At 36.3% G+C, this 71,505-nt stretch overlaps 6 protein-coding genes and 1 long non-coding RNA gene across 13 annotated transcripts; 2 read left to right on the plus strand and 5 right to left on the minus strand.

Annotated features, from left to right (window-relative positions):
* Window positions 1-6,274: 6,274 nt before the first annotated feature.
* On the minus strand, window positions 6,275-8,856 carry LOC130983123 (uncharacterized). Its single transcript, XR_009087255.1, has 4 exons — window positions 7,924-8,856; window positions 7,647-7,736; window positions 7,398-7,487; window positions 6,275-7,296 (listed from the first exon to the last, which is right to left on the minus strand). It is a non-coding gene; the product is annotated as an uncharacterized LOC130983123 (long non-coding RNA).
* Window positions 8,857-11,806: 2,950 nt separating this feature from the next.
* On the minus strand, window positions 11,807-16,115 carry LOC130981989 (serine/threonine-protein kinase D6PKL1-like). Of its 3 annotated transcripts, XR_009087070.1 has the most exons (4): window positions 15,769-16,114; window positions 13,681-15,439; window positions 12,282-13,480; window positions 11,808-12,193 (listed from the first exon to the last, which is right to left on the minus strand). XR_009087070.1 is itself a non-coding variant. In XM_057905778.1 (3 exons), the coding sequence occupies exons 2-3, from the start codon at window positions 15,324-15,326 to the stop codon at window positions 12,634-12,636; spliced, it is 2,493 nt and encodes an 830-aa protein (XP_057761761.1). In that variant the 5' UTR covers window positions 15,327-15,445; window positions 15,769-16,115; the 3' UTR covers window positions 11,807-12,633. The 3 variants fall into 3 exon arrangements, 2 of the variants coding, with proteins under 2 accessions (XP_057761761.1, XP_057761760.1); XM_057905778.1 differs by having other exon boundaries at window positions 11,807-13,480; window positions 13,681-15,445; window positions 15,769-16,115; XM_057905777.1 differs by having other exon boundaries at window positions 11,807-13,480.
* A 3,477-nt stretch (window positions 16,116-19,592) lies between these two features.
* Window positions 19,593-21,715, minus strand: LOC130982187 (phytolongin Phyl1.1). Of its 5 annotated transcripts, none has more exons than XM_057906070.1 (3): window positions 21,559-21,684; window positions 21,391-21,470; window positions 19,593-21,156 (listed from the first exon to the last, which is right to left on the minus strand). In XM_057906070.1, exon 3 carries the CDS (start codon window positions 20,818-20,820, stop codon window positions 19,987-19,989), a length of 834 nt encoding a protein of 277 aa, XP_057762053.1. In that variant the 5' UTR covers window positions 20,821-21,156; window positions 21,391-21,470; window positions 21,559-21,684; the 3' UTR covers window positions 19,593-19,986. The 5 variants fall into 5 exon arrangements, with proteins under 5 accessions (XP_057762053.1, XP_057762055.1, XP_057762054.1 ...); XM_057906072.1 differs by having other exon boundaries at window positions 19,593-20,995; window positions 21,559-21,677; XM_057906071.1 differs by lacking the exon at window positions 21,391-21,470 and having other exon boundaries at window positions 21,559-21,715.
* A 6,495-nt stretch (window positions 21,716-28,210) lies between these two features.
* LOC130981596 (uncharacterized) lies at window positions 28,211-29,941 on the plus strand. The gene has a single exon (XM_057905177.1). It carries the CDS (start codon window positions 28,211-28,213, stop codon window positions 29,939-29,941), a length of 1,731 nt encoding a protein of 576 aa, XP_057761160.1.
* A 3,612-nt stretch (window positions 29,942-33,553) lies between these two features.
* Window positions 33,554-35,360, minus strand: LOC130981597 (kinesin-like protein KIN-14C). Its single transcript, XM_057905178.1, has 8 exons — window positions 35,339-35,360; window positions 34,712-34,800; window positions 34,506-34,625; window positions 34,238-34,321; window positions 33,985-34,074; window positions 33,812-33,883; window positions 33,642-33,725; window positions 33,554-33,559 (listed from the first exon to the last, which is right to left on the minus strand). Exons 1-8 carry the CDS (start codon window positions 35,358-35,360, stop codon window positions 33,554-33,556), a joined length of 567 nt encoding a protein of 188 aa, XP_057761161.1.
* Window positions 35,361-35,544: 184 nt separating this feature from the next.
* LOC130981927 (endoglucanase 9) lies at window positions 35,545-38,533 on the minus strand. Its single transcript, XM_057905694.1, has 5 exons — window positions 38,278-38,533; window positions 36,756-37,259; window positions 36,522-36,671; window positions 36,330-36,441; window positions 35,545-36,252 (listed from the first exon to the last, which is right to left on the minus strand). The coding sequence occupies exons 1-5, from the start codon at window positions 38,485-38,487 to the stop codon at window positions 35,759-35,761; spliced, it is 1,470 nt and encodes a 489-aa protein (XP_057761677.1). The 5' UTR covers window positions 38,488-38,533; the 3' UTR covers window positions 35,545-35,758.
* A 24,375-nt stretch (window positions 38,534-62,908) lies between these two features.
* On the plus strand, window positions 62,909-65,167 carry LOC130982787 (histone chaperone ASF1). The gene is made up of 2 exons (XM_057906879.1): window positions 62,909-63,725; window positions 64,875-65,167. The coding sequence occupies exons 1-2, from the start codon at window positions 63,111-63,113 to the stop codon at window positions 64,992-64,994; spliced, it is 735 nt and encodes a 244-aa protein (XP_057762862.1). The 5' UTR covers window positions 62,909-63,110; the 3' UTR covers window positions 64,995-65,167.
* The last annotated feature ends 6,338 nt before the right edge of the window (window positions 65,168-71,505 follow it).

Raw genomic sequence — 71,505 nt, forward strand, 5'->3', positions numbered from 1 at the left:
AAATTCACCAGCATTATCAAGACAAATTATTTTGATTGGATTTTTTGGAAATTGTGCTTTTAATTGAATAATTTGAGCCAGTAATCTCGCAAACGCCAGGTTGCGAGAAGATAATAAGCACACATGTGACCATCTCGAAGGCGTCTACTAGGACCATAAAATATCTAAAAGATCCACATGGTGGATGAATAGGTGCACATATATCACCTTGAATCCTTTTTAGGAATTTAGAGGACTCAAATCCAATCTTTACTGGTGATGGCCTTAAAATTAACTTTTATTGAGAACATGCAGCACAACAAAATTCACTAATTTTAAGAATCTTCTGGTTCTTTAGTGAATGTCCATAGGAGTTTTCAATAATAAAAATGAGTAGTATGCACAGTTAAATTGAATACTTGATCGGAATTATTTTTTTTTTAAGAAATACTGCACATAAAAATAATGACATATACTAAAATTTTATTTTAAAACATGGCATATTTAATGATTTCAAAATTTATAAACATTAATATTTCATTATTTATATACATCATATTTGAAACTTAAATACATAGAAAATAAAACTTAATAATAAATTCTTTACATTATTTATTTACATGAATACTTAACAATCTCACACATTAAATTATTCCATCATTGATCAAATGACCAATATTTCTTTCAGGATCCTTAAAGAAATCAGATACATCATAATGAGTGGTAGAATTTTTAACATCATTTGAAACGAAATTCGACTCTTTTTTCTTGTTGTCCTTTTTCAAAGATGCCTCGTAAAGATTGACTAGGTGCCTTGGGGTACGGCAGGTACGTGACCAATGGCCATTTCCACCACAACGGAAACACTTATCCTCTGTGATTTATTCTGCCCGATATTTCTTTCTTTATCCCACTTCTGGTGAGATCCTCTCTTTTGAATATAATTCCTTTACCTTCCATAATTTTTTTTGTTATTAAAACCTTGCCATTTACCTCTTATGGGGTAATTTGCCGCATTTACTTCTGAAAATGGGGCGGCGCCAGCTGGACGCACTTCATGATTTTTTAAAAGTAATTCATTGTTGCGTTCAGCAATAAGAAGGCAAGAAATTAACTCAGAATATTTTTTAAACCCTTTTTCTCGATACTGCTGTTGCAGGAGCACATTCGAGGCATGGAAGGTTGAGAAAGTTTTCTCAATCATATCATGGTCAGTTATCTTTTCCCCACATAATTTCATTCGTGAGGTAATTCGAAACATTGCAGAATTATATTCATTTATGGATTTAAAATCTTGTAAACGCAAGTGCATCCATTCATATCAGGCTTGAGGAAGTATCACCATTTTCTGATGATTATACCTTTCTTCAAGGTCTTTCCAAAGATCTGCAAGATCTTTTAATGTGAGATAGTCATTTTTCAATCCTTCGTCAAGATGACAACGAAGAAAAATCATGGCTTTGGCTTTATCCTTCTGGAATGTATTATTTTCAGCCTTAATGGTATCTCCAAGATCTATTGAATCAAGATAAATTTCAGCATCTAGTATCCATGATAAATAATTATTTTCAGATATATCAAGAGCATTGAATTTAAGATGAGAGAGCTTTGACATAATAAAAATTTGTTACATGAGTCTTCCTAAAAATTTGATCAGAGTCTCGTGTTGATAACATGTTGTAAAATAAATAAAAGATATACTAAATATAAAATAAAGATGTATAAATAGAAGACTCTAGTTTTAATGTTCACCAATATAATTATCGTAATATAATAATAGAAGAAACTTATATATTTATTGCTATTATATATTAGTAGCGTATGAAAGAGGGAGCAGAAAAGTTTAATATAAAGAGAGAGAATTGCTCTTTATTTTATTGTGTGTATATTGCATTTGACGATACCTTCTATTTATACATGAAAGGTGTCTTCATTTTCAACCTTCATTTATTGCATTTTGTCTTGTAAAATAATTCCTTCAGTATTGAGAAGGTTAGCCCACCTAAGTCATACGTGGTCATCCACATCTTATCACAACAATATTAATAGTAAATAAAATTTGAGGTCCTTAGAAGTTAGAAGCAATGTTCTGAAAATTGGACCAGCCAGCCGGTCGGACTGGTCCAACAATGAACCGAAAGTTAATACGGTTCGATTATCAATAAAAATCGATCAAATTAAAAATCGCATTTAAATAGTTGAATCAGACGGCAATTGGTTGGTCGGACCAAACCAGGACTCGCCGATTTTGAAAAAACATCGTCGTTTTATGTTTTTAGCTTTAGGGATAAAAAATTACTCTTCTTTCCTGGCTCAGTCACCTACTCTCCCTCCATCCCCATTCCTCAGACTCTCTCCTCTCTCAACTCCCTACCCTAGGCTACATTCTCACCCACCGCTACAAGGAGAGCCTCAGCGTCGCCGTCCGTTGCACGCAAGGCCCACCGTTTCTTCCTCTATTGTGCCCCGTGCCTCCCAGCCCCTTCACCAATCTCCTTCCTTCAGAAAGCAGAACTACCCTCAACCCTAGCCTCGACCACCGCCGCAAGGAGTGGGCCACAACCGCTATCCATCGCACTCAGGGGCTTCTCTCTTCGTCCTTTTGGCGTTCTCCAAGTCTCCAAATCTTGTTCCTTCTCGCCAATCGCAAGTGCACAGCTTTTTCCTTGAAGGCAATGGCTTAATTTTTTTAATTTTTATTTTCTGTTCTTCATTTTTTCGCTCTGAAAATTTTGTTAATGGCTTCATTTTTTTATTTTTGTTTTCTGTTCTTCATTTTTTTCTCAGAACAATTTTGTTTGGATTGTAAAGGAGAATAACTCTTTTGTTTTAAAGAATCAAGAACAAGATTTAAAGAAGTGTAATCAGTTGTATTAGTTGGCCTTGTGTAATCTTTAGCTTGTTTAGTGCTTTCAGATTAGATTCTTAAATTAAGGAGAATATATAAGGTTTTAGCCGAGTGTGGTTTAAAGGAATAACTTTCTAATAACAATTTAGAGTTTGTTTTCAAAGAGTCATGATATTATTCTTTTGCACAATATTCATCTCTTCTATTTTTCTGCTGCATAGCTTTTTTCTTTAGTATTGCTCTCATTATCCTGTGCTACTCAAATTGAAATTTAGAACATATTTAAAAGTTTATATTAGATTATAATTATACTAAATGGTGTGTTTATTTATAATTTTTTATTATAAAAGAATTTTTTTATTGAATCTCGATTGAACCGATTAGATCAATAAATTAATGAATTAGTAACTAAAACGGTTCAATAATTGGTCCGATTTTTAGAACCTTGGTATATAGGCTCCATATATAGTGTAATGTGCTAATAAAAGAGAATGTATATAATTCATTTCATCCTAACTTTTCTTGAAAGAAAAATGGTGTCACAAAAAAGCAATATCTCCTTTTGTGATTAATTTTTTTTTTGTTTTTCACGGTATTCCCTAGCTAACTGGATAGGTCAAGGACTAATCCGTTGCGGTACTGAGCTCTATTTAAGGATTTGCTGCTGGCCAATAGATTGCTGCATGCACAAGGCAGGATTCAAACCCTCGACACTTGCTTAAGCGAACTAGTGAGCTAATCACTAGACCAACCCAACTTGGTTGTGATTAATTATCATAGACTATAGTACACTTGAAATAAATTAATGTAGTCATCAATGAAACAAAAATCAAGAATATACCCGATTGAAGATACATCGCTATGAAACGTTTTATTTATAAATTAATTATTGAAAATTTATTTATTTATTTTTTAAAAAATGTTTAGCACGATAGTTAATTTGTTATATGGAGCAAGATGTTGTAGGATGTGACACTATGGTACCGACAAGTACTAACTGTCCTTTCTAATGGTTTGGAGTAAAGTATGATTAACTTGGTCGTTTAAAATGGTTTCACATGACCAACAACAATATTAACCTAACTATTTAACTCAACTAATAAAACATATTTTATGGTACAATGGGAACACACCTATCGTTTAGGGACTGTAGAGACCTTTTTATATAGCATTTTTATTATTATTATTATTATAATTGAGTTTTAGTAATTATAATTGAGTAAAGCACTAAATTAATATCAAAGTTGGTAATTCCTTTAAATTTAAAATTCTTTTAAGCTAGGTACCTAAATCTGTTTAAAGTTGATCAAGTTAGTATATTATATATTTATTTCAAAATTAAAATTACACCATTCAGTGTGCATAAAAGAAATAACGAATAAAGAGAATTCCAATTGGTCAAACTGGGATTGGAAGGCTCCATTAGGTAAAAGTAAAACAAGTAGGCTGTTAGTTATGTCTCTTAACATTGATACAAGTTTTTTTTCTAGAGAATAACTTGACCAAAAGGGACAAATCCAAGGTTGCTTGCCAATGTGAGACACTAGTACATAGGTTACTCCATTATAATTTTGCGACACAATTTTTTTTTTTTAAGAAATATGAGACAAACTTATCTGTTTAGTCATGTCTATCTGCCATATTTGTTATCCTTTGTTAACATTATAGAGGCATTCATGCAGAAATTTTTGTGTACCTCGAATCCGTTAAGTAAATCATTAGGTCAAAAATTATTATGTCATAGTTTTATTTAAATATTTGGTGCTATTAATGAATTGTTGTATATATATTTGTGCAGAATTAACGTTTTCATTTATAATTATCTAAATTAATAGTGATAACTTGTCAATTATGTGTCATGTGTAGATAGTGTTACGATGTGTAATCGAAGATTAGTGGGTTGGACTTGTAAGGTTGGCCCAATCACTTGAGGGAGGAGGCCTTTCAATCTGGTTCTCGTCTAGGAACCTCCGTCCGACTTGTGTCCGTGTAAAGGAATGGGGGTGGTACTTGCAAAGACACTCCGATGCCTAAGTCAGCAAGGGTTTAAGCAAGTTTTAGAGAGTATGGGAACTTAGCGTTACCTGAAGGATGTCAGTGTATTTATAGTGGTGAACCCATAATCACCGTTGGAGTGGTTCCACCTTTTAAGTAGGATAACCGTTCCTTTATCTTAGGGGAGTTGAGATTTGACTCCTAGAAGTGGGTTGAGAGATTTTAGGGGCAGTTGCCTATTCAAATAGGAGTTATCTGCCAGCCAATCTACGTTCACAACTTCCTTGTGGTGGAGCTTGTGTCGAACCCGACCTCATACGAGAAAGTTGGTTGCAAAGGGATACCAATCTCATGAATTGGGCCTTTTAATCTTAGTTGGACCTGGGCTTGGTGTTGGGTCAGGGTATGAACAGTGCCTCTACTCGAGTCCAAGCTCTTTTGTGGGTTGGGCTTGAGTATGTAACTCGGGATCGTAGCCGACGTGGTGAGGAACCGACGTGATTTTTCAGGAACTGACGTGATTTAAATTCCTCAACCGTCGCGTCTAATCAAACATCGCGTCTCTTTAAGGATTTTAGCATTTACACGCGGGGAGCAGTTACATTGGTAACGGCGCATCTCTTAAATGGTTACGTCGTTTTACCATTATGCCCCTAACGTGTTTATAAATACTTTTCCTCTCTTTCCTTGTTCCGTTTCTGAAAAATTTCTTACTTGCACCTTTTGCTGTTCGAAAGAAGAAACTCTTTTCATTTCGAGTGCTTTGGCTATTTGTCGCATCTGCCTCCTGCATAAGAAAGGTCAGTTTCTTTCTTTACTCCTCTTTTTATAGAGTGCTTTTACTTGCATGTTTTTGTTTGGAGGAGTGTTGGCTGTAGACCTAGTGATTCTGCTTGTTTAAGAAACTTGCCTTAGGCCCTTATAGATCCTATTTTGATTCTTTTTCCTTTTTCTTTGTAGGATTCGTCACCCTTTTAAGAAAAAAGATGTCTACCCTAGAGTCTCTTTCATTATGGTTTGATAGCATCATTCTTGGGGAGAGCCCCCTGGTAGATACCGACTACCTTACCGACCTGCGCACTCATCATAGAGTCTGTACTCTTGATGAGGACGAGCCGAAGTACGAACTGGTTGCCCCGGGTCCAGAAGACTGGGTTTGTTTTGGGAGAGCTTCTGATGCAGACCCTCATTTTTTTTCTTTATGTATGAAAGCCTTTTCACCCGTTTGGGTGCTTTTCTTCCCTTTTCCGACTTTGAGATAGCTGTTTTATTTCATTGCCGCGTCGCCCCCACTTAACTTCACCCCAACTCTTGGAATTTCCTGAAGATTTATTAATTCATTAGCCATGCATTAGATTTTTCGACTTCTTTAAAGATTTTCTTTATTCTTTTTCACATGACCAAGCCCTTTAGTGGGTAAAATAACAAACAGCAATGGGTGTCATTCCGGGCCATACAAAGCCAGAGAGTTTTTACTCTTTTTGATGAATCCTTCCATGATTTCGAAAACTTCTTTTTTAAAGTTTAAGCTGTAGAGAGTCACCACCCCTTTTTCTTGGAACAAAATTTTTCTCCTCGCTTTCCCCTGTATTGGTTAGAGGCCTCTCCCGTGGAAAAATATAGTTTGGATCATGTTCACAAATTACAAACTAAGCATGTTCACAAATTACAAACTCTGCCTTTTCAATCTTTTTAATAACAAGCTAAGCAGAGTCAAGCAGCTTTTTGCAATAGGTATCACTTAACCTGTGTGCAAGAAACTTCTTGAGTAAAGTATCTACAAGAACCTGTGTGCTCTTTCACATGAATTGCATATGAGTTCTTTTCCATGTTCCAGCTAATCATATACATAATACATTTTTATTCTTGTTTTATAATTTATTTTTAACTTAAGATTTGTGCCCTTTTTCTTCTTTCAGGTGTGTGGGAGAAAGGAGAAAGGACACATATGAATGAGCAATCATCTAGAAGCCATTTTGTGTGTGGGAGAAAGGACACGGATGAATGAGCAATCATCAAGAAGTCATCTTGTCTTTACTATACACATTTGTGGGATACATGAAGTACTTGGTTCCTAATAAACTTTTAATTTTTATTCTGAGACACACTTGTAAAAATATTTGTACCGTTCTTTTAGTCCTAACTTTTAGTCCAAAAGAATAGTACAAAGAATTTTACAAGTGTCTCAAAATAAAAAATAAAAGTTTATCAATGTGTATTAGGAATCAAGTACCTCATGTATCTCACAAATACGCATAGCAAAGACAAAATGACTTCTCGATCATTGCTCATTCATCTATGTCCTTCCTCCCACACATGAAAGAAGAAAAAGGGCACAAATCTTAAGTTATAAGTAAATTATAAAACAAGAACAAAAATCTGTACAAATCAAATTGCCCTACCACAGACTTCTTGTGAGTTGCTAACTGTTGCTCCTGTTTGGATATTATCTCCTTTTGAAAAGAACAAGTCTCCTATAAAGAAAGCCCACTCTATTATGATATTATAACTTATAGGCACAGAAGTGTATAATAAAAAGGATAAAAAAATTACAACTTTGGAAATCTGTACAAACCTCAAGGGCCTTTGTTTTATCTATCAAGGAATCCAATTGTTTACATTCTTTGCACTTTGCTACTTCTGCTGTTAAATCCTTTACTTGCTTCTGTTGACAATCACGGAAAGCAAGGTGAAAGAAAGAAAGATCATGTTAGGAATCAGAATACAAGTTGAATTCCAGTGCCATTATGAAGAACGATGCCAGTATAGAAAACAGCAGAACTACATTAGTAGGTGAAAGAAAGATCAGACTGAAAAAACTTACTTTAACAGTCTCGTTAGCTGCTTCAACTTCAAGATCTGACAGACGACTCATATTGTACTCCTGTGATATTTTGTACAAGTCCTCATTTGCCTGCAAAACTCAACGGTTTCAAAGAAAAAATGATAAATAAATAACAATGAGGGAATCACCAGGAATCAAATAACTCACTAGCATTATTAAATCAAGTGAGGAATAACCCAAGAGAGAAATATTTTTGCCTGACATATTTGACCAATTTATCAATGACTATCTTTTCTAGAATATAGCACAGTATTACCTTTCGAGGAGAAGACGACGACCTGCGACAACGCGACGAGGAGAAGAAGACGAGGCGGACTGACAGTGAGCTCGGGAGGGGGTGGGAGCGTTACAGACTGACGGTGAGCATGACAGAATGACGGTGCGGTGAGCGACTGAGCCACTGAAGGAGTGGTAGGTGGTTGTCGGCGGTGTTCGAGAGAGGAGAGGCTGAGGGTTTGACGAGGAGAGGAGAGGAAACTCTCTGAAGCATTGAAGGTTTGAATTTTTGATGGCTAAGGTTCTTCATCAGTGAGTCTTATATATATACTGCGTATTTTGGTTTCTTTATATAAATGGGGTTAAACAGGTTTTCACGAGGAGGTCTCTACCCCGTTTATTATACGACCCCGTTCTCCATTCCCATAAGTAAAAAACCGTCTCCATACCTGTTTCCGATGGATAAATCTCCGCAGGTATCTGTCTCGTTGAGAATTTTTGCCATGCCTGTAGAACATCTTGCTCCATATAACAAATTAACTATGGCGCTAAACATTTTTTAAAAAATAAATAATAAATTTTTAATAATTAATTTATAAATAAAACGTTTCATAGTGATGTATCTTCAATTGGGTATATTCTTGATTTTTGTTTCATCGATGACTATATTAATTTATTTCAAGTATTAAAATAGTCTACGATAATTAATCACAAAAGGAGACATTCCTTTTTTGTGACACCATTTTTCTCTCAAAAAAAGTTAGGATGAAATGAATTACATACGTTCTCTTTTGTTAACACACTACATTACACATGGAGCCTATATATCCAGATTTTGAAAATCGGATCGGTCATTGAACCATTTCAGTTAATAATTCATTAATTTATTGATCTAATCGGTTTAACTAAGGTTTAATCGAAAAAATTATTTTATAATAAAAAATAAAAACATACAATACAATTATAATCTAATATAAACTTTTAAATATCTTTCAAATTTCAATTTGAGTAGCACAGGATAATGACAGCAACACTAAAGAAGAAAGTTATGCAGCAAAAAAATAAAAGAGATGAGTATTGTCTACAGGAATAATATCGACTCTTGAAAACAAACCATAAATTGTTATTAGAAAGTTACTCCTTTAAACCACACTTGACTAAAGCCTTATATATTCTCCTTAATTTAGGAATCTAACCCAAAAACACTAAATAAGCTAAAGATTACACAAGGCCAACTAATAAAACTGATTATACTTCTTTCAATCTTGTTCTTGATCATCTTAATTCTTTAAAACAAGAGTTATTCTCCTTTACAATCCAAAAAAAATTGTTCTGAAAAAAAAAGAACAGAAAACGAAAATAAAAAAATGAAGCCATTAACAAAATTTTCAGCACAATTTTAACAGACATTCACCATAAAACTAAAATCACCTAATCATTCAAATCTGTGATTCAATCCAAAGCAGAGAACGATACAACATTTGGTGAGTGGGAATAGGATTTGGAGAACGAAAAATTGTTCTGAGCAAAAAAATGAAGAATAGAGAACGAAAATAAAAAAATGAAGCCATTAACAAAATTTTCAACACAATTTTAACAGACATTCACTATGAAACTAAAATCACCTAATCATTCAAATCAATTATTCAAAGCAGAAAACAATACAACATTTGGTAAGAGGGAACAGGGTTTGGAGAACGAAAATTGTTCTGAGCCAAAAAATTGTTCTGAGCCAAAAAATGAAGAACAAAGAACGAAAATTAGAAAAATTAAGCCATTGCCTTCGAGGAAAAAGATGTGCGCCTGCGATTGGTGAGAGGGAACAAGGTTTGGAGACTTGGAGAACGCCGAAAGGATGAAGAGAGAAGCCCTTGAGTGCGATGGACAGCGGCTATGGCCCACTCCTTGCGGCGGTGGTGGAGGCTGGGGTTGAGAGTAGTTCTGCTTTCTGAAGGAAGGAGATTGGTGAAGGGGCTGAGGGGCACAAGGCACAACGGACGAAGAAACGGTGGCCCATGAGTGCAACGGACGGTGACGCTGAGGCTCTCCTTGCAGCGGTGGGCGAGATTGTAACCTAAGGTAGGGAGTTGAGAGAGGAGAGAGTCTGAGGAATGGAGCTGGAGGGAGAGTGGGTGACTCAGTCAGGAAAGAAGAGGAATTTTTTATCCATAAAATCTGAAAACATAAAACGACGACGTTTCTTCAAAACCGGCTGGGTCCTAATTCGATCCGACCAACTGATTCTCAGCCGGTTCAACTGTTTAAATGCGGTTTTTTATTTGAACGGTTTTTATTATAACCAAATCGTTTTAATTTTTGATTCGTGGTTAGATTGGTCTGACCAGTCAGTCCGATCCAGTTTTCAGAACATTGGTTAAAAAAAATTGAGAATGTAAAGTATGATCTCTGACCCTTCATTGCTCTCTCTCTCTCTCATATTTATTCTTGATCCCACTTATAAAATTAATGATATAAGATCACATTTTATTCTCTTAATTGTTAAAAAAGATCGAGAGAATCCATTCCCTGTTGTCTCCTCTCAAACAGGAAGAGTTACTTGCCATTTAAATCCAACTGTTGATCTGTCTTTTGGTCAATGTCCAACTGTTATTTATTTAATTTTATTACTATAATATTTGACATGGAATCATCACTTGTTAGGTCACAAAAGTATATATATTAATTCCAAGAAAAGAAACACGGTTAATTTCAGTGTTGTAAAAATCGAACCAGACCAGTAAATTCGACCGAAAAATTAGTGAACCGGACCTTGAACCAATCCGATTCGTCAATTAGACCGAATAAGGAAGCAAACCGGTGTGAACCGGTCAAATTTGGAGTAAATTGGTGAAAACCAGTAAAATCGAACCGCTGAAAATTAAAATTTTACAAAATGGGTGGGGTGGGGTTCGAACCCTGTCCTCAATAAAAAATGAGCAAGTCACAACCACCAGGATGTCACATAATTTTACTTAATATATTTACAAATTATTATATATATAAATATTTTTTATCAAATATATTTACTTCTATTTAATTTATTTTAATTTTAGTTATAAACTCATTTATTTTTAAATTAATTATATTTTTATTTAACAATAATTATAAATTCACTTATTTTTTCTTTTCATAATTATGTAATATCTATTAATATTATTTTTTAATAAATACTTGTAGTATATAATAGTATAATAGATATAAATTTATTAATAAATTATTAAAATTTGAAAATAATTATTATTTTAATATAAAAACAAAATAAAATATTTATGATAGAATAAAATTAATAAAATGCTTATTATTTCTGTTTCATATTATTTTAGAATAGTTGAATATTCTTAAAATGTTAGTAAAAATATGTATTTTAAATTTAAACTTTAAATTATTTTATTATTTTTTATTTTTTATTTACACAGGACCGGATTAACCAGTTCAATTAGTGACTCACCGGTTGAACCAATGACCCAGTAATCCAGTAGTTTGACTGGTTCGATCACCGGTTCGATTCTGACAACTATGGTTAATTTAATCCATGGTGTGTTTGGGCATGGTTATGGTAAGGAAGCACGCATGCCCAACTTGGGTTGGCGCAAGGATCCAATCCAACATAAAGTATATCCAAAATATCTAATTAACTAAACCAAGGGTGATGAGACACACAAGACTGACTTACGAGTGACATTTCTTGGCTTGTAATAAGTACATTCGGCTTTGAGATTTAGCTGAAGTAAATAATGGATCGAATTCGTAATGTTGTATGTGTGTATACTGTGAATGAATATTGTGATGTTATAATGCTCAAGACCGAAGAGGGTCATTCAACCTGACAAAAAAAATTCAAAAACTAAGGGTGGCGAGGAAGTGGATGTTATCAATTGAAACAAGTTCATGAACACCTCAATGACTAAGGTGCAACATGAACATGAACATAATGGGGGAATGAATGGTAGAAACACCACACCAGGTTGCTCCTAACATTTGTCTCTCTGTTGTCTACTCACTCACTCCGCTCTCTCTGTGCTGCCTTATGGGCCGAGTTCTACTAAATTAATTATAAACTTACACCTACTGTTTTCAAACTTAATCCATTAAAAGTTTAAAACTCTGCATCTCTATCACTGCATTTAAAATGGACTCGAGCTATTTAAAACATATAACATTGAAGATTGAAGATCCTTTTTTCTTTTTAAAATTAAAAAAAAAAATCATCTATCACTCTGCTGTTATGTTCTCCAGTTGACTCTGATCATGTCCTGGTCTTTGGTTCGCATCCAATCCAGGTTATATTAAGGATGTCCACATCAAGTATCCTGCATCATTAATATTTCACATTAGACCAGAGAAAGACATTCAACATAATATAATACGTCCAAAGCGGAACAAATTCTTATGCTAAACCTTTTCCTTCCTGATGCAGAGAAATGAATCGAAGTGGCACAAAAACATGCTCCGCCCCTGTTTAAATGCTAGCTCACAGAAAAAATGGATTAGTGGATATGACTTAGGAATGTAATAACATAAATTGTACAGAATCCAGGGCCGGATACAAAACAAGAGAGAGATATCATTGATAATATGAGAGGTAAAACTAAAGAAATTCCCATGTTTCCTTTATATACTAATCTATCTGTTTGAATTACATTAACACTATAAGCTGCTATATATAGATTAAGTGTTACATGGAATAAGAAATAAGGAGGAAAGATGAAAGAAAAGGGCCAGGAGGGGGGAGTAGCAAAGACGAGTCAAACTAAAACAACTCAAACTCCTCACAATCTTCTGTGTCCTCTAAATCGTTTGCATTCTCCTTCTGAGCAGCCATAGATGGAGCACGACTTCCGAAATCACGAAATTTGGGGAGCTCTGGTGGCGCTGCACATCGTATTAGAGCCCAGTTCAGTCCTTCAAAGAAGGGATGCTGCTTTATTTCAGCAGCTCCTTTGACAGAACCTAACCGAGTTTCAGGATCCTTTATCAACAATCCTCTGATCAAATCTCTAGCATGGAAACTGACAATAGGAGCACCTGGGAACTTAAGGCTTTGCGACACAACGTTGGATAACGTATCCTCATTTGATTGGCCCTTGAAGGGAGTCCTACCATACAAAAGCTCAAACAAAAATATACCGAAAGTCCACCAATCCACGGCACTCCCGTGACCCTCACCTTTGATGATCTCCGGAGCAAGATATTCATAGGTTCCAACAAAGGAGTTAGATCGAGCGCTAATAGGCTCCACCACGAGCTGTGGCAGTGGACCAACCTGAGCATCAGCCTTTGTCTTTCGAGATTTCGCTCCGCCGGATATTAAAATGGGAGTAAAGCAGGAGACTTGCCAATCAGGTTGGAGACAGAAAGGCTGAATGCAGCTGGCATCTGAGCATGGACTCGACATTTTTCTTGTTCCATCCACCTCCTCCGGAGAAGATGATTTTACTAGCATTGGATTCACGGAACATCTCAGTGACAAGTCAAAATCTGTCAGCATAATGTGGCCATCTTCTCGCACTAGGATATTTTCTGGCTTTAGATCTCGATATACAACTCCCAGCATGTGCAAGTACTCCAAGGCAAGAAGAACCTCAGCAACATAAAACCTGAGAATGAGCCAGCATAACCAGAGTTGATGAATGCTACAACGAATTACAACTGCACTTCTTTTGAGAAAAAAGAAAAGAAAAGTAGCTTGAGAACGCAAGTGCACAATACTACACTATGTGGACGATATTGAACGTCAAAATAATAGATATCTTTAAATGATGAATAAGAAAGGCTGAAGATAGCCCATGAATCCTACCTAGCTGCTTGTTCCAAGAAACTCCGATATGGCTGCCTCTGCCGTAATACATGCAGATCACCACCTGGACAATACTCCATGACCAAGCAAGAAAGCTTATCTGTGGAGATATGGGAATATAGCGTAGGAAAAAATGGATGATCCAGCATCTGTAGGATCTCTCGTTCAGTTTGAGCCCTGAACATTTTCTTCCGGCTTGCCAAGAATTCATTGTCCATCACCTTTAAGGCAAAAAGGCAGTTTGTCCCAATTAGTTCTGCAAGATAAACAGTTCCAATATCCCCGCTACCAAGCTTCCTTAGCAGCTTAAAGTGCCTCAAACTTAAATTACCATGCTGCTGAACAGCTCGAATAGCTTCCCATCTCAGATGTTTTGACATATGAGGCCTGTAGCCAATGCGACTGGAACCACTTAGATTGCTCTCCTCGCTGATGCTTGTGCTACTACTATACTCACCAATGCTACTTTTTGAGCTTTGGGAGAACTCACCCTTTTCCTTTGATCTTGATTTCTCTTCAACTTTTGTCACTTGAAATTTGGTTCTCTTGTTGCAATTTAACGTGAAACCAGGTTTGCATGAGTCCTTACCAGAGTTGATTGAGTTAATTTCAATGCTACCGTTTGAACTACTGGGAGACAGCTTTTGGTTTCCTTTCGTTTCATGCTTCAAATCAGAATTGTCTGTTTCTTTGTCCAAAGTATTTGCAATAGATCCCAAATTGTTGTCAACTTTTCTCAGGCATGGAGTGGAGCTGCTTGAGGCAGAACAAACATCTTGCTTTACTTTTTTCTTAAAGAAGTTCTTGCTACTGACTATTGACTTTGCTAAACATGTATGGCTGCTTGTGGGTTTATCCACTCCATCACCAGTACTAGAGCAGGAAGGAGAAGACACACAAAGTATATTTGCTTTGTGTCCCTTATCTGCCATTGAAAAACTGTGAGCAGCAGCAGGATCCATTCTGCCCTCCGGCACAATCTCATTTGCACAAGCAGTCGGTGAAAAATTTGCAAGTGTCAGTTTTTCAGCTTCAACTTCTGATGGAAGAGGAACAATCTGATCTCGAGAAGCAAGCCTGGTTGTAGTTTCTTTCAGGTTTGTGGCATCAGCCAAGGGAACAGAATGATTAGCACTTGAATTTGATATGGATATTGAGACCCTGGGCAATTTATCAGAATGGGCAGATGCCTCTGGCACCAGGGAGATTTCCAGCAAGTTCTGTTTGCCCTCATCTACAACTGCTGTGTATAACTTTTTGATGTTGCCAGCCTCTGATACTCGTGACGAACTGCATGGCTTTGAGAGTCTCTTCAAAGCAGCCATTTCCGACGCCTGAGAAATGCACAAACCTCTAAATGCCTGCTTCAAACTAACAGGTTCGGAGATGCCGATTCCTGAGGCCTGAGCTGAACTAACTTTTATTGGCCTCTTAAGAGCACTCTTGTGTGAGCGTGATGCACCAAGACCTCTAGATGAACTTTTAATGTCAATACCCTGGAAAAGACGATTAATATCATCCTCGATAGAATACTTTTTCCCTGATTTGTTGGCATAACTACACTCAGGTTTTTCAGCCACTTTGAACTCAGAAATGATATCTTCCCTTGACTCCACTATCTCACATGTACTGGAAGAAGCTTCCATATTGGATAGATGTACCTGATCAGATGATCCAAACAACTGCCACTTCACTCTTCCGTCACACTTCTCAGCAGAACCATTTGATCAACTCCTCCCACTTAACGAACCATCCCAACCTGAAACTTTTGCGATCATATTTCCCATTAAAATTAGAGTTGAATTTAAACCTATACAACAGCAAACCTAGAGTGGTCGAAGCAATAAGAAAAATTCATTTAATTGATTTCATTTCCAGCGATCGAATTAAATGCAAGCTTGAAAATTAAAAGCGCAGAAGAAAAGATAACCCTCCCCCCTTCCACCCTCCAAAAAAAAAAAAAAAAACTTGAGCTTTCAATTAAATCAAAGCTAAAAATAATTGCACGATGAGAGACACATAATCCCCATGACCGAAAACTAATTGAAAAAGAAGACAATGAAGAATGGGAAAAGTTAGAGAAATTACCTGGAACGAAGAGGTGTGAGCATTAAGGATAGGCGTGCAAGAGTGAATAGCCCCAAGGCTAGGGTTTGAAGTTTGAACAGAGAGAGAGAGAGAGAGAGAAGGGGGGAAAGTAAAAGGTTGAAATGGTAATCACGAGAAGGATGAGGGCGAGAGTAGTATTAGTGTATAGCCGCTAATACAGCTGAGCTGAGAGACTACCCATGCATTCGTAAAGAAGTAGTAGTAATGGTAATGGCGGAAACATTTATGATTAAAGTTGTGATGCAGAGATACACATGTTTATACATGAAGAATATCAAAATGAAACTAACGTGTCTGAGTGTGAGCGTGACACACTTACACAACACGCTCAATCTTTAAATTCAGTAGCTGTAGCCTGTAGGAGCAGGTCGTTGTATACTATTGTACTACTACAACCTTCAAGGGGCTGGTCCTACCTTTATCCCTTATATTTCACACTTCTATACCCTACTGCTACTATACGTTATACAATAGATTTTTTCTGCTATCAAACAAAATCACCGATTCTTTTTACATGTACAGTACAGTATTATTTTGTATTCGGTACTGTCTGTCTCTCTCTCTCTCTGTCTATATCATTTTTTAATGTTATTTATATTTATATACTTCCATTCTGCTCCTGCCGCTTTTCACACACACACACACACACACACACACACACACACTTTGCTTTCATTTCTATTTAGCAGATAACACATCCATATTCAAAATAAATCCACGTCCTATATAATATGTATCTCCTGCTGCTGCTCTTTGAATTTCCTTTCCCTATAGTCTCTGCTATGGCCTACATCAAACGAGGTCACTACAAAGTAAGCATTACCGTGAACGAGAGTGAATCTAGGCAAGGCTCACGAGCTACATCGCAATATGACACACTACATCATGTTGATGAATCTATGTTGCACTTAATTTGTTGGTTACGTTGTATCATCTTAATTAGTAGCAGTTGTGCTTGACCCCAGTACCTTAATTTGTTCCAATCCAATTTAATATTACGCAAGCGGTGGACTAATAACTAAGATTTAAGAGGATCCGCTGGCAAGGCTCTTAAGATACAACAACAATAGTAGTGGGTGGTGGTTGCAAATCAGGGAGCAATTTCATTTGAATGACTAGTTAGAGACATTGCTGGCTGTTACCTCATTGGATTTGGTCAATGGTCCCTCTCCTCTCATCTCATCGCAATCACAGGATAAGTGTAATATAATTATAACTTCAATGTGTCCCAGGTGAGGAGGGCCTGCCCGTTTGTTTATATAGAAATCTCAATGAATTAATGAAGTGGATCGATCATCGATGCATCAAATTATGGAAGCTAGCTAGCTAATAACGAGTCACGTGGAAATGCCATTCACAATTGGTTGCAAATTCATGTCTACCTCCCACTTAATCCGTGGAGTTAATGAAAAAGGCGTAGGACATGTGACATAAATAAAGCTAAGGTTAAGGGAAGCACGACACTTGTTGCATCATCAAACCTTAGAACTTGAAGCCATGATGCCCCCACCCCAAGCAAACAAGAAAAGAATCAATTTGCTTTTACTTGTATGTGTAATAATGATGCGCCACCCAGTAAATAAGACCAAAGAACCAACAGAACAAAACCACACCGATCCAATAATAAATAAATAAAGGAGCCTTTCTCTTTCCGAAAAGAACCAACAGATTAAAGATAGGGAAGAAAGAAGTGGCCATGAAGCAAGGCATGGATAACTACTGTATATAACTAATTGTTATTATTGATGTTATGATACGAAAGACTAATAATAATACTAGGTGTGTATGTATTTGAAGTGGACCAATACCAAGTGCTCTCTCACACACCACACCTTCTTCCTTAGCTTTTCTCTCATTTGAAGGTTACGCTGCCCAAAACAAACAGAGAAGACAACACCACAATCTATCGCCTTACTGTACCCCAAAACTTTGCTCATACTATTCTGATACATGAGTATAAAAATAAAATAAAATCACAACCTTTTTGTTTGATCTTTTCCCCTCTTCATATAAAGTACTTTACTGCTGCTGGGCCTCGGCATGCTGGGTTAAAACCGAATGCAAGTACCTCAATAGGGTAAAGTAACAGTTCCTCACTTTTAATTGATGCAATTCAACCCTATCATCAACCATCAATACTAACTAGTGTTTGACGAGGGGGTAATATATGATAGTCTTATTCAATTGGAAAGATCAGTTCATTATTAAGAGAAATGCTAATATGGACTCAACTTCATGGTAGATCCTATGCAAGATAACAGATCAACGTATGATTTTACAATACTTAGGTTTTAAATGGTTATCAAATGTAGGCTTTATTGTGAACCCAGGATTACAGCAATATTGCTTATTATTATGGACTTTTAGTTCATCCTAGAGACACGAAACTAATTGCCATTTGCAAAGTAAAGGTATGTCATAAAGGGGAAGAAATGCTGGCATGTGAAGAAGGATCTAACTTTGAACAAAGTTTTAAAAGACTTGGGACCGATTCTAGTTGATCTGTAAGCTTCTTGGCCACATGATGAAACTAGTTTACTAAAATTGACGACACTCTTAGCAGTTATTTAAATACTCTGTTGATAATATCTGCCAATTTATTTATTAGCACCCCAATAAAAAAATCTAAAATTTAAAAATAGAGTTTGGTTTCTTTGCTAAACTTACACACACAATAGAGTTGAAGTATTAAACATGAGCTCATCATAGAAATAGTAAAACCAAGACTAGGTCATTAAAGCTCCAAATGAAACCTATCTCTCGCAAGTAAACTAAATCAATTTTACAATTTATATGTCTCTTTAGACCCACATCCTTATTCGAGCAATTCATTCTCCTGAAATGCCAACTAAACTAATTATTAATTTCTTATTAACTCAACTTCTTGAATTCAAGAAAATGCAATTCATCAAGCGAGTAAAGTTTCACCAACTATAGTAAAAGAAAGTACCTTTCAACTCTAAGCCATCATAATACAATTCAAAACCTTACCATAGGAATCTCTATTTCACAGCTTCCTCTATATTCGCATGCGATCTTCAAATTCTTTCAGACTTAATTGTTCTAAGTACTAGCAAATTATAAATATATATAAACAAAGCAAAGTAACACAAAACTAATATGACAGTAAATATAATTGTTATTTTTATTCCGAGACAGAAGTCAAACACTACCAAATATAATCTAAGCTTAAGAATTATTGTTTTGGGGAATCCTTGAGATTTCATGAACCACTTTAATGTATTTTATGTCTGAATGATGGTATTCATTCTTTCACTAATCCCCGACTTGAAACTCATGAAACTTTTCAGTCCATATATCATAACATGTAAGCCACTGAGATATTGAATTCAAGTTGCATATCAAAATTCACAAGTAATCTTGACTTCTTCATAGGTATAACAAGGACATGCCCAATAGAAAAGACATAAGAAGGCCACGACCTCGCTGGATTATTTGACCCAGCACAGTTCTGATGATGAAACTGAGGGAAAACACTAATTATAAAATGTTGGGTTCACCAGTCAAAGTTATTCAATATATACATCTAACTTTGAATTGTGAATATTTAATCCAGTCTATACTACATTCCAACAATTGATGATTTTATTTGAATCAGTCCATCAAACACCTTTAACACAAAGGATTAAAAATAAGGTCCTACGGTTCTGATTATCAATTACATTTACGAGTTCTAAAACTAGTACCAGTAATGTTCTGTAAAATGAGCCCATCAAATGAAAGGATAATACCACTAGCAACAAATTTGATCTTAAGAAAGGTTTGATTCAGGCTAAAACATAAAATTCTCAAGCAAGTTTATTGTTTAACAAAAAAGGTACTTGATAATAGTAGTCCTCTATACTAGAAAACAATAATTACCTAAAAAAGATATACTTTAAATAGACCAATAATCACTTTAAATTCTTCCCAATATCCAAAATTCATATACATGCACTTTAAAAATAGGTGAAGCTGTACAGTGAACATTTGAATTAAAATAGCGATAAATGGGTGACCAGAAGGAAGCACATGCCTTATAAGCAGAAAACGTCTCTGTGAGAAGACAAATATGTAACTTCCACCAACATGCTCCACAGAGAAACTGATCTCTGTTGTTGATCAGATCATGCATGGAAGATCTCAATTCCAACGTGATAATAATTTAAACAGAGTTACGTCATAAGGGATTTAACTCTATCGAATGCAGGATAAGCCACGGCATATAAATAACCAGATGATAAATAATACTATACATACAGCTGCATCAATTGCTAGAACAATGCGTACTTGGTGCCACCATTTCTTGCGAATGTTTTGAGGGCCTGATCTCATCCTCATTGAACCCATATCCTTTTGCAAAGAGGGCGATGCACCTGCACCACCTTGGCTAATGCAATCCAGATTTCCTAAATCAGCCTTTGGTCCTCTGTCTGTGGATTTTCTATGCTCCTCTAACTCAAGATCTCTCATAGCAATCACATGATCCTTTATTTTCTTTTTCTCTGGCTTGCTAGATTTTCCCAATAGAGGAGCTTTTGTTGAACTAGCACCTTCAATTTGTCTATTCAAGTTACTTGGTGAAGGAGACAAGTTGGCATGAAAAGATGGGCAAGTTCGATCCCTCCGATTGCTGCCATGTGAGACACTCTCCAATGAAGTAATCAGATTCTGAATGACAGGAACCAGTTTTTCCTGAATGTGAGTTGAATTTGTGTTTTGTAATTTGCCCCTCGAACCCTTTCTAGCTAGCTTTTGGTATTCATCCCTGACATGCTCCAAAAACCGAAGAACTTGAGAGTTACCAACACCTTCATCAACAATTGCAAAGTAAGCATGCCCTTCCTCCATGAGAAATCCGTAAGTCCTTCTACCTAGGGTCTCAAAATACCACCTGTGGAAAGGAGGAGCCATCTCCAAGCACAAGGTTGCCACATTCTCAAGTTCTTGGTCTCCACCATTATATGCGTACAGGATGTGATTACCCTTAGAAACACAACAGTAATGAACTTTATTTTGAATAGAGTCCATTGTAAATTCTGCAAACAATATCCCAGATCAGATCGCAGCAAATTCGACTTAGATGGAAGGTCGCCCAATCAGACAATTTACATCAATTCTGCTTCTGTCTTTCTTTCTGAGTGATGGATGTGAAGTTGACTTTGTCAAACACTGATCTCAACTTAAGAGCTTAAGCAAGCATGATCTGGCAGAAGAGGAAGCCAATAAACTCCTCAAGGAAATAAGCAAAAAGCAAGGGCAATGAATTCGGCAGATATGGAGTGATATGCCTCCGGGTAATACAAAGAGAGAGTTTCAGCTAAGTATTGAAAATGGTGAATGAAACCCCTCATCCCTAGTCCCTACCTGACAATAAGCAAATATGCATGCATATAAGAAATCAATTTCAATTAAATCCACTGACAAGCACATTACATCGTTTCACCAAGAGCGCAACAGAGCCTAAGATCACAGAGTCAACATCAATCAATAGAAAGTAGCTTGAAATGAAGTTTTGGCACAGAGAGAGAGAGCGAGAGAGAGATTTAATAAAGGAGTTTGAAATTATTAAAGTGAAGGCAAAGTCGCAAAGATCCATACTTGGCGGCACTAGAAGGAAGCTGGCTGGAACTTGAGAATCAAACAAGTTCGTTGGCGAAAAAGGGGATTCCCAAATGAAACTGAAATAGTAACGATAGTTGAAGTTGTCTTTGCAAAGAGTTCAGTAACAGTAACAGAAAAAGATCGTGTAAATAAATACATAGATACCTGGTTCATGTGAGCTCGATTGAGAGAGAGAGGGGGAGAGAAAGAAGACGCGTGAGAGAGAGCGGAGAAGGACCAAAGTGCCACCAGGTCAGAGACTCAGAGGTCAGGTTATTTTTCCAATTTTCTTTTTCAATCGTATTAAATATTCTAATGCATGGTAAAGCAGTAAAGCGCTCTCTCATTTTCTAACGTCTGTCCTTTCTACTAAGTTTTAATTTTGTTTATAATGTGTAAAATGTTCTATTTTTGTCCGAAAATTATTATTTTGATTTGTCTTATGTTTGAATTATAACTCTATTTTTTAATTTAAAATATTGATCTTTTAGTATTTTCTATTTAATTCAATTATAATCGAATCCATTAATTCAACTGTTAAGAATTTGACACCTATAAGTTATAAGTTATGACTATGATACATGCTATAGCTACATGTGCGGATAGCATCAAGGTTTGCGGTGGTATTCTACGACTCGACAGGGTAACGACTAATTTGTTGCGGATTTGAATTCTATTTAAAGGTTTACTGCTAGTTAAGGAGTTGCTGCATGCACAAGACGGGATTCGAACTCCCAACACTTACTTAAACGGACGAGTGAGTTGACCACTCGACAAATCCAAGTTAGTTGTCTCTAGATTTTACTCTTTGTTTTCGCTTCCAATTTTTATCGTGGGGAATATGATTGTCCATTTCCATTTTTGAGTGAATATTCAACTCGGTCCCGGACAATTATCTCAAAAGGATTAGGAGGTTTTTAACAAAAATACTCAACTCGGCCTCTGAATTTTATTTTTATGGGACTGATTAGCTTCTGTACTAAAAAAAATACTGACACAGGAGTTAATCAGTCTTATAAAAATAAAATTCAGGGACGGGTTAAATATTTTTTTTTGTTAAGTGCCTCGTTATTTTTTGAGATAATTGTGAGGAGCCGTTTAAAAATTTTCTCTTCATTTTTTATGGGACTCCATTTTTGCAAAAAGTCTATTTTCTGTCTTTTTATGTTAATAATTTATATAAAAATTTTAATAAAAAATTTAAAAAATTACAAAACATTATTTACATTATACAAATAGAATGTTGTCTAAAATTAAAAGTTTAAAAATATAAAACACATACCATAATTATGAAAAAAAGAGAGTGAAAAATAAGACAGAATAATATTAGTATTATGGAAAAAAAATTTAAATTAAGATTAAATTTAAAAAAAATATTTTAAAAATGAATTATTAAAAGTATTTAAATGAATTTAATAATTAAAAAATTAGTGAAAATAGAGAATTGTGCTTGAGTTCTCGCATTTGCATGGCAGGAATTCTGCCCTCCATTCTTACTCCCACAGAAAAAAATTTTTGCTTCTGAATCTCCATTTAAAATGGTTTTTGAACAAATTTCGCTCTTCGAGAAGCTTTTTTTTAGGTTAAGTAAATTTGATTGTCCCTGCATTACATCCATACATCACATATTCACACACACTACATGAGTACTATATACCAATGTTCTAAAAATTGGACTGAACCGACCGGTCGGATCATTCCAACCACAAACCGAAAGTTAATACGATTCAGTTATCAATAAAAACCGTTCAAATAAAAAATCGCATTTAAATAGTTGAACCGGTCAGTCGAACCGAACTGAGACCCGGCCGATTTTGAAGAAACGTCGTCGTTTTATGTTTTTAGCTTTAGGGATAAAAAATTTCTCTTCTTTCCTGGATCAGTCACCCACTCTCCCTCCAACCCCATTCCGCAGACTCTCTCCTCTCTCAACTCCCTACCCTAGGTTACAGTCTCGCCCACCGCTGCAAGGAGAGCTTCAGCGTTGCCGTCCGTTGCACTTAGGGGCCACCGTTTCTTCTTCCGTTGTGCCTTGTGCCCCCAGCCCCTTCACCAATCTCCTTCTTTCAGAAAGCAGAACTACCCTCAACCCTAGCCTCCACCACCGCCGCAAGGAGTGGGCCACAGTCGCTGTCCATCGCACTCAGTGGCTTCTCTCTTCATCCTTTCGGCGTTCTCCAAGTCTCCAAATCTTGTTCCCTCTCACCAATCGCAGGCGCACAACTTTTTTCTCGAAGGCAATGGCTTAATTTTTTAATTTTCATTATCTGTTCTTTATTTTTTTGCTCAGAACAATTTTCGTTCTCCAAACCATGTTTCCTCTCACCAAATGCTGTATTGTTCTCTGCTTTGGATTGAATCATTCAAAATTAGGTGATTTTAATTTTCTAGTGAATGTCTGTTAAAATTGTGCTGAAAATTTTGTTAATGGTTTCATTTCTTTTATTTTCGTTTTCTGTTCTTCATTTTATTTGTCAGAACATTTCTTTTTTTTGGATTATAAAGGAGAATAACTCTTTTATTTTAAAGAATAAGATGATCAAGAACAAGATTGAAAGAAGTATAATCAGTTGTATTAGTTGGCCTTGTGTAATCTTTAACTTATTTAGTGCTTTCGGGTTAGATTCCTAAATTAAGGAAAATATATAAGGCTTTAGCCAAGTGTGGTTTAAAGGAGTAACTTTCTAATAATAATTTAGAGTTTGTTTCCAAGAGTCATGATATTATTCCTTTGCATAATATTCATCTCTTCTATTTAACTTCTGCATAACTTTCTTCTTTAGTGTTGTTGTCATTATTCTGTGCTACTCAAATTGAAATTTAGAAGATATTTAAAAATTTATATTAGATTATAATTATATTGTATGGTGTATTTATTTATAATTTTTTATTTTTTATTATAAAATAAATTTTTTGATTGAATTTTAGTTAAACCGATTAAATTAATAAACTAATAAATTAATAACTAAAACGGTTTAATGATCAGTCTAGTTTTTAAAATCTTAATATATAGTGTAGTATGCTAACAAAAAAAATGTATATGATTCATTTCATCCTAACTTTTCTTGAGAGAAAAATAATGTCAAAATAAAGAAATGTCTCATTTTGTGATTAATTATTATAAACTATAGGACACTTGAAATAAATTAATGTAGTCATCAATGAAACAAAAATCAAGTTTATACCCAATTGAAGATACATTGCCATGAAACGTTTTATTTATAAATTAGTTATTGAAAATTTATTTATTTATTTTTTAAAAAATGTTTAGCATCATAGTTAATTTGTTATATGGAGCAAGATGTTGTAGGATGTGACACTATGGTACCGACAAGTACTAACGGTCCTTTCTAATGGTTTGGAGTAAAGTATGAAAAGAATTTCAAGTGTATTAAAATATTTATTTTAATCATTGATCTAAATTATAAAAACAATATATAATATATATTAATTAAAATCAACAGTTAAAATAATTAGAACATTAATATTTTCGATATACTTAAAATTTTTTCTAAAGTATGATTAACTTGGTCGTTTATAATGGTGTCACATGACCAACAACAATATTAACCTTACTATTTAACTCAACTAATAAAACATATTTTATGGTACAATAGGGACACACCTATCGCTTAGGGCATGTAGTGATGTAGAGACCTTTTTATATAGCATTTTTATTTGTATTATTATTATAAGAATTAATTTTCACTTACAAATCTTTTTATTATATAAGTTTTATAAATTTTGAAATTTATTTACATCTAAAATGTACCTTTTATGGTATGTATGTTTTACACTTTTTGTTAACAAATTTTTCAATTAATATGTGCACGTTCTTCTTCTTCTTCATGTTATTGCACATTCTTCTTCGTTATTTTTTTTTTTCGTTATCGTCATCATCAACACTACATCTTCCTTCTCCTCTTCCTCTTATTTTCATTGGATTTTTTTCTCTTCTTTTCTTTTTCTCTTTTTCCTCCATCATCAATTATCTCGTTGTTGAATATAATGAATAATTTCAAGTTCAGATTGTCAATTGACTCAGAATAAAATTAATTATTGTTTTTGAATCTAATCAAATGGCTGAGGTGTGGTTCAATTCAGAAGAAAAAAATACAGCATTAGAGGAAACATTTTTCTGTATTTAATTTACAGCAAATTTAGGTGTAACACGAAGATATTGGGTGTAAAACGAAGATATTTGGGTGTAATTTTTATTCTGATAAGTTTTGCATAATTCAAAAATTTTCCTCTTTTTCCTCTTCATCTTCTGTTGCTACTTTTTTTTTCATCATCATCACCATCTTCTTCTTCTTTTTTTCTTATTCATCTTTTTCTTTTTATTTTATCTTCTCTAGTTTCTTCTTGTTTTACTCTCTTAACAAGAATAAAAACAAAAAAATCAAATAAAGAAGAAGAAGAAACACATAATGCTGCAAAATTATTTGAAAGATGATGAACTTACATTCATTTAACTAAAAGAAAGAAAGAAATAAGTAAAAGAAGAAGAAAAAATATATGCAACATTAGAGGAAATATTTTTCTGTACAAAAATGCTATTTGTACACTAAAATCAGTCACCAATGTATTTGTGTATAAATACGTGTGTGCTTTAATTTATTTTCAATGTATATTTGTCATTTGTATTCCAGTATGTGTTTTATACTGGTGGCTGACTTTGGTGGCTAATTTTAATGTACACGTAGCATAACTTATTTCTGTATTTGCAGTAAATTTGAGTGTAAAACAAAGATATTTGAGTGTATTTTTATTCTGATAAGTTTCGCATAATTAAAAACTTTTCATCTTCCTCTTCCTCATCTTCTGTTTTTTTCTTCTTCATCTTCTTATTTCATATTCTCACAATTCTTTTTGGGAGAAAAAAATCAAACAAAGAAGAAAAAAATACATAATATTGCAAAATTAAAAGAAGAAGGAGGAGAAATATGACGACGAAGATGAAACACATGAAGAAAAAGGAGGAGAAACACAAAGAAGAAGGAGAAGAAGAAGAAAGAAGATGAGGAGGAGGAGAAACGCGAAAAAAATGACAGTTGTGGTTTTCATCGTGGAAGAAGAAGAAGAGTCGTTCGTAATGGTGAAAGAGCACTTCGAAAACGTGATGCGCGTGTTAACATGCTTTTGTGGATGAGCGTAACTTCTGTTAAGTTTGACCTAACTTGTAAGACTTGTAAGTCAAAAAACTTATATGTGTAACATATCTGTTATTATAATTGAGTTTTATTAATTATAATTGAGTAAAGCACTAAATTAATATCAAAGTTGGTAATTACTTTAAATATAAAATTCTTTGAAGCTAGGTACCTAAATCTGTTTAAAGTTGATCAAGTTAGTATATTATATACTTATGTCAAAATTAAAATTACACCATTCAGTGTGCATAAAAGAAATAACGAATAAAGAGAATTCCAATTGGTCATTGGAGGGCTCCATTAGGTAAAAGTAAAACAAGTAGGCTATTAGTTATGTCTCTGATACAAGTTTTTTCTAGAGAATAACTTGACCAAAAGGGACAAATCCAAGGTTGCTTGCCAGGGTGAGACGCTAGTACATAGGTTACTCCATTACAATTTTATGTTAAGGTATTTTCATCCCTTAGCTTGAATGTGACTAAATTGATTAATACATGGATGAATAAGTAGCTAGCGTAAAAAGTTTTAAGTCAAACTCTAGCAAACTTTTGTTGATGATAACCTCTCTAGTCTCTACTACTTTTTATGATAATTCCATGAGACAGTTACTACTCCAAGACCATCTCAACAGCTGAATCCAACAAGGGAAGAAGAAGAGAGTAGTGACACTAGTCTAATTGTTAACAAAAGAAAGCGAAAGATGCCATATTAGGCTAGGGACTATGTAATGGGTAAATGAATTAGAGAGCATGGTAATAATAGACAAAGTTGTTAGGATCTGATAGGGATTTAAGAAAAAGAAAAGGAGAGAGAAAGGTAGGAACAATCTAGACAGTTAGTGAGTGGAGTCATCCCTGACTCGAAGATGGGAGAGTGAATTTCTGTTATTGTTTTTTGGTTCATCAATTCCATTTCCATTTTATTCTAATTATGTTGATATTCACTGACTTAGTTGATAATTGTGAAATTGCATTGTCCTCTAACATTTGGTGCTTTCGTTGAGAGGGTTCTATCATGGAACCAGGAACTCCCCTTTTCCGTCTGGAGGATGTATGCGAGCAGAACCGCTCGGAGATCGCAGCACTGCAACGGGGCCAGATTGAGACCATGGCTCAACTCAATGGTACCCAGGAGCGTATCGGTTCCGTCGAGACGTCAGTGAAGAACATTGAGAAAATGCTTTGGGATTCCTTGAAGCTGAAGCAGGTTGTTACCGATCGTGGTGGTCCCGGCGATTTATCGGAGTACACAGCGGAATCGCGACTTCCGAACTGGCCGAAGGGAATGAAAACAGAGCTACCCATGTTTGATGGTGAAAAGGTAGAGGAGTGGACGTTCCGTACACAAGAATATTTTGAGCTCTATTCGGTGCCGGAGACATGGAGAGTTCGTATGCTCTCCTTCCACATGACAGGACCAGCTTACACTTGGTATCAATGGTGCATCAACAACTCTATCAACCATACTTGGGAGAGTTTTGTGGAAGCACTCTGTGTTCGTTTCGGCCACAGCATTTTCCACGATCCCAAGGCGGCTTTGAAGGAACTCAAGCAGGTGACTACTGTTTCGGCTTACCAACATCAATTCGAGGAACTCTCCAACCAGGTAACGCGGGGCAAAGTGAAGAGTGGCTGACATCCTTGTTTGTAGCTGGGCTCACAGAGATGCTGAAATGTGAGTTGATGCTGGCTAAACCGCGGTCATATGTTGAGGCCGTGGCTCTTGCAAAGCTGCATGAGCAGAAGAATCAAGTGGGTGCATTGAATTTGAGACCGCACGGTGGTCGAGCAGCGACAGGAGTCTCACCATCTCAATTTGGCACTACAAGAAACCCTCCTACCCACGTGACATCTCCGGGAAAGGCCAGCAACACGGCCACTGCTGCAGCGACCACCAACCATCGTCGCTTATCGGCGGCCGAGATCAAACAAAGAAGGGATAAAGGGTTGTGTTACTATTGCGACGAGAAATACTCTACGGGCCATAAATGCAAGTCTTCTTACTTGCTGCTCGTTGGTGGTGAAGAGCTAGAGGAGCTAACAAGAGATAGACCAAGTGACTTTCCACTCTCAGACCATGAACCACTCCATTCTTCCCCTGAACTCTCTGATGATGAGGTGGTGGAGATTAGTTTCAATGCTATGATTGGAGCTTACCACCCAGAGACTATCCGAGTGGCAGGAACGTGTGAAGGGTTGCTGGTTATGGTGCTCGTTGATGGCGGCAGCACACATAACTTCATGAAGGAGTCCACTGCCAAGAGATTGAAGTTACCATTGACTCCGGTGCATCTGCTGAATGTCTATGTGGGCAATGGTGAGTGCATCGGGTGTGCTTCCAAGTGCAATGATATCCCATTGCGCATGCAAGGGTATGAATTTCATTTGGAAACCTTTATCTTGGATATTAAAGGAGCAGACGTGGTGCTCGGTGCACAATGGTTGATGCAATTGAGTGATGTGACAATGAACTATATGCACTTGACCATGGAATTTAAGGTGGGTGATCTCACGGTTAAGCTGCAGGGTGAGAGGCTATTCCAACCTGGGGCAGTGGGCAATCGGGCTTTGAATAAAATGGTATCGGCTGACGTCATTGCTTCCTTCTTACACTTGCGAGTCATTGATCCCTCAATTACAAGGCCACAAACTGAACAGGATGAAGCTGTCCAGTTGTTGTTATCTGAATATCAAGAAGTTTTCAAAGAACCAGAAACCTTGCCACCTCCAAGAGAAATTGAGCATCAGATTCACTTACAACCGGGGGCTGACCCAGTCAATGTGCGACCGTATCGCTACCCACATTATCAGAAAGAAGAGATTGAGAGGCTGGTAGAGGAAATGTTGCAGTCCGGGGTAATCCGCGAAAGTCACAGCGCCTTCTCTAGTCCTGTGCTGCTTGTACGCAAGAAAGATGGCAGTTGGCGGTTTTGTGTTGACTACCGAGCCCTTAATATCATTACCATTAAAGATAAGTTTCCCATTCCCACTATTGATGAAATTCTTGATGAACTATTTGGTGCTGCTTATTTCTCCAAAATTGACTTGCGTTCGGGTTACCACCAGATTCGAGTTCGGGACGAGGATATTCCAAAGACCGCCTTCCGTACGCACCTTGGCCATTACGAATTTGTGGTGATGCCTTTTGGTCTTACCAATGTCCCTTCAACATTTCAGGCAACCATGAATAAGGTGTTTCGGCCGTATCTCCGGAAATTTATTGCAGTGTTTTTCGATGATATACTTATTTACAGCAAATCCAAGGAAGAACACATTGCACATTTAAGAACAGCACTGTCAGTCTTACAACAACATCAATTTGTGGCCAAGCTCTCTAAATGTACATTTTGCCAACAAGAAGTTGAATACCTAGGTCATGTGGTGGGCAAGGAATGAGTGCAGATTGACAACTCTAAAATTAAGGCAATTGTTGAATGGCCCAAGCCAGTGAACTTGAAACAGCTGCGGGGCTTTCTCGGCCTCACTGGGTACTATTGGAGGTTTGTCGCAAGATATGCGCAACTGGCGGCTCCACTCACTAAACTTCTCAAACGTAATAATTTTCATTGGGAGCAGGCAGCGGAGATTGCATTTGAGGAGTTAAAGTCAGCCCTTACTCGTACTCCGGTATTAGCCTTACCCGATTTCAATCTGCCATTTACAGTCGAAACTGATGCGTCAGCCCAAGGAATTGGTGCAGTGTTGTCCCAAAAAGGGCATCCCCTTGCTTATTTTAGTAAGAAACTTAGTAGCAAATTAAAGGTGGCATCAGCTTATGTCAGGGAATTGTACGCTATTACCCAAGCGGTGGCAAAGTAGCGGCATTACTTACTAGGGCGCCGTTTCTGTATCAAGACAGATCACCAAGGCTTACGTGAATTAATGTCACAGGTGGTGTTGACCTCTGAGCAGCAATTCTATCTGACCAAGCTTTTGGGATATGATTTTGAGGTCATATATCGTTCTGGCAAGACTAATAAGGCTGCTGATGCCTTATCCAGACAGGGTGATGGGAATCCAGAGGTGCAATTCCAGGCATTCTCAACGGTGCAATCCACATTACGGCCCTTGCTCTTGCGCGCCACTGCAGAAGATCAAGAAACCCAATCAATGATAGCACAATATAACCAAGGGTCCCTCAACCCTGAATTCCTATTCCAAGAAGGGTTGCTAACTTACCGGGGCAGAATTTGGGTGCCAGATTTTGAAGGTCTGCGCAATCAGTTACTCAAGGAGTTCCATTCTACACCCATGGCGGGACATCAAGGGGAACTGAAGACTTTTAAGGCCCTTGGTAGTGTCTTCTTTTGGCCTGGACTTTGTAGAGACATTCACAAAATGATTAAGGAATGTGAAGTTTGTCAAACCACAAAATATGTGCCTGCAAAGCAAGCTGGCCTCCTCAACCCCTTGCCGGTTCCTAAAGGCCCCTGGATGGAGCTCTCCATGGATTTCATAGTGCAATTGCCAAAATCAGCCGAGTACTCTGCGATAATGGTGGTGGTGGACCGCTTTAGTAAAACAGCTCACTTTGAGCCGCTACGGGCAGGGTTCACTGCTTCTTCAGTGGCCAAAATTTTCATTGCAGCTGTTGTTAAACTTCATGGGTTTCCTTCGGTGATTGTCTCGGACAGGGATCCTATTTTCCTCAGTAAATTCTGGCGCAACCTGTTCGAGCACAGCGAAACACGCTTGCACTATAGCACTGCCTACCACCCACAGAGCAACGGTCAAACGGAAGTGACAAATCGTTCCCTGGAGCAATACCTTCGAGCATTTACCCATTCTCGGCCACAATTATGGACGTCCTATTTGTCTTGGGCTGAATTTTGCTACAATGGATCGTTCCACTCTGCCATCCAGATGACCCCACATGAGGCACTCCATGGCTTTCCTATGAACCTGCCCCCTGGTTACGTTCCTGGCACTTCCCCCGTGGTGGAAGTCGACTCCTTCTTGAGGATCCGTGAAATCCTCAATGATGAATTGGGCTTCTATTTGCACCAGGCTCGAAGCCGCATGAAGAAACAGGCAGATAAGCACCGCCGCGATCAAGAATTTCAAGAAGGAGAGTGGGTTTTGTTGAAATTGAAGCCCTATCGGCAGATATCCCTCTTCCACAAGGAGCATCCAAAGCTGGGGAGACGATTCTTTGGGCCGTATCAAGTGCAACGGCGTGTGGGAAAGCTGGCGTACCGATTAGAGCTCCCTGACGGCTCACGGCAGCACCATTCACCCCGTCTTCCATGTTTCTATGTTGAAGAAGTTCCGTGGAGAGCCGCCAGCAGAGGTACCCGTCCTGGCGGGTGCACCTGCCGCTTTTCAGCCTCTCCCATCTGCGATCATTGCACGTCGCACGGCGATCAAAGAGGGACAACCAGTTGAACAAGTATTAGTAGATTGGGAGGGGACATCGAGGGATGAAACCACTTGGGTGAATAAAGAGGAGTTACAGAGGATGTTTTCTGATCTTGACCTTGAGGACAAGGTCATTGTTGGGGAGGGGATAGTTGATACAGTCACTACTCCAAGACCATCTCAGCAGCTGAATCCAACAAGGGAAGAAGAAGAGAGTAGTGACATTGGCCCAATTGTTAACAAAAGAGAGCGAAAGATGCCATATTGGACTAGGGACTATGTAATGGGTAAATGAATGAGAGAGCATGGTAATAATAGACAAAGTTGTTAGGATCTGATAGGGATTTAAAGAAAAGAAAAGGAGAGAGAAAGGTAGGAACAATCTAGACAGTTAGTGAGTGGAGTCATCCCTAACTCAAAGAGGGGAGAGTGAATTTCTATTATTGTTTTTGGTTCATCAATTCCACTTCCATTTTATTCTAATTCTGTTGATATTTACTGGCTTAGTTGATAATTGTGAAATTGCATTGTGCTCTAACATTCCACGTTATCTTGTGCTCAAGAATTTGAACATTTGAATTTCTTGTAATAATAATAATATTATTATTAAATTCACATTAAAAAGCTATATTTTGGACAAGTTTATTAGACCCTTCTCTCTCTCTATTATATATATTCCTATTATATAGTGTATAGTCACTACAAGAGCACAATTTCCCCCTACCATAAAAAAAGTTCTTCATTCAATGCTGTTTATGTTACTCCAACAGAATCACAAGGTGATAAGGTGATTAGGCATAATTACTTGAAAGCCCTTCAAGGTTTTGCTTGCTCTATTTCTTCAAAGGTATATTAATCATTAAACCATAACAATCAAAATTAGTTTCTTATTTATATTTTATTTGTGTCTGACAAACAAGATAGATTCATAGTATCTATTATTTGGTCGTTAGGATGTGATATTTTTCCATAAGATTGTGGAAGAGTCGGCAAATCTTCTAGATAGTAAAAATTATTGTATGAATATTGCATGTTAGAAATTTTGGATTCATACTTATGGATTATTGTTACACATTTGCAAATTCCATATACTTGCTATATAATATTAGATTCTGGGAATGATTTATTCATGTAAAATACCAAGTTAAATTAACATGTGTCCCTACCAGATCTTCTTTGTAAGGTCAACTAAGCATGTTCACAAATTACAAACTCTGCCTTTACATTTTTTTTAATAACAAGCTAAGCAGAGTCAAAGCAGCTTTTTGCAATAGGTATCACTTAACCTGTGTGCAAGAAATTTCTTGAGTAGAGAGTATGTGTAAGAACCTATGTGCTCTTTCACATGAATTGCATATGAAATATTGTTCTCTTAATCTCTTCCAAGTTCGAGCTAATCATATACATAATACATTTTTATTCTTGTTTTATAATACTTAAAACTTAAGATTTGTGCCCTTTCTCTTCTTTTAGGTGTGTGGGAGGAAGGACACAGATAAATGAGCAATTATCTAGAAGCTATTTTGTCTTTATTTTGCGTATTTGTGGGATACATGACGTATTTGATTCTTAATACACATTGATAAACTTTTATTTTTCATTTTGAGACACACTTGTAAAAATTTTTGTACTGTTATTTTAGTCATAACTTTAGTCCTAAAAAAACAGTACAAAGAATTTTACAAGTATCTCATAATGAAAAATAAAAGTTTATCAATGTGTATTAAAAATCAAGTACCTCATGTATCCCACAAATACGCAAAGTAAAGACAAAATGACTTCTAGATGATTGCTCATTCACTTGTGTCCTTTCTCCACATACCTGAAAGAAGAGAAATGGCACAAATCTTAAGTTATAAGTAAATTATAAAACAAGAACAAAAATCTGTATAAGTCAAATTGCCCTACCACAGACTTCTTGTGAGTTGCTAACTGCTCCTCCTGTTTGGATATTATCTCCTTTTGAGAAGAACAAGTATCCTATAAAGAAAGCCCACTCTATTATGATATTAAAACTTATAGGCACAGAAGTGTATAATAAAAAGGATAAAAAAATTACAACGTTGGAAATCTGTACAAACCTCAAGGGCCTTTATTTTATCTATCAAGGAATCCAATTGTTTACATTCTTTGCACTTTGCTACTTCTGCTGTTAAATCCTTTACTTGCTTCTGTTGACAATCACGGTAAGCAAGGTGAAAGAAAGAAAGATCATGTTAGGAATCAGAATACAAGTTGAATTCCAGTGCCATCATGAAGAACGATGCCAGCATAGAAAACAGCAGAACTGCATTAGCAGGTGAAAGAAAGAAAGATCAGACTGAAAAAACTTACTTTAACAGTCTCGTCAGCTGCTTCAAGATTTGAACTCATATTGTACTCCTGTGATCTTTTGTAGAAGTCCTCGTTTGAATTTGCCTGCAAAACTCAACAGTTTCAAAGAAAAATGATAAATAAATAACAATGAGGGAATCACCAGGAATCAAATAACTGACTAGCATTATTAAATCAAGTGAGGAATAACAAGAGAGAAATATTTTTGCCTGACATATTTGACCAGTTTATCAATGACTATCTTTTCTAGAATATAGCACAGTATTACCTTTCCCTCGGCAGCTGATTTCTCGCCCTGAATCCGCTCAAGCTCAGCTGATTTCTCTTTACAAATTTTCTCAGCCGCATTCCTTGCTTCCTTTTCTTCTCTATAACGATTATCTGCTTCCTTTCAAATCCAAGAAAACTTAGGCCATTAGGCAAGAGGAAAAAAAATAGACTCTTCAGTTGGGATATCCAACCAAGCATTCTTACCAACTTATCTGATTCTCCCTTTGCAATTCTCTCTTCTAAATCAGAGATTCTCTTGTTCAATTCCTCCGTCTTCTTCTTCAACTCGATCTCTGAAAAAAACATGAGTATTTAATGAATAAATGGTTGGTCTAGTGGTATCAATTTCTTATAACATGTCAAAGGAAATGTAAGTACTATGTAGCCTTTTAGAAACAGCAGCCAAAGCAACAAGGTAGAAAATTGAAGCTTTCTTCAACATCAAATTGTTAGAAATTTGAAATCATTAGACATTTACATCCCTATTCACGGATAAATTTTTTTTCTAGTAGTAGAATTCAAGGAAGCTAGCATTCAACCACATATTTAACAAAAATCAGATATTTTTAACAACACATCCAATCAACTTATCAGTTGTCACCGAAAAAGTCCACAAAGCCAAGAGAGAAACACAATACCAATATCATTGCACTTCTATTGAGCTGCCTCTAGTTCAGAAACAAGCCTCTGCTTTTCTTGGGCATCTCCTCCTTCAATTTTTTTCAAAATGAGTTGGGAAAACACTATGAAACTAAAACACCAACATAACAACCACCTAAGTACTTCAGCAAAAAAATAATTGTCCAAATAAGATCCTTAGTGGGTCAATACCTGAGCTTAGTTCCCATGCCATTATTATTTGTGTATCTTATTCAGTACCATTCACTTATCATTTTATTGATGAAAAACGTCTCTTAGCATTCTCAAATCACAATTACCAAATTCACTGATGTTACTTTGTTTAAATTACTGGTTACTCGTTAGCTTTAGAGAGCGCCATCAAAATGCACAAGATATGGTTATTTCGGTATTGTAGAGAGTAGGGAATCATAATATATTTGACTTGATGAATGACGATGACATAAACTTTTGGGGTGCTATGAGATATATAATGCACCACACGGCGTACAACATAAGTATTTGTGGTTGTGGATGGTAAAACTAAAACAAGACTAGAGGGTTAAGTAGATGTTTTTGTTGTATCTACAGTTAATTAATTAGGCTTAAGGCCGTAAAGGAAAGCACTAGCAGTCAAGCAGTAGCAGCAAAGTAGGCTAATGGGCCGACAAGGGCGGCATTGATGTAAGTTGCAGGCTCGGAGTGGCTGTAATCACCGCGCTCATCGGGGAATCCGTCATTCTGGTTGGGACCTCCAACTATGGCTCCAAGGAGTATGTTGGGGTTTGGATTCATTGAATAGTAGAATGGTTGGAAGCCTCCATCACAACCTATTGCCTGCGGATGAGCTGATAGTGAAGGCAAGGAAGATCCTCTGTGGTGAATCCTCTTGGGATAGTATGGACCATACCCTACCATGTATGACATCTTCAATGGGTTCTCTCCTAATATGTAGTCTACCTGCCTTTTCGCAATACTCCTCAATGTATTTGGAGTCACCAGGACTCCCCCACCGCAGTTGAATGTGTGCTTTGTTGCTGCCATATACTTGGAGTATGTTGTAAGCAAGAATGTTATGGATGTCACGTACTGCAGGTTGCTATCTGGAAGCTTGTACATAAGTCCCCCTGCGCATCAATTCCTTAATTAATTAATTAATTATATTTTCATTTTCAAACTATATTTATTTCTTACTTTTACTTACCTTGTGTATATTGTGTGCTTGAAGAGGGAGAGTTGGGCAAGATCTTGCACATGAAATTCTCAGCTTCTTGCTTATATTGTTCAAAGTTCTTATCACCGTTCACCAATGCTCTCTGCATTATAAACATAATCAGGCACCATTACCTTCTCTCTCTCTCTCTATATATATATATACACTTTTAGATTACTTTACCCTGGAAAGAAGGACATGTGCACCGGCATATTTGTTGTCCCAGCTGAAGATATCTGGTTGATCATCGGCTCCAAGGGACTTGACCAAATTATAGTAGTAAACAGCATTTGTGGCTCTGAAAAGCCACGCAGCTCCCCACAATAGCTCATCCTGAACAACCAACACAACAAAATGCTTATTAATGAATTAATTAGTGAATTATTCAAATGAATAATAACTGGTGTGTAGTGTTACCTTGAAACCAGAATAGGAGCAATAAAAAGGGCAAACTGCTGATCCAAGGGAACTACTATAAGAACCCTGATGCTGATATGCAAACTGGTAAACCTTCTGGGCATTCCTCAACAAGATGTTGGAGTATGTTGGGTCGACGGTTCGGAAGACAATGGAGGCAGCAGCAAGGGCAGCAGCAGTCTCAGCAGCCACATCAGAACCAGGGTTCTGAGGAGACACCCAATAAACAGTTCTAAGAGTGTCCATGTCCTCTGGCCTCTCCCAACACTTGTGGTCCACATTGGGGTCTCCAACACCAACATAGAGCCTCCCAGGTGTCGAAGTCGCGCACTTTAGAAGGTAGTCTGTGGCCCAACGAATTGCAGCCCTTGCTTCTTTGATTTCCGGACCCATTCTCTTCCCATATTCAAGTGTCCCCCATGATAGCATCGTTGTCGTGAATGCCATTGGAAAATTGAACTTCACATTGTCCCCTGCATCGTAGTACCCTCCACTTAAATCCACCTGCAAAACAAAATTTCATCTTCACTTATCATTTTTCAATATATATTTACCCCTCAAGTGGAAAGTTTTCAAAATAATTGATCATTGTATATAAAAAAATTAAAAGAACACATTATAATAAGAACCGAGATGAATTATGTAAAAAAACATAAAAAATAAAAAAGAAGGAACTATTAGAGAAGATGGTGATACAAAGGCTTCTTGTTTATGTTAATGATTATTGTTTTTTGTTTTTAGGAAAAGACATTATATACTAATAAGAAGAATGATTTTTTTTTCTATATTACAAATATTAATGAGAAGATAATAAAAATAAATAATTAAGTATAAAATAATGTAAAGCAAAAAACATATTTTTCTAAAATACAATATCCCCTGTTTTGAATATGGGAAACTACGATAATGGGTCATACGAATTGACTGGTCAACAAGTTAAGGAAAAGTGGAAAGTGAAATGGACTAATGCATGCGAAGAGTAGAGCAGAGTAGGGTGAAGATGAAAGATAACAAGAGGCACAGAGGCACGCATCGCGCAGTACAAAGCTCCAATTAGCAAAGGGGAAAGTGATGTTTCCAATTCAATGACAGTGCCAAGATTCAGGAGACCGTGACTATTCAATTTTTTTTGTTTGACTTTTGTGTGCAGAAAAGAATCTTTCGTACTGTTCAAATCGAATCGCTCGGTATTAGGTAATGCTCTAAAATAATAAAACTCTCATGTCCAAAGCAATTGGAAAAGAAGTAAGTATTTAAGATGATTTCAGTATTGCAATGTCCTTTATTTGTTTCTGGATGCGTGTAGTCTCGTGAATAGTTAGGACTAACGTGGATTTATTTACTAACTAATAATGAATTAACGATATACTTAGCATTGTTGATGATGAAGAAGCTAGCAGTAAAACTAACGAGAAGAGTAAAAGAAAAAAAACGTTAAGCAATGTAGATGATGATGAAAAAGTTGAAGCAGGGAAAAAGAGAAAAGAAGTAGAGTGAAAGTGATGAAAGAAGATGAACATACATTGGCTAAACGACCATCGAAGAGGGCAGAGTTGGACCTCCATTTGAGCTGCTGGTCGGGAGGGAGCCTTCCAGACCTCTGTCCTTGGAAGAAGAGCAATGATTTTGCCAACGCATCCCTGTAGTTCACTGGGTTGCATTCTGCCACCACTAACAACAACAATGTCAACACCCCAAACAAGCAACTACTACTACTACTTGCCATGGACATTCTTTTTTTTCTTTCCAATGTTCTCTGCCTCACTTGATGGAAATGAATTACAAGCTCCTCCCCCTTTTATAATGTTACCTAACTTAACAAAGCTATCCAAGAGACTTAGCCCATACAATCACGTAGCGTAATTCAAGGCTTTTTGCTAGCCCCAAAATAAATATTTATACACTTGCTTCGCCCTTCAATAGGGGTTTTGATAAACTTCAAAATGCCCCCCTTTTCCGTCCATGCAAATTCAAAATGCCCCATATACATTGGCTATGTGTTTATCTCAATTTTTATTTATTATTAATTTAATCATTTTATCAATTTTTTAACAAGTATATCATTCTTTATGCCAAAACAGTATTATGACATGTGATTTCAATTTATAATTTTCTTAAAAAAATAATATATACACACTAAAAAGTTATTCATCAAATTACTTATTATATATTTATACATAAATATATATTATTTAATTTATTTTTAATATATATTTTATACAAATAATTATTTTAGGTACTAATTTTTTATGTACCTAAAGTATAATTGATTTTTTAATCATTACTTTCGCATTTATTTACAGTTTTACACCAAATAAAACAACGCTTTCTAACCATCCCTTCGTATCTTTTGCTAACTTATGCATGAATGACACAATTTTCTACAGAATATTTAGCGACCATTTTGCAAATTTAATATCTTTCAATGTCTAATAACACCGTCCATTTATTAATATGTGTTCTATTTGCGTATTTAAAAATATTTGTCTCATCCATTATATCTAAATAGTGTTTGATTCATTTTTAGTTTTTAATCGACGATTTTATTAGTTATTAACTTATTATTGCCGACTTGATAACCAAACAGTCATAGCATTAGTAATAATTTGGTCTATTCACATAACTTTCTATTATTAAGAATTTTTGTTTATATCATCGGTATTTTGGGACAAATAATTTGATATCAGAAAATAGAATGAATATTTTCAGTTCATTATTTTTTATTCTTTTCCCTTCTTTTGAGTATGTGAAACAAGAAAATTGCAAATCATCAGCAATTTTCTTCTTGTTGGCTCCCGTGCAAAATTTAGCAATTGCATATAAATTATAAAAAAATGATTTAATTTTCAATTTTAGTGTGCACATAAATTACAAAAGAATAAGGATATGTCTGTATATTGTTACGGCAGGATTATCATTTTATTTCATCCAATGATCGTTATGATGTTCACGTCAAAAATAAAATAAAACCAAAATCATTATGATGTTTGATAAAATCTTTGTTTGATGTATAAAATAGTAGTAGTGACCAGTGAGCAGTCCATTGGCCAATCCATTTAGGCTTATTTTATTTCATAAAGAGGGAAAAGACATGAAAATTCAAATGAATGAAGAATGGCCTAGTTAGAAAAAGACTATACAATATAGAATAATAATGTGACATGTTTAGTAGTATGATAATTGATAAGATCACACGAGATTGTATGTAGGACCATTAGCATCAAGAATTTGGAAAACACACATGACATATTCCTCTGATTATGTTCCTCTTGTGATTGGCTTGTGTTCCGCCATGGAATCACATGTATCCTCAAATGGATCAAAACCAAACCTTTGTTTGGGAGCAGTTAGGACCGGACGAACTCATTCCTCAAAGACCAAAAGCGCAAAGTTGCCAATATTCGCATTGGCTTATTATCTTTTGTCAACATTCACATGAAAAGAAGGGGCGTGAATGGTGCCATTTTACTAATATCATATGCTCCTCGAATTACGCTAAGCAAACGGCGCCCCATTGAGTTTACCATATAATCACATTTTCCCTATTTTCTTATTACTATTTAATTAAGGAAAATCTCTTGCTTTTTCAGTGTTTTTGCTTTCAAATGCTGTGCTGCTTTTCTTGCTATCTCCCAAATCCTGTCTACTTTCTACTTTCTACTTTCTTCCTATCCTTGAGCCAATACTTTGAATCTCCTCGTTGCGCGCTTCAAAATTGTCTATTTAGTTTAACTGTTTATGCTAACCAGCAGTTTTCATTTTAAATGCCCTCGTTAAATTTATCATAAATAGAAAAGTAATATAAAAAAAAAATCTTTAGCTAATTTGTTAATTAATACGTGCTTGGTTAATACTAGCTATTATTATGAGAATTAGATGAGTATAAATCACAAAATCAACTTGCCAAAAATTTGTTTAGATACTCTAATAATATATTAGAGTTGAGGGTAAATATAGGATTATCATTGATCAATTTTATAAGATTGAACATTTATAGCGATCTACCAACAATCTTAGAATAAATTATAGAGTAAGATCATAATAAAATTAAGTGAATTTGACTCCAACTTACAAAATTAGCTCATAAGTGATGAAATATTTAAATCTTTATAAAAAGTGATATTGTTCTATCTCTGATAAACTTTAACAAGTATGATAAGAATAAATAAAAATAATTCTAGAAAGTGGCGCTTGCAGATACCGGATATCATGTCTGCAGTACTAAGAAATTAAAAATCAATGTTGAAAACCGTTACTGACAGTTGAATATGCGAAACCTGCATGAATCATGCATCAAGAAAGGCTTTGTTGTTTGCTTGACTCTCTGCTCTACGCTAAGTCGCTAAGTGCGTCGCTAACCATTACCATTAGTTCTCTTTAGCCTTCAATCCAAAATAATTTAGTCAACTAATGCTGCTGTATTTACTATTTAATTTACTCATTCCACATGAATAAAGTTTATTATAATATTTGGAAAGCAAATCAAGTTCACCATTTTTTTACAACTAACTTATCTAATTAAAAAAAAATAACTAACTTCTATGTTTGTTATCCAATAAAAAATATACTACTACTATCGTTAACAATTATATACGAAGCCATCTTTTTTTTATCCTATTGGATAACCGTACCATACACACACACACTAAATGTAAATCACTTTCTTGTTTATTATATCATATTTAAAAGCACATTTGCATAATATCTTTAAACAAAATAGAAATCACTTAATATCTTCATAGTTTTACATTGTATGTAATAGCAGATCGAGGCTCAATAGAAATAAGTTTATATAACTTTATTAAAGAATATTTTCGACTATGAATTACACTACATGATACAACGGCTTGTAAGTCGTAAGTTCGTAACGAAGATAACGTGGTGAAGCATTCCAGCAACTTTGCCATAACAACAATAATATTCAAAGCAACAATGTTATAGAACTCATTTTTTTTTAAGCCAATATCAATTATTTTTTAAAATTATTTTATTTATCTCTAAATATTAGATCATAAATTATTAATTTTAAATTCTATATTATATATATCTTAAAAGAAGATAAATAAACATGCAGTGACAAATAAAACATTGGTAGTGATGTGTACCACGCAATACTCGCCGTTGACCGACCTAAAAGGTCGGAAATAAATAAAACAAACAAACAAACTATATCTCCCAAAAGGCTATCCCCCTAACTGAACACACTACTAACACACGTCTCTGCACTTCGAAAAGATATGCTTAACAGCACTAACCCGGAATATCGGAACTAACTAAGCTTCCTATCAAGCCAAAAAACGTCTATAAAGCTAACCTCTTCCAATTCATAAAGAGCAGGTTCTAGCTTAGCTTCTAGTATCTTTTTACTCTTTATCTCTTAATTCTCACACTCACTTGAGCGTCGGAGTCCTTTTTGCAGGTGCTCCCGCCGCCGTGTTTCAGAAGACCGAGGCCACACTCATATCCACACTTGGACAGCATACAGTTCAACTGCATACCCCAGTGTTCGTCCAAGGATCACTATCCTCGGTCATCACCAACGAAACATTTGGCGCCCACCGTGGGGCCCGAAAAGTTAACCCCATATTATCACCACTTTCTCTTCTTTTGTTTTTTTCTCCTCTACGCAGGATCCACCAAGTTCATGGCCGACAACGGAGTTCAAATGCCCAGTCAGGCCGAACTAATGGCCCAGATGGCCGAACTGCAAGCGGAAGTCAAGAGACTAGCAGAGCTATCAACCCAGAACAGCAAACATGAGGAAGGCAACTCCAAGGGCTCAACTCAAGGAGGAGCCGAACTCATCGGTGTCAACCCCCCCAAGGAGAAGTTGACCTTGGACAACCTATTTTCTGAGGAAATCACGAATTTCCAAATGCCAAAGCATTTCACACTTCCCTCTTCTCTTGAGCCATATAAGGGGATTGGTGACCCCCGGGCTCACATTAAGAAATTTCAATCTATGATGTTTTTTAACGGACCTAACAATGATCCTGTGCTTTGCAGAGCTTTCCCTACTTATCTAGACGGGGCTGCCCTACTTTGGTTTTCAAAATTGTCTGCAGGATCAATTGCCTCCTTCGAAGACCTGGCTAGGTCATTTATCGACTACTTCGCAGCAGCGCGGATCTATGTACATGGATCAGACTATCTGAGCACCATCCGCCAAGGCCCGCAGGAAAGTTTAAAAGATTACATGACAAGGTTCACAGACGCCACCATGGAAATACCCGACTTAAATCCTGCCGTCCACCTACACGCTCTTAAAGCCGGACTCAGGCCCGGAAAGTTCAGAGAAATAATCGCGGTTACCAAGCCGAAAACACTGGACGAATTCCGAGAAAGAGCAGCCGGACAAATGGAGATCGAAGAACTTCGAGAGGCCGACAAATCCGAAAGGAGACCAAGAAAAGAGGACGACAGGCCCTCCAGATCGGCGAACGCCAGAGACCTCGGCAAACCATTCAAGCTTACTCCAAAATTTGATAACTACACCAGATTCAATACGAAGAGGGAGAAGATAATCAAGGAGATACTCAACGCCAAGATTATAAAGCCGCCGACCCGAGCGGGGAGCTATCAAGATCAGCGATTCGTTGACAAGAGCAAGCACTGTACCTTCCACCAGAAATATGGTCATACAACGGACGAATGCGTGATAGCCAAAGATCTCCTGGAAAGATTAGCACGACAGGGCCTCTTGGACAAATACATAGAGGGCCGAAAGCACAGGGAAAGTAACAAAGAAGAACATCAACAAACCTCGGCCAGCAAAGAAACCAACAAATGGTCGAACAACAATCCACCTAAGGGGATAATAAACTGCATATCTGGAGGATTCGCTGGCGGTGGCGAAACAAGCTCGGCACGAAAACGGAGCTACCGTGCGATGCTAGCAATCGAAGGAACAACACTACCAAGCAACAAAGATATTCAGGATTTAGAAATCAGTTTTAACCAAGCTGATATATGCTCGGCCGCTCCTCACACAGACGACCCGGTAGTAATTTCCATTCAAACAGGTGACCTTCTGGTAAGAAAAGTCCTTTTGGATCCAGGTAGTAGTGCCGATGTTCTTTTCCATTCTACTTTCTTAAAAATGAATCTATCTGAAAAACTAATACAGCCCTCATCCGGAGAATTAGTAGGATTCTCTGGCGAGAGAGTACCAATCAAAGGGTACATATGGCTAAGGACGACGATGGGAAACAACCCATTATCAAAAACCTTAGACATACAGTACCTGATAGTTGACTGCCCAAGTCCCTACAATATTATCCTCGGACGACCTGCTCTGAATATGTTCAGGGCAGTCGTATCTACTTACCATCTATGTGTTAAGTTTCAGGCGCAGGATAACAAGATAGCAACGATACACTCTGATCGACAACAAGCTCGGCAATGCTACAACGCTAGCTTAAAAAGATCGGACGTAATCCGGAAACAGGGGGAGGTCCATTCAATAAATAGCTCAGAAATCTTGTCTTTGGCCGAGCTTGACCCTCGAGGGGATGCGCAGGAAAGACCTCAGCCGGCAGATGAGCTACACGAAATCCAGCTAACAAAGGTGCCGGGACAGGTAACCTACATCGGCCAAGCGCTAAGAGGTCAGCAAAGATCGGAACTGATCAAATTGTTACAAGACAACGCCGACTTATTCGCTTGGACCCCGGCAGATATGCCTGGCATTAGCCCAGATATCATCTGTCACAGGCTAGCCACGAATAAGACAAGCCGACCTATAGCCCAGAAGAAGCGAAACCTCGGCAACGAGAAGTCAAAGGCAGCCTTGGAAGAAACAGAGAAACTCCTCAAAGCTAACTTCATTAAGGAAATCCGCTTCACCACATGGCTCTCGAACGTGGTAATGGTAAGGAAAAATTCAGGTAAGTGGCGCATGTGCGTCGACTTTTCAGATTTGAACAAAGCATGTCCTAAGGACGCTTACCCCCTACCATGCATCGATAAACTTGTGGACAACGCATCAGGTTTTAACAGCTTGAGCTTCATGGATGCATACTCTGGGTACAACCAGATTCTAATGCACCCAGAAGATCAAAGCAAAACAGCATTTATAACTGAACATGGTAATTTCTGTTATAGAGTTATGCCGTTTGGCCTAAAGAATGCAGGTGCAACCTACCAGCGTCTGATGGACAAAGTATTCCGACACCAAATAGGTCGGAACATCGAAATCTATGTGGACGATATGGTCGCCAAGTCAACTAAAGATCGGTCACACTGCGCCGACCTCAAGGAGGTATTTGAACAAATCCGGACATACAATATGAGATTGAATCCAGAGAAATGCGCTTTTGGAGTACAAGGAGGAAAGTTCCTAGGCTTCATGCTAACGTCCAGAGGAATCGAAGCAAACCCTGAGAAATGCAAGGCTATACTCAACATGACAAGCCCCAAGACAATAAAGGAAGTACAGCAACTAGCAGGAAGGATAGCCGCCCTCTCCCGATTCTTACCCGCGGTATCAACTCGGTCACACCTGTTCTTCCAGACGATTCTAAAAAACAAACAATTCCAATGGACACCCGAGTGCGAGACGGCGTTCGCCGAACTTAAGACCCTCCTATCATCACCTCCTGTTCTACAAAGACCTGAAGTCGGCAAGCCACTGTACCTATACCTATCTGTTTCCAATCATTCCATAAGCTCGGCTCTCGTCATTGAGATAGGAAGGATTCAACAGCCAGTGTATTTCGTAAGCAGAGTAATGCAACCAACGGAACAAAGGTACCCGAAGATCGAGCAGCTCGCCCTTGCACTCGTGGCCACGGCGAGGAGGCTAAGGCCTTACTTCCAAAGCCACACAATAGTAGTAAGAACGAATCACCCATTAAGGCAAATATTAACCAAACCAGAGCTGGCAGGACGATTGACCAAATGGTCAATTGAACTATCGGAGTTTGATATTCAGTTTCAGACCAGATCGGCCCTCAAAGCACAAATTCTCGCCGACTTTATCACGGAAATAACCTCAGACAAGCATATTGAAACATGGGAGTTACATGTGGACGGGGCCTCAAGCCGAGAAGGGAGCGGGGCTGGTATAATCTTAAAAGAAGGAAATAAGGTGGTAGCCGAGCAGTCTCTCCAGTTTCACTTCTCGGCAAGCAACAATCAGGCCGAGTATGAAGCCCTAATAGCGGGACTCAAGCTCGCCCTAGGCCACAAAGCAACGAACTTAACGGCACATTGCGATTCCCTCCTGGTGGTCCAACAAATCCGAGGAGAATTCCAGGTAATAGATCCCTTGCTAGAACGATACTGGCTCATAGCAAAGGATCTAATTTCAAATTTCAATTCATTCACCATAATACATGTACATAGAGAACAAAATGTCAGGGCAGACATATTATATAAGCTCGCCGCTACAAGGGCGGAGACACAAACATCAACATTTTCACAACACACACTCACCAAACCAAGCATTGAACTGTTATCTATTGAAAGCATTAACCACCTCCATGATTGGAGGAGACCTTTCCTTGAATATATCTGTACAGGTACCATACCCAGAGACGAGCTTCATCCTCAGCAGTTCAGACGCAAGGCAAGCTTCTACACGAGAATATCAGGGGAACTATACAGACGAGGTTTCTCACAGCCATTACTGAGGTGCCTAAACCAAGACCAGGCCCGAGAAGTAATGAATGAAGTCCATGAAGGAGTATGTGGGAACCACATAGGAGGACGAGCTCTCGCCGCTAAGATAATCCGAACAGGATACTATTGGCCGACCATGAAGAGAGATTGCATAGCAAGGGTCAAAGCATGTGACAAATGCCAGAAGCACGAGGTGATCTCAACGAAGCCAGCCGAGGTATTACACAGTATGGAGGTAAGCTGGCCTTTCCACAGATGGGGGCTGGATATCCTCGGTCCATTCCCAACAGCACCAGGACAGGTAAAATTCCTCTTGGTATCCATAGACTACTTCTCAAAATGGATAGAAGCACAACCCTTAGCAAAAATAACGGCCGAAAAGGTACGATCTTTTATTTGGAAAAATATAATATGCCGCTTTGGAATACCAAAAGAAATAATATCAGACAATGGTAGGCAATTCACGGACAATAAGCTCGGTTCATTCCTAAAAAGTTTTAATATCTAACATCGTTTTAGCTCGGTGGAACACCCACAAACTAATGGGCAAGCCGAAGCTGCTAACCGAGTTGTGTTGCAGGCAATAAAAAAGAAGCTTGATAACGCGAAAGGAGAATGGGCCGAACTCATCCCCGAAGTACTGTGGAGTTACAACACCACAATGCATAGCACCACAGGCGAAACACCCTTCAAGTTAGTCTACGGCTCAGAAGCACTAATCCCCATTGAGGTCGGAATTCCAACATTAAGAACCAAACTATACGACGAACAACAAAACCTAAGGGCCAGAAATGCCGAGCTTGACCTAGCCGAAGAAGATAGAGAAATCGCCGCCATCAAGCAAAGGGCCCAAAAAAGAATAATGGAAAGAAAGCACAATAGGACGGTGAAACCAAGGACATTCAAGGAAAGCGATCTCGTACTCAGGCAAACAGAGGAGGCCAGGCGACCTCCAGCCCACGGCAAGCTCGCCGCAAACTGGGAAGGCCCCTTCCGTGTAACCAAAGTGTTCGGCAAGGGGGCATATCAACTACAAACACTACAAGGCAAAGCCATTCCAGGAAACTGGAACGTCTCCTCACTCAAAATGTATATGTCCTAGTTTGTACAAATATGCGGATGAAGGTACTCTTTTTCCCCCTTAGAGCTTTTTTCCCAAAGAGAGGGTTTTGCCTAAGGAGGGTTTTAACGAGGCCGGACGCCCTTCGATTCCAAATAAAGATGATAAATTCTTCTTATAGCCTAACAATGACAACATTACTATAAATCATAAATATACTATCATCAAAATGGCCAAACCCCGGCCTAAATTCCACAATTGTCAAACCGAACCCAACGTCGGCAAAATACCATACAAAACAGAACAAGTCTAGAGTTCAGACAACCAACATAGCAAAAGTTATAAATACAAACAAATTAAGGAGGAGCATTCTCACCATGCTCCTCCGCGGTACCATCCACAATTAACTTTCCATCTACAACTATTTTCCTAATATCAAGCTTGTCACAATCAAAGTCAGGAGCTAACAGAGCAACCTGACTCACCGCACGATCAAAACCATAGGAAAACATTTCCATCCCAGCTTCCTCTAGCTCTTGCACACGGGAGGTAAGCCGACCTTTGGCCACATCCTGATCCTTAACTTCATTCTGCAACAAACGAATCTGATCCCTCAAACGAGCCACCTCATCCTCGGCCTCCTTCGCTTTAGCCAAAGCGCTAGTAGCAGCATCGTCTTTTTCCTTCACAGCCTTCTCCAACTCAGCAATTCGACCCGTGTACGACTTCTCTGAAATAGAGGCTTTATCCACAGTTTCTTGCTGCTCAGCCCCAACACGCTCAACAGTCCGACCAACGCAGAGCAAGCGACTAGCAACCACCTACCGAAACATTCATGACATAAGTACAATACACAAAAGCAAAAGAACAAGAAGCAAAAATAACATATACCTGAACAAATTTACCAAGCGCCTCCAAACCAACTCGGCGAGTCATAAGCATGTCTCCAGGATACTGCGAAGCCCTCTCAGACAGCTCCGCGAAGTTGAACTGCTCACTCCAAAGGGAATGTGAGCCAGAGCCAGCAATAAAGCCATGGAGTTTCTTCTGCCGATCAAACGCAAGTCCACCACCACCCAAAGCCTCTTGATCATCTTCAGAAATTACCTCCAAAGAAGGATCATCCCTTTTCCTTTTAAAAGAAGACGCAGGATGAGCAACAGACGAGAAAGCCTGCTCACCAGCATCCTTCCGATCGCCAGAACAGCCAACCCCCTTTTCCTTTTTCTTATTTAAGAAAGGCTGCAGCTTGTTCGGATCCAACAAAGGAACTCGCCCACCTGCAAGAAACCACCAAAAATTAAGACAACCTCGGCAAAAGCCCAAACACAGCAACAAACATAAACAAACGTTACCTAAGTACGCCCTCAAACCCTCTTTGTCACCCATATCATATAAACGTAAAATATCAGAAATAGACAAGCATTCCCCGGCAGCAACACTCTCAACAAGAAAGTTCATCACAAACTCATCTTCCTCACTTCTTTCAGAAGCCTCCAGAATTTGAGTCGGTTCAGAACACCAGTACAGAGGAAATTTCTCACTAAGTTCATCATCCAAATAGAAAGGATACTCAGATTCGGCAGACCGGACTTTGACAAAAAGAGATTTGAAGTTCTTGAAAGAGGATTTATAAAGAAGGAACAGAGACCGATCCGGAAAACTACTAAAACAAACCCACAATCCCTTATGAACCCCCTTCGCTTGAAAAAGAGAAAAGAACAGAGACAAAGAACAGGGGAAGGAAAGGAAGTCCATCAGACACTGAAAGGCGCGAAGAAACGCCCAAGAATTTGGATGCAACTGTGACGGGGCACAGTTGACCTGAGTGAGGACGCTACACTCAAAAGAAGAGAAAGGAAACTTCACTCCGAGTTCAACCAGGCATGGAGTATACATGTAGAAATACTCCCAGTCGCCTCTTCTTTCACAAACCCTATCACTGCTGGAACAGGGCTGAAATTCGACAACAACGCCAGAACCACCCCTAACGAAATCCGCGCCCTTCAAAATCAAAAAGCGATTCGACACTAATGAAGGAAGAAGAACGAGTTTTCACATCATCCTGAACCCAATGATATGGGTCATCTTCCCTAACCTCAACAGCTTTCAATTTTTCTTTCAATTTTTCCCCCGCCATAGAAGAATACGCAACGACAAACAGTAAAAGAAAAGTCAAAATATGCTTACCTTTCGAAGACATAGTGAGGATAAGAGGATTAGGAGCAACAGCGTACTTTCCAAAACAAAGGAAATGACTATTATTTCAAGCCCACTAACAATATGGGTAAGTTAATGCATACCCACTAAACAAAACGTGGGAAACCAAAACGGCAACAATGAGCAGTAAAGACGACACGACTCACGAAGAGACAAGTAAAACCTCTTTCTTCTTTTTAAATTTTATTCAAAACAATAAATTAGCCACGTATGAAAGGCACAAAAGCTCGCCTACCGACCTATACGGAACGCTAGACGACCTGGGGGGCTATGATGTGTACCACGCAATACTCGCCGTTGACCGACCTAAAAGGTCGAAAATAAATAAAACAAACAAACAAACTATATCTCCCAAAAGGCTATCCCCCTAACTGAACACACTACTAACACACGTCTCTGCACTTCGAAAAGATATGCTTAACAGCACTAACCCGGAATATCGGAACTAACTAAGCTTCCCATCAAGCCAGAAAACGCCTATAAAGCTAACCTCTTCCAATTCATAAAGGGCAGGTTCTAGCTTAGCTTCTAGTATCTTTTTACTCTTTATCTCTTAATTCTCACACTCACTTGAGCGTCGGAGTCCTTTTTGCAGGTGCTCCCGCCGCCGTGTTTCAGAAGACCGAGGCCACACTCATATCCACACTTGGACAGCATACAGTTCAACTGCATACCCCAGTGTTCGTCCAAAGATCACTATCCTCGGTCATCACCAACGGAACAGGTAGCAAGAGAATGTCAGAAACACCAAATAAAGAATAAAAGAGGTAGATCAAAGTGAAAAACCAGAATTTGAAAAGATAAGTGTACTTTTCGTCATGAGAAAGAACATTGGAACGAAGAAAGACTGTCCGAAATTGAGAACAAATAAAAAGATCCTCGGAATGCAAATGTGGTTGAGTGTGAGAATGAAGATTCAAACTACTCGTTGATCGTATCATCAACCAAAATCCACTCATATGAGTGGCTTTTGAATCTAAGTTGCACCTATCATATGTCACTCATTCGAGAATGGTTTTCCGATTTTGAATAACTAAATGATGGATTTATTTACATGCAAAATAACATTTCATCTAAGACAGGTCTGAGAAATCAAAATGGATTCGCCAGAATATTAGAGGATGTTTGATACGTGCTAAATTTAAAGAAGAATCTCATTTTTCTTGGGGTCATAGAATCAAGTGACCTAGTGATAAAAATGAAAAATGGAATTCTTATAACAAAATCTGTAGCATTAGTACGTAGTGATAAAAGGCATCCGAAGAAACAACCTGTATCATTATCAAGGTAGTATAGTTGTTGGAACAGTAGCAACAACGACAACAATAACAACTTCCAATGATGATAAAAATGCAAAAATAACAAAGTTGCAACATTGGTGTTTGGGACATGCATACTACAGCAAATACAGAGAATAGCGGCGGTTAATTGGCAGCTATTTATCAAACCGCCACAAATTGACAAGATAGCAGCAATTATGGTCGCGTTTTGGGCTTCTGCTATACAAAAAGAACTAAGATAGCAGCGGTTAGCTTCTCAACTACTGCAAATCAAACCAAGAAAAGAGACAGTGACCCTAAGTGCCCCGTCACTTACTCAACCAGAAGTCCAGAGCTCTGAAGTCTGAATTACTCCCCCTTCTCCAGCCCTAGCTGCTGCTGCTTCTTAACTTCGCCGAACAACCACCGCAAAAACCCTTTCTCTCTTTCTTTTTTCCTGTCTCGCTGCCGGCTACCATCCAGCGCCACCGCGACCATCTTCTTCTTCTCCTTACAACCTCGCACTGTGGCTCTCTAGCTCGTCCCTACCTCCCTCATTCCCAGTCACAGAATCAGAACAGAGCCACTCTAGTTTCAGCGAGTTCAGATGCAACAGCAACGGACCACTGTCACTGCATCCCTTTCTCTTGTGTTCTTGCTCTGTTCTTTGACTCATATGACATTTTTTTTCTATTTTGGTTAATTTAGGATTAGTTATATGTTGATTTTAGTGTTAATTTGATTTGGTTAGGATTAGAATTTTTTTATTAGAATTAATGTTAGTTTATATATAGTTAAACATGCTATTAAGAGCTTCTTGAGTTTGAATTTCAATTTGTTTGTATTGATTGACTGATACTTTGCTGAGTTGCTGTGAAATGCTATTTATTTTTCATGTCATTGATGCTTAATTTTGAATTAATATTGCAAAGAATACTTTTTAGTATTATTTTGTGTTATTTATGCTTTTGTATACTAAATATTCGACAATATGCCAAGTATTTTGAATATGTTTTAAAGTTCTATGCAGATATAATCTACGACATGAATACTATGGATGACAATGTTTAATCCATTTAGTACACCTAACCTAATAAAATTCTAGTGTTGACACCATAGAAGTTGATGTGAATGTGGATACAAATGTTGAAAAGATGGTTGTTGTGCATGCTTGTTGGTTCATATCGTGATTTTGATTTAAGTAGTAGCATTACAAATATATTGGAGGAGCGAAAGGGAATTAAGAAAACTTCTTAAAGATATTAATATCCCAGCAATATTAGCATCAACCGGGCGGCAAGCTTTTAAGGAAAGTTTACAACAAAAAGTTCTTAGTGCTGACAATATTGATGTCTCATTTTAAAGTTTTTCATATTATCTAAGGTGCATTCTTGCTTTTCGTTATTAACTTTTTTCTCATTTGATTTCTTAATATCTTTTTAATCTTAACTGGATGTTGGCTAACAACTAGAATAATCTATATTTACTGTGTGATTTGATGGTTTACATTACTCTCTCTCTTTCTCTCTCTCTTATTTTCATTTTTTGAATGATCATTCATGCAATTAATGTTATCATTGCTGATGTGGTGTTAAATTTTATATTTATATATAACAAAAACTATATTTTAACTCTTTTTTCCTTTTTTGTTAAAAGATAAACATAGAAACACATAAGATTTTTTTTATATTGTGATTTCTTATTGTCTTTTGTAGTTTATACTAATAACTTTTTTTCTCTTATTGAAATCATCAAATATGTAAATTATCAATAATCTTGTATTGTAAATCCTATATCTATTCTTATCTTCTTTTATAGCCTGTAGTTACTGCTAAAAGATAGATGAGATCATAAGAAAATAAATTATGCATTCTTAGTTATGATGTTTCTATTTTTATAGCGACGCAACGAAGAAGACCGTTTTAATTACTTCGACATATATTCATTTGAAGTATAATGGCTTTAGAAAATTTGCCTCAGACCTCTCCTCAATGTCCCCTCAGTGCAAAGCTAGGATTTTTTTCATGAGAAAAATGACGCTAACCTATTTGAGGTTGTGCCCGAGACTAGAATGCTTCTTAATATAGATAATGGCTCTGCTATGCCTCAAGTTAGCAGTACAACAGATTATATTATTGATTTATTCAATGGTCTTATATGAAAACTTGAATTATCCTTTTTCTCTTTTTTGTTTTTGATGGAAGGTTGGTAACATCTTTGCAAGGTTATCCACATAACAGAAAAATCATACTTGTTAACTATTTTAGGTATATTATTCATCATCTTACATAAAATTACAAGTTTTTTAAGTTTACGTGGAATGTTTTAAAGGTAGTGCTAGTTTTTTGGAATAGGTTCATACTAATATTTTTTTTACTTCAGTTATAAGGAAAAAGTTAATTTGTTCACTAGATCGAGAGTTTTTTAAATATATGAAGAGATTATAAACATAAAAAAAATTTTCTATACACATTAAGTTTAGTGGTAATAATTATACTTGATTCTTAAAGTTGAACTGTATGTATGCTATAATTTCTTATGCTTTAATTAGATTCTTTGAGAGGAGAGAAAAATAGTAGCTGAACTATACGCTATGATTCCTTGTATTTTTTATGACAAGCTAAGTGATGAGGAAGCACTAATTCATTCATTCGCAGCTATTGGTCGTTATATATAAATTATAGCTTATAGGCATATTAAATTGAATAAGAATACATGCATAGTTAGGAGAAAAGCTTAGCTGGCACGTTTGACATACATGATACATACATGTTATTATATATATGATTTAATCTGAATAAAATGCCGATTAATACCAATTCTCTGGCTTTTCTTACCACAAGTAATATAATTACTGTGGTAGCTAATGCTTTGCTGCTTCATCATGGTAGTTTTTAAACCTGTATTTGATTTATCCTTTAATTATTGTGCTATTCATGCTGCTTAACTCTCCTCAGATGACACGTTATTTTATTGTAAGTAATAATTTAGCTATTGTGAGTAATCAAAAGATTTTTGTAATATTTTAAGTTGATATTGATTAATATGATAACTATGTGTAAGTATGTTTGTAGTTATATGGCTTGTGCTTGCTGCTTTGCAATGGCTACAAGTCTGAGGATGTACATAGCTTGTTAGCATCTTCAAGCTCAAGTCAGGGCTCATGCAGCAGCAGCAACTGGATTACTTAGCCATATCGAATTACGGCTTCATGTGCCACCATTCATAGAGTTTAATTTGTTCTATATGAATATTCCAAATATAGGAAGAGATTACAAGCACAAAGGATTTTTCTATACACATCGAAAATTCTGCAAAATTAATAACTAATTAATTAATAAAATAATTATTATTTAAAGAAATTAGAAAAATAAAATTTTATAATTTAATAAGGTAGAAATAATTAAAACATAAATTTTAATACAAATTTAAAAGATTTTGATATAAAAATGAACCAACGAACCGAATCAATTTAACTGAGCCTGAACCAGGTCTAAATTAGACCAAGGCCCATTATATAAACGAGGCATTTAGCCTCCTTCCTTTCACAAGATGGGTTTTACGCCAAGGAAGAAGGAGAAAAGAAACAAACCCTTCTCCAAAAATTCAATTCCATGTAACTTTTAATCTGGAGCTCCGATTGACGAGCCGTCAGCGACCACGTGTTCGTCTCAGAATTCTCTCCAATTTTATTTGAATAAAGTAAAAAATTTGCATTTCTTGACCAGTTCTTCCCCTCCTTAATTTAGTGGATTTTGAGTTTGGGTATTGAGGAATTGAATAATTTTAATGGTTTAGGTGAATTCTAGCAGCGAATAATCACTAGGTTTTGTCCAATTGATCTGTGGGTAAGGTAAGAAACTGTTGAACTCTTGTGAATCATTAAATTAGTGAATCCTATGATGATTATAGTGATATTGTGTGAATTAGATTGTGTTCTTGTTGATTTGGAGTTCAATTGGGCGGTTCGGAACGAAATCTGGGTGATTAAGCTTGAGGAATTGACGTTTGGAAGTTTGGAGCTTGTGAAAGGAGACGTTTTTAAGGAGTTTTGAGCTTAGGGAGGAATCGACCAAGGTATGGTTTTGGTTTCTCGTAGTTAATGTTTTATGTCACGTGAAAACTTAGGCTAAAACATCATAAGATAGGGATGAACGGATGAATTATTGATGGATTATGTATATGGTATATGATGTGTGTATAAAGGATAAATAAATTTGTATGTGTTAGATTATGACTTGGTGAGTATAAAATAAATATGATTGTTGGTGTGTTGAGAATTGATAGCGAGTTTGTGAAATTGAACTAAATGGATTGGTTGAGAGATGTGTGGTTTGATTTTGAAATGATTATTTGATACTGAAAATAATTTGAATGACTGAGAGGGGTTTGGATTGATGGTTGGGACTCTTGAATGGTGGCAGAAGTTTGAGTTTTTAGAGGAGATGCTGCCGAAATTTCTATAAAAATTGAAGATTTTATTTGAAGTGTTATTTTAGAAAGAAAAGAGATTATTATGTGACTTGTATATTCAAGACAAATTGTTGACCCTCTGTACGTAAGATACAACCGGATGCTTTAACTTCTCGGATTTTTTCATGCGCATGCACATATATATATATATATATATATATATATATATATATATATATATATATATATTTGAGCTTGGGTTGTCTCACCCATAGATAAATTGAGCTTGAGATCTTTTTCATGGATATTATTGAGCTTGGAGATGCACGTACAGAGGGATTATCCAATGGTTAGCCACCAAGACATGTCGGGTTGGCTGTATAACCGACAAATGAGCTCATTAGCAATAGGACAGGCATATATTATGTTCATTTGTATGTTTTGTTTGAGTGTACATTGTTTTGGTTTGCTTAATTTCTAAACTCTACTTATCTGCTTCTTCTTATACTTGTTGTAATTGTACCTCTATCTGTGTTTTCTTTGTTTGATCCATATGTGCATGCTTCTGAGAGATCCTCTCTTGGTGGAAGAGTGAATGAGAGTTGTTCCACCGGTGATTTGGAAGTTTAGAACGACAGAAGGTACAGAGTTAGAATAGAGATGTGATCCTTTAGTTGGATTACCGATATTATTGGTTTAGAATAAGTTTTAAGATTAATCTGAGTGTCGAAGTGCTAGGAATGCCTCTGGCTTTCCCGAAACCTTATATATTATCTATGTGGGTACCTTTACCATAATGAAAACATCCAGTTCTCATTCCATATATATGTTGCTATTTTTCAGATACAAGTCGGGAGGCACCGCACTGAGCATTATAGAGACCTTCTGGAAGCGAAGAGCTATATTTTGGGTTTAGCACCATGTTCTTATTGTATATATATTACATAGTTATTCTCTGCTCCTTGAATTTTGTATTTTGTCCCTCCTATGAGGTTGACTTGGAGAAACATGTGTTCATTTTACAGTTTGGGGTTGTATTCTAGGTTATATATATATATATATAAGCATACTCTAGCCGGCCTTAACTTCGCAGGTCGAGTTGGAGCTTGTTATCTGTATTTTGGAATTCTGATCCATATGTATGTGTTTTAAACCTTCCTTCCGAAACTTGCTTATCCATCTATACGTAACTTTTGTGAGTGATGCATTTTCTATTTCGTTTTTGATTAACTTCTCTTTCAAGGCTCCTAGTTACAACTTTCTTCAATTATATTACATTAGTAATTTTTTATTTTATTTTTAGAGGTCGTAGCGCCTCGCCACGTCTGGTTTACGTCATAGGTATAAAACTCTGTGTGGTAGGGTGTTACAAACACTAAGTATAATGGTAATAATTATACTTGATTCTTAAAGTTGAACTATACGCTATGATTCCTTTTTTTTAATGTAGATTTCTTGTGAGGAATTGGTCCCTTATGTTTGGGAGTAATCCTGTTTTGGTTCTTAAGGTTTAAAGTGTCATATTTGAATCTAAAAAAGTTTCATTAGCTTCAATGTAGTCTCACCGTGAGGTCAAAGTTATATAATTAATGGAATATCCTGCATAACAGCAGTACAAGAACATGATCGATAATTTGGAGAACAAGTACAAGTTCCAGAGGTATAAAATCAACCGTGGATACATCAATACATTTATTGACCATTCTCTTTAGTTCTATAGAAAATATTTTATTTAAATTATAAGAAGAATGAGAAATAAATATATTGATGCATCCACGGTTGATTTTGTGCCTTTGGAGCTTGTACTTGTTCTACAGATTATCGACCTTGTTATTGTACTGCTGTCATGTAACACATTCCGTTATTTAATTAACTTTGACCTCACAGTGGGACTACATTGAAACTAAATGAAACTTTTTTGGATTCAAATAGAACGTTTTAAACTTTAAGGTCCAAAACAGGATTAGACCCAAACATAGAGGACCAATTTAATACTTTACCCTATTATTTTATTTTGATTTTATTTTTTCTCTTTTGTTTTACCATTTTTTGTATTGCAAGAGCTTTTAGTGGGTATTGCACGATCCTTTGTATTGTTTAATATTTTTTTAATACATAATTTATAAATAAATATTTTTTAGTTAACATTTTGGAATTATCTACAAATTTAATATTGTTTATTTAGTATTTTTTATATTAAAATCTTAAATTTAATAAATATGATGTAAAGAAAATAGGTTATAGGAAAGAAAATGGTATAAACTATTGTAGTTGGTCATTTTTTTTGAGCTTGTGTATGAAATTGCGGCTGTTCAAAATCGTCGCAATTTTTTTAAAAAAACACACATAAATTTGCTGCAGTTCTGTAACCATCAAAAATTATTTTTTAAAATTCGCTTACTAAAAGAGCAGCAGTTGTGCCAGCGGTTCATTAAAACCGCCGCAAAATGAAATCTCCACATCTTAAACCACAACATTTGTGAAACCGTTGGTATGCCGTTTTGCAGCGGGTAAAAATCGTCGCAAATTAAAAAAAACACCGCAATGTTCCTATTCCCTTGTAGAGATGCTGGTGAAGAAGTCTTGCAAACTCTAGCTAAATCGGGATTGCTTAAAAATGTTAAAACTCTGTAAATTTGAGTTTTATGAGCATTGTGTGATGGAAAAGCAAAAGAAAGTAAGATTTGGCGTTGCTATTCATGATGCTCAATGTATTTTGGATTACATGCACTCTGATGTATATGGCCCTTAAAAGACTCCATCTCTTGATGATTGACATTATTTTGTCACTTTTATTGATGATTTCTCTAGACAAGTATGGGTGTATACCATAAATACTAAAGATGAAGTGATTAGAAGTTTTCTAAAATGGAAGGCCAAAGTAAAAAACCTACAAGAAGGAAGATAAAAATTCTCGAATCGAAAAATAATGAAAAATACAAGAGTGATCCATTTCTGGAGATTTGTCAGAAGTATGGAATTACATGCCATTTTACAATAAAAAATACATCACAGCAAGAATGGGGTGGCAAAACGCACGAACAAGACTTTGGTGGAGAAAGTTCGGTGCATATTGTCTAGCGCTGGATTAGGCAGATAATTTTAGACGGAATCTATGAGATATTCATAACATCTTATTAATCGCTTACCATCATCTGCAATCAATGATAAAATATCATTGGAGGTATGGTCTGAAAAACCTGCAACTAATTTTGATTCTTTGCGAGTATTTGGTTTGACTACATATTACCATATAATTGAGTTGGAGAAAGTGAGTTGGAGATACGATACTGTCTCCATCCTTCTATTTAAAGTTTTTAATGCCTTAAGTTTGTCTTTCTCACGATGAGAGTATATTTGTAAGGATTTTGATGCTTAAATTAGTATCAGTCACGAGAGGCATTAAATTAAAGATTATACTTGAATGTACGTATTTAAAATAGTCTTTTACTTGAAATATTTTTTTATGAAATATATTTTTACGAAATACTCTCTTTTTATATTATATTCTTTTTTCCTGTAGATTTATTTATCATTAATATTATAACTTTTTTTTAAGAGTAGAAATAATAGTTATAATAGTGTCACTAAATTTATAAAGTTGAGTGATAAAAAATTAAGTGGATTGATGAAGAATTATTATTGTGGTTTATACTTCTAAGGTATAACATCTTAAAATATAAAGTAATTAACGAGTGGAGTAAAAATAGATTTCAATCAAATCAAAGTTCATGTCTTTAAGGTAGCGTTTGTTTTCAGGTACTGAGACAGAGACTGAGAGACTGAGACTCAGTATTGTGTTTGTTAGTTCAGAGACTGGTACTAAAATTTCTGTCTCTGTCTCCAAAATTTCAGTATTTCAGTACCTCCAAAAAATAGGGACACAGGGGACTGAAATTTTTAGAGATGGAGACTGAAACTTTAATAACATTTTATACCTAAAATACTTTCATTTCAATTAATTAATTCCAATTTTACCCTTTGTGCAAATTAAATTAGAGTTTCATTCTTATTTCAATTCCTGTCTCTCATTTTGCACCAAACAGAATACTGAGATTTGTTTCAATCCCTGTCTCTTAGTCTCTGTCTCTCAGTCTCAGTCTTTCTGTCTCTGTCTCTCCACCAAACGCTACCTAAGAGTTGGATTGGATATATATATATATATATATATATATATATATATATATATATATATATATATATATATTAAAGTGCATTCCGAAGGTAAAAGATATTAATATATTATTCATAAAGACTCACTATAAAGTATTTTTTTATTAAATTCATCTATTTCTTTTTGAAGAGTATCATTTATCGTATTACTCAAGAATCTCCTCCCTAATAATTGATGGTGTAAACATTAACGCAACCATATAATCATCATATTATATAAGGCTTCCTTCATTAACTTTTATAGAAGAATGTTTGATACTCTTCAATATTTAAGAAAACATCTATCAACGTATTTTTTGTTAGTATATTTTAAAAATAACAAAATGATAATTAGATCCTCAAAAATCAATTGAATAGTTCATAAATAAAAAATATCAATTAGATCCTTTATGATAATTAAATAGTAAATATATATATCCTTCTATAAATAGATAGTGCAAAACAAAATAGAATTGTACATGTATTTTGTTATTTATAATTATGTGTGTCTTGCTGTTGTCATATGAGTATAAAAACGATGTAGTTTTGAACAGCAAAGCATCTATTATCTTTTGAGTTTTATAAAATCTTTATCAATTGTGTTTTATTTATACGAATCCTATTAAAATAAATAAAATTTTGCTCTAAAAACTATTATCTACACGATAAAATTTGATAGATAGACACGTCATAGTAATTAATGATATATATAACCATTACCATTAAATTTTACGGGCAAATCACACTATTAAACTAGAGTAGAGGAGAAATTACATGATTCAACTAAAGTAAAAACATGTAGCATGGATCAACCAGGAGCGTGTTTTTAGGTAATTCGAATAAAACCAATTCGAATTACAAACCAACCGTAATTCAAAGTTGATCAATTCAAAATATGCAGGCAAAATTCGTATGTAATTCGAACCTATCTTATTCGAATTATGTATGCAGGTTGACCCAGGGTAATTCAAATTACACTAATTCGAATTATAAGGGATGCAATCGAATTACACTAAAAAACAAAATTATCTAGTATATTGGACCAGCTCAATGTTAATCAGATTTTTTATTTCTATTATAAAATATAAAAAAAATTAATTTTCAAAAAAAATTTATGTTATTTTTTAGGATTTATTTTTTATTGTGTTTTCATAAAATTTGCATAAAATTCACCTATCACATTGACTAAACTTATTTATTTACGTAAAGTTTGTTTATGGACTCAGCAAATTTGTTTACGTTTTAATACGATTTGAATTGTATTAGTATATTTTTATTTTTATTCAATTTAATTTTATTTAAATAATTAGATTTTTAAATTATAAAATTTGTATTAGTTTATAATTTAAATTTAAATAGAATTAATTTAAATTAATAAACAGTCATTTAAAATTTAAATATATATAATTTAAATAAACAACGGTTATTTTTTAAAAAATCGAATAAATATAATTAATCATATAAGTATAATAATACGAATACATACAATTTTATAAATCATTAATTTAAATGATATCTATTTAAATTTTAAATTATAAACTAATACAAATTTTATAATTTAAAAATCTAATTATTTAAATAAAATTAATTTGATTAAAAATAAAAGTATACTAATACAATTCAAATCGTATTAAAACGTAAATAAGTTTGCTGAGTTCATAAACAAACTTTACGTAAATAAATAAGTTTAGTCAATATGATAGGTGAATTTTGTGCAAACTTTATGAAAACACAATAAAAAATTAAATCCTAAAAAATAACATAATTTTTTTTAAATTAATTTTTTTATATTTTATAATAGAAATAAAAGATCTGATTAACATTGAGTTAGTCCAATATACTAGATAATTTTATTTTTCTATTGTAATTCGAATTGCATCTCTTATAATTTGAATTAGTGTAATTCGAATTACCTGGGTCAACCTACATGCATAATTCAAATTAGGTAGATTCGAATTAAGTACAAATTTCTGCTACATATTTCGAATTGATCAACTTCGAATTACTGCTGGTTTGTAATTCGAATTATATAGAAACATGCTTCTAGTTGATCTATGTTATGTTTTGTTTTGATTGAATCATGTAATTTTTTCTCCACTCTGGTTTAATAGTGTGATTTGCCCAAATTTTACGCGATAAATTGATAAAAAGGATATAACGTATTTAGTATTTACTGTTTACTGTTGTGGAGGACTAAACTGGTAATATTTTTCGGTGACTAATTAATCAAAAATTAAAATTTTCAAAGACCTAATTGTCACTTTACTCTTTTAAAAATATCATAAAAATATTTTACTAAAAAAGTTTAAAAAGTTTTTTACATTTTTAAATCAATAAATTAAATATGTCAAAACTTAAAGAAAAGAGCAACGCTAGGGAACCAAAAGGATATTAGCCAAAAACCAGCCAAAATACTTTTGGTGAATTCAAAATCTATACGAGTTAATATATGTGGATGTTTCTTCTGCTAAGTATCATAATGTTTCTTTTTCATGCTAAATGGATATTCTTTTATATATTTTTCGTATTTTTTTGTATTGCAAATGTGAATGTCTCTATTTCTTTAAAAATTTTATTTTTTTTTAAATTTTATAGATATTTAATTATTTTTACTAAAATATAATTGGATGTTTCTTTTGTTAAGTATTAGGATGTTTTTTTCATATTAAATAAATATTTTTTTTATATAACGACGCCGGAGGGACTCCCGTGAATTGGAAAACAAGGTCTGCCATTGCCCTTGGCGCTGCTCGTGGGGTTGCATGCCTATATTCACACGGACCAACATCCTCGTATGGAAACATCAAATCCTCAAATATCCTTCTCACCAAATCATTTGAAGCTCGTGTCTCCGACTTTGGCCTTGCTCATCTTGCTCTCCCGACCGTCACACCCAACTGTATTTCCGGTTATCGTGCCCTAGAGGTCGCTGATTCTCGCAAAGTATCACAAAAGGCAGACGTCTACAGCTTTGGTATACTGCTCTTGGAACTCCTAACGGAGAAGGTGGCTCCCACTCATTCCTCACTTAATGAAAATAGGTTTACCTGGAGAGCATAGAAGTCGTCGGCGCTTCCAGCAGTATTGGCAAGAGAGAGATCTGTGTGTGATTGTTGGAGGTGGGTAGGTTAATGTGAGAGAGAAGAGAAAGACTTTTATAGGTTTTAATTAAGTTTACCTAATTAATTTTAAATTTTTTAAATTTTGAATTTAAAAAATTTAAAATTAATTATTAATATAAATTAATGTGATTTTGTTTAGTTTTTGGCCGATCCCCTTTTGGTTCAACGTACTTTTCCTAATTGTCATTATGCTATTAAAATGTTTTTCTAAAAATATTAATACTCAAAATTACAGATGTGAATAAATTTATAACCGTGTTGCTGGCGGAAGTCGTATTAATTTAATGAATGAATTAAATCCGCATAGCCTCCTACTTTGGCAGTGTGGAAATATTGGTACTTAGGGTTAGGGCTGTGTCATGGATGAGCGCGGTGTTGGGACTTATTATTATTATTGAATTTTGCATTTGAGTTGCACTTGGGAATTGGGATTGCAAATTTGGGATTCTTTTCTTCCTTTTTCGCATTTCATTTCTATCTTCTTCTTCCCTTCCCATATACCCTTTCTATGGATCCTCAAGCTGAAGCTATGGAGTGGGAGTTGCTTCACCACGGCGCTGATGTTGATGATGATAACGATCAGGACTTGGGCCCGCAGCTGGAGGATTCGGCCCTGATCAGGCCCAATCACTTCTCCATCCAGCCTCCTACTCCCGTTGCCGTCAGCTGCAATTCATCGTCTTCCTCTACCGATCCCAACGAAGTGGATCGCAACTTCGACGACACCTACCTCGCCGATCAGCTCTATCCCCAATTCTTACTCTCCAACCACTCTCCCTCTTCTGCTTCCTCTTCCACTCTCCAACCGCTCCCCGATAATAACGACTCGGACTCCGATTCCGATGCGAAGACCGAGGCTCACGTGAATAAGGAGGAGGATGAGGAGGAGCAACAAGGGAAGGAGATAGCCAAAGAGGAGGAGGAGGAGACGAGAGTTGCGTGGTGGAAGGTTCCTTTGGAGGTGTTCAAGTATTGGGTGGTGAGGGTCAGCCCTATCCCCGCCTGGTCTCTCTCTGTGGCTGCAGCTGCTGCCTTCTTCGGACTCGTAATCCTCGGAAGGAGGCTCTACAAGATGAAGCGCAAGACCCAATCCTTGAAGCTCAACGTCGCTCTCGACGATAAGGTCATCACTTTCTTATACCTTCCTAATACTCAAATTTCAATTCCAAATGCTTTCTCGCTTCTTCATTCTATTATGTTTCTTCTATCCTCAAATTATCTGCTATCCAATACAAAATAAAACTGCAATAAATGTGTAAGTTAGCACTGCCCTGCCCCCCACGTACATAGTAGCATTGGCTAAAACGTTCATGTTGAGTTTGCACATCCCATTTTATCTTTTATGTATTTAGTTAAAGGAGCTGGATGCTAACATCTTGCATTTCAACTTTGTTTTGTTTTCAATCTGGTGTCTCTGCCTTTTTGACATTTTTCTTTTGCTTTTATTCATCCATGTTCCCATAATATATTAGATGGTAGCTATTAGATGGTAGCTATTGTACATAAAATTGTTAATGAACAGCACAGCCTACCATATTTGGTTGCCCCTACTCCCTTATATTCGTTCTGCTCTGCATATAGATGATCGAATCATTTTACTGCTCCTTTTAGCATGTGGACCAACTTTAGTGTAGAGCTATCCATGCTTGTTTCACTGCATTGCATAATCATTTAAAAAATATGCTGGGCGGAGATTAAAGAAGGAAAACATTCATAGTGCATGGCTTCAAACTATGGTTCTGTATTGTGTTTGTTCAAATTTAAGATCCTTGATTTGTGGAATAAAACATACTTAAGTATTTAGTTGGCAATTTAAATTGATATTTGTATTTATAATGTCCCATCCAATATTCCTAATAGGTGGTATTGTCATTATTGTGAAATGTAAGCTGTGTGTTTACTGTGGTTTTGATTTCTTCAAGTATTATAAAATCAGTTGTGGCACATGAGAAAATAGATTCAGAAACTGATGTGCATTTTCCCCTAGTCTACCAGACTTATTTGTTTGGAATTCACCTTCAATAATAAGGAAGTGATCCTACTGTAATTTCATGAAAAACATTATTATCCGCCTGTCTAGTGATTCTAAACCACTACTATCATGTTTGTGAGCATCTTTTTGGGGTTTCTTCTGTTGTTGAGGATTGGAACTGGTTGAGCAATTATGTGAAGGAGCATATATCAGCGTGGTTTTGTTTTGTTTTGTTAATTGCTTATCTGTTGTATTGTTTGGCAAATATGGTGACACTGGCAATGTTGACAACATTTGCAGAAGGCATCTCAGCTGATGGGTCGTGTTGCACGTCTTAACGAAGCGTTCTCAGTTGTGAGACGTGTTCCCATAGTACGACCATCACTTCCGGCCCCTAGTGTCACTCTGAGTATCAGATGAAGAATTTGACAATACTTAAATTGCAAGTAGTGTGAAATACAATAATGATTGTAATATTATAAAAATCCTTTTGTTACAAAGCATGTATCTATTCTATTATGTGTGTGGGTGTTGAACTTACGAAGCTTTTCAGTGGCTTCTTGTATATGACATCATACTCAAATATTAATTTTCATGTCCTGTCCTGCCTATATATTTCTGCTGCTGCATTTCTCTCTCTCTCTCTCCCCCCCCCCCCCCCCCCCCAAAAAAAAAAAAACACCCACCCCCACTTAATAGGTTAAAGTGTACGAGAATCTGGGGTTTGGATAGTTTCATTTTCATTTATTATAACTCAGGCAAACCAAACTTAGTTTTTAAACTGAACACCGAAATATATATATATATTGATCAGATTTTACCTTGGTGTACTTATATGTTATATGAGATCTTATATGTTATATATTATTGGAAGTTTTCAAGTATATCCGTATGCTGGATTAAGATTAATGGTTAAAAATCATTAAAATACTGATGTACTAGTATATTTAAAAGTTTTTCTATATTATATAGAGAAATGTTATTTGTATGCCAAAATCAACTATTAAAATCAGTTACTAATGTATTTATGTATAAATATATATGGTTTAATTTATTTTTCATAATATATTTATATTTCAGTATATATTTTATTAACTAATTTTGGTGACTAATTTTAGTGGACACGTGATATAATCTTATTTGATGTAATCCAAATCCAGATTATAGTTGCTTTACTCGTCCATTTTGTCACCGTGATTGATTTTAACCATTTAGAGACTCGTATATGTAGTAGGTCATTTGATCTACGCCAATACTGCGTGGACAATGTGAGGTGTTTTTTTTTTTTTTTTTTGGTCTAGGACAATGTGAGGTGTTAAGTAACACAAGATGATCAGCAATGAGAGCTGTAAGTGACGCGAGATGCTTTATTAGAAAGTTCTGGGCTTTTGGGTATTGGTTTGGGTCTGTTTATCTGACCCGGCCCGTCCAGAAAAAGGAATTAATATAAAAGATTTTGATCCTCTAAATTTTAAATTTTTATTTTAATTTTAAAGGATAAAATATAATCTATTATCTTTAAAAGGTGTTTTTTATATTTATTTTTAGTCTTATTTATAAAATAAATGATGAAAAATTATACTTTATCTTCTAAAATAAAATTTAAAATTTAAAGACCCAAATCCTAATATGAATATATTTGTATTGGTAACATGTGGCAAATCTTACGTGTTGAATTTGCCATGTCCCATGTAATGTCTAGTTCTAGATCTATCAATCCTCTAGATTCGACACATATGCTATACTAAATGTGCCATATGACCAGTTATGTGTTACTTAACAACACACATCAAGGATAAAATAAAATGACCCAAAATCATTCCGGCGGTGGTCAAGTCAACGAATAGAAACCTTGCTAGTTAGGCATCTCATACTTAGTAGTTAGTACTTAGTATAGGTGGAAATGGGTCGAACAATGTCGACTCTTAATTTTAAGGAGTCTGGTTATGTTATAAATAAAAAATAGAATTATTTATTTTTCTGAATTTTCAGATTTGTATTTTTAAAATTTTGAATTTTATTTTAAAAGATAAAATAAAATTTATTATTATTTATTTCATAGATAAGATTAAAAAATATATAAAAAAATATTTAATGGTAAGAAATCTCACTTTATTTTTTAATATAAAAATCTAAAATTTAAAAGATTCAAATTCATAAATAAATGATTTAAATTTAAGTCTATTATTTTTTATAAGTTTTTTTTTTATGTTAGAATCCAATCTATTTAAAGCCTGAATCCACAAATTTATTTAAAAAACTTGTTTCATGAATTATAATTTAAAATAATAAATTTAAAATTTTTAAATTAACATTAAATATATTTTAAAATTTATAATTTATAATTTATAAAATATAATTTATTTATATATCAATGATTAGTTACCTATTATAATTATAATTATATTTATAATTCATATTTTTTCTTTGAATAAAAAAACTATAATGTTAACTAAGTTAATTTTAATATTTTTGTCACGATAAAGACTTAATTACAAAATTTGATTCGGTATAAAAGTTAAACTAAAAAAATATATAATAAAAACTTAATTAAAAATTCGATAAAATTAGAGAGACTAGCATGATAATTATTCTTTTTCATAGAGAATGCTTGTGATTTCCTTTTTCATTTCTAAAACAACTTGGCTAATAGGACAACTTTAGTTATTAATTCAATTTTTTTAGTCTAATAATCTAACAATATATTTTATTCTATATATTTAAATATTGATGACTAATTAATAATAAAAAGAGTAAAGTACCATTTCTACCCACGAAAGTTGAAAACGCCGACAAATCTACCCACGAAAGAAAGAAACTACCAAATGTAACCATCAATCGTGAGATCCGTGGGACGAAACTAACCAAGCCTTGTTCCGGCGTTGACTCCGTTAGTAACGCTACCTACGTGGCTATTCACGGCGTGACATGGCTTGGGGAGCTTCACACGTGGATTGCTGAGTTGTATGACCGTTATACTATATCCTTAACTCCAGAATTCCCAAATTCAAACCTTGTTCCATAACTAACCCTAAATTCACAAAAATCTTGGAAATTATAGCAATGTCGAGGAGAAGACTCTTTACTCCACCTTCGAACGGCGGTGGTAGTGTGTCTGCAAGCTCAATTTCGAAGAGGGTGCATGATAGGAAGTTCAATGGCAGATGTTACTGTGGGTTGGGGGTGACGCAGTTACAGTCAGGAACGGTGATGAATCCTGGGAGGTGGTTCGTCCGTTGTCCCAATTGGAAGGTAACCCGTTCTACACCCTGTTCTATGTGAGCTGAGTGTGAGTCTGATTTTAGTTTTTTTTGCCATGGATAGAACTCGGACTGCAACTTCTTTGAATGGGTAGACGAAATCGAAGGGAAGTGGGAGGGTCTGAGACGAGGATTGTCAGAAAGAAATGTGCAGGAAAACGTTAATGAGGCTGAGGCTGAAGTGAAGATGCTGATGATGTTAGGGAGGTTTGAAGCTGAAGTTAGTCAACTTAGGGTTTGGGTTGTGATTATGTCAATGGTGGTGGTGTGTAACATTGTCTGTACTTTGTATCTGATTCTTAGGAGGTTTTGAGCCTATGTAGTTGTTAGTGTTATTTAAGGACAAAAATACCCATGTTCGATTCTGAATATGTCATTTGTAGACAGTTGGAATTCAGAAAATGTCAACCAGAGTGATATCATATATGTAACTTGCAGATGTTATCTATTACTAATTGCAATCGTTGTTTACTTTCTACTCAAAAATAACATGAAATACAAGCAAAATAACCTGATAAGTATGTAGAAATTGAGTTACTTAATTGTTCAAGTTATAGGTATGAGCTATCAACAACGAGTATGCACCCATACCGAAAATCAAAACATAAGCAATTGAAGCTAAAGTATTTGACATATCCATCAAAAGTAAAATAAACTGCCATGGATAGTACAAAAAAGAACATAATCTTCCTTCAAGGATTTGGTGTGGAGTTGCTGCTTCCGCTTGACCCTTCCTTCAAGTGTGCAGTGGTGGACCTCAAAATTCGAGATGGACGGAAGGCAGGCTGCGGCCACCTACTTGAAGTTGCTCCTTTCACTGTGGGAGTTGGCATGAATTCCATGAACCTGGAAGTAGTGCCCTTGGAGGCAGCTAGCATGGTTTAAGGTGTCACAGTGGGTGGCACATCAGATGGCAGAGGTGATGCACTACTAGTGGTTGTTGTTGCTGGAGCAGACTGTGGTTGCTGAGTAGTTGGTGGTGGTCTTCGTAGATTCTTCTTCTTCTTTGGTGGCTTGTTTACAGTTGGTGGCCTAGTTGAAGGATACCTCATTGGATTAGGAACTGGTTGAGGAGCTGGGTTGGTTTCCTATAAGAGTAGACACACATGAGTGGGTTGATAAAACAGCAGTTGTAAGGAGTTTTCATAACTTAATTAGTACACTTACAGGTGGTGGCTGAAATGCTGCTGCTTCAGCAGCTTCAACAGCTTCGAGAGTTTCCTCCCAAAACATCTCCTCCATTCTGGCCGCATCCTCCTCATTATCTTCAGCAGCTGAGTGTGGAGTTGAAGTTTGTCCCCCACCACTCCCAGCCATTGCCTCCTTCTTCTTGGAACAGCTACGACTGTTGTGTCCAGTCTGCAATATATTTAACATGAAATAAACATGGAGCATTGAAAGCACAATTAATGAAACCAAATGAAATAAGGTTTACCTTCAGGCAGTACTTGCAGGTGATGGGACCATACTTTCTTGGGGCCCTATGAGGATCTGGGATAGGATCTTTTGGGGCGTCGTTCTTTTTGTCTCTTTTCAATTTTGGCCTCCCAATCTGCTTCTTGTATACTGGGGGCAATATTGGAGGTAGATCAACATGCTGCCAATATTCTTGACTAGGAACCGGCTGTATGACGAACTCGTATGTGCTATTATACGCCCCCATAGAGAGCCAGTTGTGAGCATGTTCCTCTGGCCTCCTATTCTGGTATCCAAGGGCAGCACATGCATGCCTGCACGGCAAGCCAGTCAGTTGCCAAAACCTGCAGGAACAAGTCCTCTTTCCTATATCCACCATAACCTTATGTGGCAGGCACTGTACTTCATACACATTACCAGGATCATCTCCGGTGGGAAAAGGCCGCCACTTGTTGCTCTCCCTTTTCTCTTTTTCCAGCCTACTCTGCTGCACAGGAGTGATTACTCCATTATATCCCACCAACGCCTTCTTGTTTCTTGCAATTATGCTCATCATATAACACCTTACCTCTTCCAGCATAGTTATAATAGGCTTCCCTCTCATTTTCTTTATCCTAGAGTTGAATGATTCACAATTGTTGTTCGTGTAGTTGTCAGACTTTGGGTATTCACTGAAACCACTCCTACTCCATTGACTTGGAGGGATCCTGTTTAGATAATTCCAAGCATGGGGATTAACCCGTTTGATCCTATCCAGTACGGCATTGAACTCTTGGGAGGTTGTGACCTTGGCACATCTCCACATAGCAATTTTTAATTCTGTATCCCCCACTGTTTTCTAAAGTTCTGCCATATGTGCATAGCACAAAATCTGTGATGTGCTCCTGGATTCACTTCACGCATAGCAGGGATGAGGCCCTAGATGAGAAAAGCAACACAATTATATCAATATACCATATGAAGGTTAGTAACTATGACAGCAAGAGGTATGCATGATATACCATATGAAACTAAAAGTGAACACATACACATAGCACACGATTTCAGCCCTTACCTTCTGCATGTCTGACATGAAGTTGATTCCATTGATTACAGCGTCACCTAAGTCTTCTTGTAGGAGTTCGAGAAACCACTTCCAACTATCCTTGCATTCACACTCTACAACAGCATACGATATAGGGTATATGTGGTTATTGGCATCATGGCCAATTGCAGTCAACAACTGGCCAGGGTAGTATCCCTTTAGAAAAGTTCCATCTAACCCTATAAAGGGCCTGCAGCCACTCGAAAAACCCTTTTTACACCCTTCCAAGCATATATATATCCTTTTGAACTTATGCCCAGTCCCTTCAACAAAATCAGTACTAATCCTTACAGTGGAGCCAGGGTTGGTCCTCATAATTTCATTAGCATAGTTCCTAAGAACTGCATACTGAGCTATTTCTGAGCCCTCTATTCGTTCTTTGGCCTTCACCATGGCCCTGTATATCTTCCTTTCGTTCACAATCACGTCATACTCCTTTTTGAAAAAATCTTGTGCCTGCCTTTGAGTCATGTCTGGATGATCACGGATCTTGTCCTCAAGCTCCTCTACAACCCATTTACCATCTGTAGATTTATTCTTATTAACTCTGATGCAGGTATGCTCATTCACAAACGTTTTCACCTGAAAGCTTAATGGAAATGACCGTTTTGCACAGTATATCTGCCACGGACAACTCTCATCATAGCATATGGCCTTGCACCTAGTTGAATCCACTCTTGGAAAGAATATGCTTCGGCCTAAGTTGATGTTAAACTTCCTAACTGCCTTCTTGAAATGGTCCAGATTCTCAAACTCCATGCCAACCTCCAACCTTACTTCCCTTACTGGAGCATCTGGATTCGCTTGAGGAAATGCTGCATGCTGACTGTCTTCATCATCACTTGCAATAGAATCCAGCTCCTCCGACTCGTAACAATGCATCCCTGCATTTGCATCTGACATAAGTTCACCCTCCACAGGTATAAAAAATGAAGGATGCTTGGTTGGATCCTGATTAGGTATGAATGTTTGCCCTGAAGGTGGAGGCCTGACTGTTGATCTTCTCTTCCTCTTCTTTTGACTACCACCACCCACATCTGGATTTATATCTACTCCGGGCTGTGAACTGCTGGGTTGACTACCACTACCGACTGTTCCCTTTTCATTTTGAATGCTCTGCTCCTGAGACTCTTGTTCTTGACAAGGCTGTGGAATGTACTGTGTGAAAATC

Source organism: Arachis stenosperma, chromosome 5 (genome assembly GCF_014773155.1).
Source record: "Arachis stenosperma cultivar V10309 chromosome 5, arast.V10309.gnm1.PFL2, whole genome shotgun sequence".
NCBI classification, from domain to species: domain Eukaryota; kingdom Viridiplantae; phylum Streptophyta; class Magnoliopsida; order Fabales; family Fabaceae; genus Arachis; species Arachis stenosperma.

What these genes read in the sequence shown, in the direction of transcription:
- LOC130981989 (XM_057905778.1), bottom strand. Translation starts at nt 15,326, where the DNA reads ATGGAAGCTTCTTCCAGTACATGTGAGATAGTGGAGTCAAGGGAAGAT. An exon ending in TTCTTGGAACAAGCAGCTAG is followed by an intron (nt 13,481 to 13,680) that starts GTAGGATTCATG and finishes GCTCATTCTCAG; the next exon opens with GTTTTATGTTGCTGAGGTTC.
- LOC130982187 (XM_057906071.1), bottom strand. Translation starts at nt 20,820, where the DNA reads ATGGACTCTATTCAAAATAAAGTTCATTACTGTTGTGTTTCTAAGGGT.
- LOC130981596 (XM_057905177.1), top strand. Translation starts at nt 28,211, where the DNA reads ATGCTGAAATGTGAGTTGATGCTGGCTAAACCGCGGTCATATGTTGAG.
- LOC130981597 (XM_057905178.1), bottom strand. Translation starts at nt 35,360, where the DNA reads ATGGCATGGGAACTAAGCTCAG. An exon ending in GGCATGGGAACTAAGCTCAG is followed by an intron (nt 34,801 to 35,338) that starts GTATTGACCCAC and finishes TGTTTTTTTCAG; the next exon opens with AGATCGAGTTGAAGAAGAAG. An exon ending in CAGCTGACGAGACTGTTAAA is followed by an intron (nt 34,075 to 34,237) that starts GTAAGTTTTTTC and finishes GATTGTCAACAG; the next exon opens with AAGCAAGTAAAGGATTTAAC.
- LOC130981927 (XM_057905694.1), bottom strand. Translation starts at nt 38,487, where the DNA reads ATGTCCATGGCAAGTAGTAGTAGTAGTTGCTTGTTTGGGGTGTTGACA. An exon ending in TCGATGGTCGTTTAGCCAAT is followed by an intron (nt 37,260 to 38,277) that starts GTATGTTCATCT and finishes TTTGTTTTGCAG; the next exon opens with GTGGATTTAAGTGGAGGGTA. An exon ending in AAGCACACAATATACACAAG is followed by an intron (nt 36,253 to 36,329) that starts GTAAGTAAAAGT and finishes ATTGATGCGCAG; the next exon opens with GGGGACTTATGTACAAGCTT.
- LOC130982787 (XM_057906879.1), top strand. Translation starts at nt 63,111, where the DNA reads ATGGATCCTCAAGCTGAAGCTATGGAGTGGGAGTTGCTTCACCACGGC. An exon ending in ACGTCGCTCTCGACGATAAG is followed by an intron (nt 63,726 to 64,874) that starts GTCATCACTTTC and finishes CAACATTTGCAG; the next exon opens with AAGGCATCTCAGCTGATGGG.